At 41.2% G+C, this 72,089-nt stretch overlaps 1 protein-coding gene across 1 annotated transcript; it reads right to left on the bottom strand.

The window, feature by feature from the left end:
* Nucleotides 1–39,195: 39,195 nt before the first annotated feature.
* On the bottom strand, nucleotides 39,196–61,710 carry LOC132607890 (uncharacterized). Its single transcript, XM_060321969.1, has 4 exons — nucleotides 61,345–61,710; nucleotides 40,794–41,151; nucleotides 40,383–40,711; nucleotides 39,196–40,176 (listed from the first exon to the last, which is right to left on the bottom strand). Exons 1-4 carry the CDS (start codon nucleotides 61,708–61,710, stop codon nucleotides 39,196–39,198), a joined length of 2,034 nt encoding a protein of 677 aa, XP_060177952.1.
* Between the last annotated feature and the right edge of the window lie 10,379 nt (nucleotides 61,711–72,089).

The raw sequence follows: 72,089 nt of genomic DNA, 5'->3' as shown, positions 1-72,089 counted from the left end.
ACTCGTAGCCTCGAAATTCCTAACTGAGGTCTCGTTTGACCGAGTCAACTCCCGATACCTCAATTCCAACTTCCCAACCCAAGTCCAAAAATTCACCCGACTGCATTGGGAACCGAACCAGATATGCACATAAGTTTTAAATGACCATCCAGACCTCTCAGAATCGATAGATTTCCAAAAAAGATCTGTTTGCCCAAAAGTCAACTTGAGTCAACTCTTTTTCACTTAAAGCCAAATTTCCCCAAAATTACCACAATCAAATCTGAACACCTCGGGAAGTGAATCAATGGTCCCCTCAGGTCAAAAGTGAGCTAATAAGCTCATGGAAAGGCTAGAGAGAGCCGAAAAGACTATAACGACCAAGCGGGTTGTTACATTATGAGCCTTGTTGTAATGATACACTCAGTCATTTTTCAAACCGATGCTCTATTTTGTGTGTCATCTATTCCAGGAGCTTCATAATAATTATTTTGAATTGCTTGCAAAATTTGAAGTCAAACGGATATCATTTAGTTCACTTTGGGAGAAGGTTTTATGGAAACCCCAGTATTTAATTATTTGGATTAATTGCTCATTTTGATAAAACGTGTCTGATTGGTGACCTGAAGTTTTTGTTGGATTTGTAATATTGTTTATGACCTGTAGAAATTCATGGAACTAATTTTAGAGTTCGTTAGGTTGGTTTTTGATAATTAAGTCGATTTTAGTATTTAATATTTCTATTTATAGTGAAAAGATGGTCACGGGAAGAAATGAGACTCGTATTGGAAATTTGTCGATTCTATTAGCTGCATATTAATGTATATGACTTACGGGGATGGGTGGTGCAATTCCCGAGGCTTTCTGGGTGAGATTTGCGTAAGGAAAAGGATATTTTGGAAATCTTTAAGTTAAGAAATGAGAATGTTGACCAAAGTCAACATTGAGGGTAAATGAGTTTTTTTTTTGAAGTTTCATCGATTCCATTAGGTTCGGAAAATGATTTATGACTTAGTCGAGAAGTTGGTTCGGTTCCCGAGCGCAACGACCCTTGCCCTAGCTTCATTAAAGTATATTTAACTTGTGGGGAATGGTGGAGCAATTCCCAAGGCATTCAGATGAGATTTGAGTGAGAAAATGGAATTTTTAGGAATTCATAAGTGTTTGGTTGACAAAAGTCAACATTGGGGGTAAATAGGTATTTTTGGTAATTTAATCGATTCCATTAGGTCAATAATGTCAATTTAGACTTGGTTGAGTAGTTAGTTCGGTTCCCAGGGTCTTGAGGGCATTTTGGTCTTTTGGTTGGAAACCTAGTTTTAAGACAATTGGGGTTGACGGGGCCAAGATGATCTCTTTTGGAAATTCTGAGTGCGCGAGTGAGTTCGTCGCATGTTTTATATTTACGATGCATATTTGTGTTGTGCCCGGGGGATTTCGGATGACTCTCGGGTTTTGGATCGGGTTTTGGATCGGGATTTGGAGAAACCAGATTTTTCTGGTTTCAGCTGTTGCTGATGTTGTTTTTTGCGATCGCGATGCCACGTGGCACGATCATGAGCTTCCTCTTGTCTTGTCATCACGGTAGCGAGGCTCTTGCCGCGATCGCGATGGTTGATATTTTTTGTGTTCCCGCGATTGCGTGGATGGGTTCCACGATCGCGAAGAAGGGGTACCTGGGCAGAATAAAAACCCCATTTCGTGATTTGACTTCCAATTAACATATTTGGCATTTGGAAGCTCGGTTTGAGGGGGGATCGGAAGATTTTTTTCAAGATACATCCATTGGGTAAGCTCCTAACCTTCGTTTTACGATTATATCTTCGACTATTAGGGGATCCCATGCTAGAAATCATGTATTTAGGTTGGGAATATTGGGGGTTTATGAACCCTATGTCTAAATTAAATAATCTTGATTTAATCATGGAATTGATGTTGGAATGAGTTGATTTTTGGTATATAGACTCCATAGATGATGGGTAAGCCAATTTTGGGATAAATTTCCCGTTTTTCCCTTTGAGGCTCAGAATCCTATTTTGGCTGACTTTTTGGGTTAGGAATTAAAGTATAGCAATATGGGTATCATTAGTCTCGTATTCTGACCTAGATACCGTATTTGAACAGATTGGGATAATTTGGAGGCTTTATGGAAGCGCAAGGCTTGATTGTGACTATCAGAATCTAATTTCATGCAAGTTGAGATCTTGACCTTATTTAAAACGTCTTGGTTGGTCTAATTAAGAGGGAGTAATGGGGTAATTAAGGGGGTCCCGATAGTTGTGAGGTGACGAGCACTTGTATCGGGTACTGGTGTCATGTTAAGGGTATCTACATTGTTTAAACTCTATAGTCCGTCTGAATGCCATGCTTTGGGCACTAGCTGATAGCGTAGATGATTGTGTGACTTGTGCTGGAAACAGGACCCCTTATTTACTGCATTTATTCTTTCTACCTGTCTTATATGTGCTTAAATATTGTCATCACTTTGAAACACTCATTATAAAAGCGGTAAAGAGGCTAAAGATTGAGTCTTTATTGTTTGGCACTGATTGCTTGTTGTGTGCATATCATATTTATGCTTTCATATGCTATCTCATGCATATTACACTTGAGGATACATATGTTGGGAAAGAAGGGAAATGGTTCCTGACGGTTGACGCAAGTATATGGGCCGATTGGCCGAGTGATGTGATTGATGTGAGCTGATTGGATAGTGACAGGTAACGTGAGCCAAAGAGGGGCTAGATGATGTGATTGACAACCGAACATGGTTAAGAAACCAGAAGGGAAATGGTTCCGGGTGGTATATGGACCTCGCGAGTCCCCTATGGGTCATGCTCCCATTGAAAGAGTGTGTGTGTACCAGAGATGGATAGGCCTTCCATTGCATATTACCAGCATTTCATACCATTTTCTCATACTTGTGTTTGTTTGTTGTGTTAAGCTGATATTGAGTTCCTTGGCTGCTTGATTCGGATTATTGGACTGTACTTAAGGGTTTAAATGCCATAACCTAGGCTTGTTTTAAGATAGGGTCACCGACGATTCTGCTGAGTACATGTTGTTTCCTGTACTCACTCTACACTTGCTCCACCTTTTCGTGTGTAGATTATGTCCGTGGTATGAGCTTAGTTTGTGAGTTTGCTAGCCGTTGAGGAGAACTTCTCGAGAGTTCGAGGTGAGCTACAAGCAGATCCGTAGCACCGGATTCTCTTCTATCTTTATTTTCATGTCTTTTCATTTTAGACAGCGTATTAAGTAATCCTTTAGACTTGTATGAGTATTTTATCAAGTTCTTGTGCTAGTGACACCAGTCTTGGGGGGTTATACTTATTTCGGTATTTTATGACTATGAAAGCTTTAAAGATTTAAAAATTGACTTGTATGATTTATTTCCACTCTTATTTCCTTAAATGACTGTTTCATTGAGTTAGGGATGGCTTACTGACTCAGGTGAGTTAGTGGATTCACGACTTACAAATTGGGTTGTGACACCGAGAGGTTCGAGTGTGATTTAGGTGGTTGGTTGAGAAATAAGCTTTAGAGATGATTTGGAGTTCACCACGGTAAATATCAGGTCAAGACGGCCCCATTTGAATGTTTTGAGAGTTCGAGCAGGTTCATATGTTAATTTGGACTTGTCCGCAAATTTTGGTTACATTCTGATGAGTTTAGGATGAGTTTCGGTTGTATGACGTTAGTTTTTGGTTTCGACGTCGTTTTAAGCATAAAAGGTATCATAGAGCAATTGAGCTCATAATTGTGTTTCGATTGAACCATTAAATCCGTATCGTGATTCTGAACACATGCAAACTAGAATCACTCAATTTCGAGGTCGTATGAGGGAGTTTTGGCCAAAATACCAAATTATAAGATGGTTGGTGCAGGGAGTTTTCTGGTGCGACATTTAGAGACCAGATTTCTCTTTTCGTAATGATTGGATTTAGTTTTTAGCGACCAAATATGACTTTTAGCGATCAAATCTGGAATATATATATGTTGAGTTTTCTTTTTCATTCTTCATGTCACGATTTTGAGAGCTCAAGATTTCAGATTTGGTCTATTTTCGCTGCTTTCTTCTTGTTTTTGAAATGGGCTAATTTTACCTTTAATTTGTATTTCCCCATGATTCCTTCTTTTTTCTTTTAGAGTTTTATCGGTCCCTGATTTAGTTGTAGAAATTGGGGTTTTAAGCCCTAAAGTTAAGAATATGAAATTCTTCGATTTGGTACACGATTTAAGGTTAGATTTGGGCCATTTTCTGGACTTTAAAAATTATGGGTAAACCAATTTTCAAATAAAATTCCAGTTTTTCCATTGTGGGCTCGGGGTTACCTTTTTGGTTCATTTTTTAGTTTCAAGTTAAAGTATAGTAATATGGATATCACTGGATTCGTTTAACGTTGCAGCTCGTAGAGTACAATTTAAACTAGATTGAACCCGATTTTCCAACGAAATTACAGTTTTGACTTTCAGAATTGTGGATTGGCTTTTTGGGTGACTTTTTGGACCTGAAACATTTATAAGGCAATATGGGTTTTGTATTCTTATGGATACCATTTTGAACAGATTGAGCTCGTTCGGAAGCTCAAAGGAAGGGAAAGGCCACGGAGGGACTCTTCGGGCTTGAAATTCAGGCAAATTGAGAGTTACTAGACCCTTAATTTAGTGTTTGTGTTGGTTAGTCTAATTAAGGGGCGTAATGGGAAATTGGGGGTCCCGTACTCGTGAGATCATGAACAGTTGTGTGGGTACCAGTGTATCTATATGGGTAATAAAAAAAATGGAATATCCTTGTGACAGGGTTATTATTTTAGCCTAAGGGCATTGGAGGTAGTGTTAAATCTACTGGTTTGGCATGATTGTTGATTATGTGGGCTCCTGATAGCCATGCTTGAATTATATTTGTGATTTAGCTGTGTATTGATGTATATGACTTGCGGGAATGGGTGGCGCGATTCCCGAGGCTGTCGGGCGAGTTTTAGGTAAGAAAAAGGATATTTTGGAAATCCTTAAGTTAAGAAATGAGAATGGTTAACCAAAGTCAACATCAGGGGTAAATGAGTCTTTTTTGAAGTTTTGTCGATTCCATTAGGTTCGGAATGTGATTTATGACTTAGTCGAGTTGTTGGTTTGGTTCCAGAGAGGGTCGGGTCTGATTTAGGTGGTCGGTTGAAAAACTAGCTTTTGAAATGATTTGGAGTTGACCACGGTCGATATTGGGTCAAGACGGCCCCGTTTGGGTGTTTTGAGAATGAATGTGGAGCACTAAAATATGGTTGGTGAACTTCTTATTCTCTCACACTTTATGAAATTTAAAGAGTACTATTTGGTTAGATATTTAATTACGTTGTGATTCACCTTTCGGGTAATTATTATATGAATTATTTAATATTTTATTAGATGTTTTATTAAATTTTTATTTACTGCAGGGACAAAATTGTAATCCAGCTTTGAAGGTAGGAGCTTCCTACTTTTATTAAAATATGATTATGATGGTATCGATGATGAGATTATATGGATATGATACGCCCAATTTTACATATCTTTAACGTGAATGCTAGAGTACGCAGAAGTTAAATGCTTATATGGCTTAGTTATACATTCTAGGGTTGAACATAGTAGTTAAAGAGATATATTGATGAGTCTTTTGACCCTCAAATGTGCCGTATGGATCGGCCATCCCGCATGAGTCTCGTCTCTAGTATTTAGTGTATACGCCAGATGCTCAAGACTAGAATATAGTTAATGTTAATGAGTGTTAATTCTAATGAGGTGTTAATTTTATTGACTTGAGTATGTTATGTGTCTATCAAATTTGCATATTCTTGTATATGTAAGATGCCAGGTTAATTATAAACTTGCTATTATAGCCTAATGATCACGGTTCAGATATTCAAATTACACTTTTATTTTTTAGTATGTAAAATCTCGCTTTATCATTTAGGGGATGGTAGACGATACATAATGGGCGCTTCTGTACTCATGTATTTGTAGACAATAAAATTCGTGTCAAGAAAATAATAATCAAAACAGGAAAATATCGCAACAATCTTTGTATTTGATTTCAGAATATGAGTGTTACATTCTCTATGATTCCTCTGATTCGTCTTTTCAACAATAATTTCAAGGGCTTTTGAGCTTATTTTTGAACTTGATGGATTTGATCTTGACTTGTACTTGAATTCAAGGGCTTTTGAGCTTGATCTTGAATCCGGTGGTCTTGATCTTGAACTTGTACTTGGATTTAAGGGCTTGAAGCTTGATCTTGAATCTTCGTCTGGATCTCTAGAACTTCTAGAGAAATACTTGAATGCTTTTAGCTTGTAGAGAAATCTGCAGCGTTTGATCCACGAGCTCTCTCTTGCTTCTTGTTGGAATTTTCTGTCCCCCTTTCTGAATTATGAGACCCCTATTTATAGTTGTAGGATGGAGGAGTTGTGATAAGGACAAGCTTCTTTCGACCAATCAGAATTAAGCTGACATGTCGATATTTGATTGGCCGGAACATGTCACTTGTACACATGGCGCATCTTCATTGGCCTTTGATTTGACTAGGCATGCTGCATCATTTTGACACATGGCATGACCCTATAGGCTTCTTTATTTGACTTGGCGTGCCATGTCATTTGACACGTGGCACTAAAGTGGGCCTCTAGAAAGATGACATTTTGGGCTTAGCAAAGTGGGCTCATTATTTATAGCCCAAATTGATGGACTAGCCCAATAGAAATCGGATCTTTAATTAAATCTACATTTACTGGACTTAAATAATTAATTCAATTATATTAATCCATAATATTTGTTTGTACTAATATATCTTGAATTTAATATAATCTGAATTTCTTGCGGATTTGAATTTAATACAATTTCACTATCCACAAATGCCCCGTACTTCAAGACTTATCGAAGTATAGACTTGTCGAATATAAAAAGATTAGTCTTGAAGTATTATTGAACCACTGACTTCGAAATGCGGGTCAAGAAAATTGCCATTATACCCTTCGTTCTTGAGATTTTAACGCCAATCCATGTTTGTGAATGCGGTATATTTAATATTTATAAACCACGTACATATGAAATTCTTTGCATATGGACCTGATATTACCAAAGGTTCCAATTTCCTTTAATTAAAGAAGGATTCAACATTTAAGGAAAGTATTTTGCCTTTGACGTGCTTGGTGCTGCACCGACCGTAGCCCTTTTCCTTTCCCTTCTCAATTGAATTGAGACATGGTCTTTCAAACCAACTAGGACTCCTTATTGAATTATTCTTGGATTAGGAGTGGATAACCGTCATTACCCATCTATAAATAGGGATATGCTCTCCAATATTTTTTCATTAATTGCAGCTTCTCAAGTCACGGTGAGTGTAATTTCTCCTTTCTTTTTTTTATGTGTTGTCTTTCTTCTTCTTTTTTTTTTTTTTTTTTCCAAACGACAATGATGAATTCTTGTTCAAGAGGATGACCCATGCATGAAGAAGGTAATATTGAGGCGCAAAGGGATGGATTCTCGTCCCCGCCTTAAGAACGGTAAGGTAATCTTACGGCGCATAGGGATGGTTACTCGTCCCCGCCCTAAGAACGGTAAGGTAATCTTATGGCGCAAAGGGATGGTTACTCGTCCCCGCCCTAAGAACGGTAAGGTAATCTTACGGCGATGGTTACTCGTCCCCGCCCTAAGAACGGTAAGGTAATCTTACGGCGCAAAGGGATGGTTACTCGTCCCCGCCCTAAGAACGGTAAGGTAATCTTACGGCGCAAAGGGATGGTTACTCGTCCCCGCCCTAAGAACGGTAAGGTAATCTTACGGCGCACAGGGATGGACACTCGTCCCCGCCCTAAGAACGGTAAGGTAATATTACGGCGCAAAGAGATGGATACTCGTCCCCGCCTTAAGATTTTAGGGAGTTCATTTGTCAAGGTCTTTGTACCTATGGATATACGTCCAAGTCTGCTACTAATAACTTCTCTTGTCCTTTGCAACTTGAAGAGATGGTTTACTTGAGACACTACACTTCCCCATCGACCAAACTAAGGTATCTCGTAGTTGAGACTGAAGATGGCGCGGACCAAACTAGATTCTTGATTCATACCATACTAGCTGGGCGATATGCGAGTCCGTGGCCTTTTTTGAGGAATCCGCTTCATATGGCAAATTGGACATCGGAGAAAACCCAAAATTTTAATAGATCATCCAAGATGTGGTCACTCCAAGAACCAAACCATCATCATGCTAATACTGCGTCCGCGCTACCATGCTTAGCTCGTCGTATAATCCCATATAGATCATCCCAGATAAATCCAAGAACTTGGCTCTACATGCTGAAACGCAAATATTTCTCAGATTCAAGCAGTCTCGCCAAAATTCATATCTTGACGTAGGGGCATTGAAATCACGAGCCGCAAAATTCCTAAGAAACTAGACTCATAAATCTTGCATGTATCCAAAAATCAATGTCAACAAACATATAGATCATCTCAGATAAATCCAAGAATTTGGCTCTACATGCTGAAACGCCAATATTTCTCATATTCGAGCAGTCTCGCCAAAAGAATTCATATCTCGACATAGGTGCGTTGAAATCACGAGCCGCAAAATTCTCAAGAAACTAGACTCATAAATATAGCATGTGTCCAAAAATCAAAGCCAACAATAATCTGAATAGTTCCAGATAAAGTCAAGAAGTTGACAATACATGCTAAAACGTCGATAGTTTCAAATTTGCGCAGTTTTGTCGAGAAAATTCATATCTCGATCTAGGAACATCAAAATCATGAGACGCAAAATTCTCAGGAAACTAGAATTACTAATATAATATGTATCCAAAAATCAAAATTGGAGACCCTTTGGATCATCCCAGATAAATTCGGGAAATCCACCTTAGATTTTTTATTCCAGCTTGAAAACTTGACGGATTTGAAGGATTGAACTTGAAGGCTTGCTGGATTTTAAGACTTCAACTTGAAGACATGGTGAATTTAAAACTTTAGCTTGAAGACTAACATATTTGAAGGCTTCGCCTTGCAGTTGCGATGGCTTTGGACTTCAACTCAAAGAGTTGCCGGATTTGAGGCCTTCAATTTGGAAACCAATGGTCTTGCAGACTTTAACTCCTTGATTTAACCACTTGCTAAGAGATTACAGTCATTCCATTGGAGAAACCCATTTGTCATGGAGATTTTCCTTCGTTGGACCACTAATATTTAGTGAAAGTCCAAATTGAAGCAAAAGGATGCTTGTATGTACGATCTTCATGCGCCTGGTCAGGCGAACTTCATTTTGAACAACACATAGGGGGATGCGTTTTTTTTTTACTCATGCGACTGAAGTTAGAATAAAACTCTAAGCGCCTACGTACCTCGGTGAAGAGGATCAAGTCATACCGTAGTTCAGAAAAATGAGTTTTTTTTTTTTTTTGTGTGTCCTAACGTTTGCCTAGGCTGCCCCTTGCGGGGTTTTCAACCTAGCGGACATTTTTTTTTTCTTGTGTCCTAACTTTTGCCTAGGCCGCCTCTTGCGAGATTTTCAACCTAGCGGACATTTTCTTAGGCCGTGCACAGTTTATACTCTTGCGGGCCAGGAGTTACATGCAGTTTATGCTCATGCCTTAAGGAGCGTCATCTCGCTTCAAGGATAGTACTTTTTCAAGAACTTTGCGTTGATAGGACCGATCCTCAAGCCATCCGCATCAACAAGCTTGTAAGCGCCACTTGAATATGCTTCTTGTACGACATATGGTCCATCCCATTTTGAGGTGAATTTTCCCCCAGACTTATGGGAAACGATGATGGGTCTTCTTACTGCAAGGACTTGATCTCCCACTTGGAAGGACCTCAAGCGAACCTTTTTGTTGAACGCACGAGATAGATGGGCTTGATAACATTCAAGATTTTGTTGAGCCTCCAGCCTTTTCTCATCAAGTGCTTCTAACTCTGCAAGACGCAATCGAGCATTTTCCTCTTCGGTGAGTCCTTCTTGAATAGCAAGTCGTAAAGAAGGTATTTGGCGCTCAAGTGGTAGGACTGCTTCAACTCCATAAGCAAGCGAGTACGGGGTTGCTTGCGTTGGTGTGCGGTAAGTTGTCCTATATGCCCACAAGGATTCTTCCATTCGTTCATGCCAATCCCTTTTGGACTTGGAGACAACCTTCTTCAATAAGTTACACAAAGTCTTATTGAACGCTTCAGCTAGACCGTTGGCGGCAGCATGATACATAGAAGATTTACGCTGCTTGAAGCCGAAGAGATCACAAATCTTGTTCATCAATTTGTTATCAAATGGCTTGCCATTGTCTGTTATTATGTAACGAGGAATGCCGAAGCGGTAGATGATGTTTACTCGGATGAAGTTCGCAACATTCTCCTTCTTCACTTCTTTAAGAGCGACAGCTTCGGCCTATTTTGAGAAGTAATCAGTTGCAGCCAAGATGTACAAGTGTCCACTGGAAGATTTCGGCAAAGGACCAACGACATCCAACCCCCAAGCGTCAAATGGCCAAGATGCGACAGTCGGGTGTAATGCTTCGGGAGGCTGATGTATAAAATTCGCATGAAACTGACAAGCCTTGCATCTTCGAGCATAGTCCAAGCAATCTTTCACCATCGTTGGCCAATAATATCCCATCCTTTCATGTGGAAGTGGAGTTTTGGTCCAGATTGATGTGATCCACATACTCCTGAATGTGCTTCTTGCAAAGCTTGGACTGCTTCATCCTCCCCTAAACATCGCAAGAGTATCCCTTCAAAAGATCTTCTATATAAGGTATCCTTGTAGTAAAGGAATCGAGGTGCACGGCGACGAATCTCAGTTCTTCTTTTTGAGTCTTCTGGCAATATCCCATAATTTAGGTAATCAATGATGGGTTGTCGCCAGTCTTCGTTTGCAGCTTCAGAAACAGCTACGAGATGCTCAAGCTCACTTTCCGCGCCTTCGTCCTCATTTGGTGGAGGTACTACCCATTTTTGGCAGATAGTCACTTGAATTTGATCTGGCAGAGTTAGTGTTGAAGCTAGAGCAGCTAAAGCATCGACTTTCTTATTTTCCCTCCTAGGAACATGCTGAAGAGTCACATCACCAAGCCATCCTATCAATTTCTGAGCATAACCATGATAGGGGAGTAATTCAGGCTTCTTGACTTCGTAGCTTCCCAAGAGTTGATTGATCACCAGCTGAGAGTCACCAAAGACTTGCAACTGCAACTGCTTCATGTCGACGGCCATTTCATGTCCAAGTATTAGTGCTTGATATTCAGCGACATTGTTGGAGCAACGTTGTGTAAAAGTAAAGGAGTATGGTAGAACTTCACCCTGTGGAGTAACAAACACCACACCAGCACCAGCTCCATCACGTTGTGCAGCACCATCAAAGTACATTTTCCACGGAGGTTGAATTTCAACGACCATTGCATCTTCGTCGGGAAGTTCATCGGTTAGCTCCTAGTCATCAGGTATCGGGTGATCTACTAGGAAGTCTGCCAATGCCTGTCCTTTTACAGCCTTTTGAGGGATGTATGTAATTTCAAATTGTTGAAACTGGAGGTACCACCTTGCTAGTCGATCACTGAGGACTGGTTTTGACATCACAAACTTGATGGGATTTGCTCTGGAAATGAGGTTAACACTATGAGCTTGAAAGTAGTGCTTCAGCTTTTGAATCGAGAAGACTAGTGTCAAACACAACTTTTCAATTGGCGTGTAATTCAGCTCATTAGGTGTCATCATTCTGCTCAAGTAGTAAAGAGAATTTTCTTTCCCTTCGCTATTCTCTTGGGCCAACAACGCTCCAACTGACCTTTCTTGTGCTGAAATGTACAGTATCAATGGTTTTCCAGGTACAGGGGCTACTAGAACTGGAGGCTTCATTAAATATGACTTGATATTCTCGAAGGCATTAGTACATGCTTCGTCCCACTTGAAAGGGGCGCCCTTCTTCATGAGACGACTGAATGGTTGGCACCTCCCAGCTAAATTCGAAATGAATCTCCTAATATAAGCTAGCTTCCCTTGCAGACTTTTTAACTCATGAATATTTCGAGGCTCGGGCATTTTCAAAATCGCATCAACTTTGGCTTGATCAATTTCGATTCCTCGATGTCGAACAATGAAACCAAGGAATTTTCCAGAAGTAACTCCAAAGGCACATTTCAATGGATTCATTCGAAGTTGAAATCTCCGAAGTCGCTCGAACACCATTCTCAGGTCTTGCAAGTGGTCGCTCCTCTTTCTTGATTTTACCACCAAGTCATCCACATAACATTCAACATTTTTGTGGAGAAAATCATCAAAGATATTCTGTATATCCCTTTGATATGTGGCACCAGCATTTTTTAAACCAAAAGGAATCACTTTGTAACAACAAATACCCTTGGGTGTACGAAATGCAGTAAGCTCTTCATCTTTTGGTGCCATGCGAATTTGGTTATAGCCGGATGAACCATCCATGAAAGACATCGCCTCGTAACCAGTGGTAGCATCAATCATCAATTCTGGGATGGGAAGCGGGAAATCATCTTTAGGGCATGCGTTGTTAAGATCCCTGAAGTCAGCACAAACTCGAATTTGGCCAGTCTTCTTTTTTACGGGAACGATACTCGAAATCCATGTAGGATATTTAACTTCACGAATAAAGCCAGCTTCAATGAGTTTGTTGACTTCATTTTCGATTGAAGGAACCAAATCTGGTCTGAAATGCCTTTGGGCTTGCTTAACAGGACGGGCACCATTCTTGACTGCCAGATGATGGACTGCTACTTTGGGATCTAATCCAGGCAACTCTTTATAACTCCAAGCAAAAACATCCCTATATTCTTTGAGTATTTCCATGTAAGTGTCTTCTTCATCACCTGTTAGAAAAGCACTTAGGTAGGTAGGTCTTGGGTCTTCATCAGTACCAAGATTAACTTCTTTCAAAGAGTCTACTGTGGTCTTCACCCCTTCTTCAAGTTCTGGAGGAGCATCTCTGGCATCTTCATCCTCTTGAGGATCTCCATCACTGAAAGATATGTGGTAACACAAAGAGATGTCTTCTAACTTCTCGGCAACCTCTATCTGAAATGAAGTATCTTGATCACTTTGTGCAGTAATATGATATGAAGAACCTACACTCTCCTCATCTTCGTCACGCTCCTTGGTATACACTACAGTGTGAGACTTTGCTTTTAGCACCTCCCCACATGAAACCACAAGCTTTGTTTGTCGTCTCATTCTAGAAGGAATCAAACTTTGTATATCCCTCTGGGTTCCAGGCAAAGCAAACATTTTCACGCTTTGATAATCTCTGTGGAACTTGTTCTTCCTTTTCTTCTTCAGTTTTAAAGGCCCTAATCTCTCAAATACAGAAGCTTTTGTGGCCGACTTTCCAAGACGATCAAACACTGAAGGCCTTTTATTGGAAGCAACAGACTCATCTTCCACAGTGATATAGTTGATACTTGCCCTTCTTATGGATATGCGAACTGGCGGAGGTTGTTTGTATCCCAAACCTTCACGTGATTTCATCATGCTAGCTCCTGATGGAAGTTTCCCTAACTTTGACGGCTCGTTAGGGTTGTACCTAGCCTTGACAAATAACTTGTAAGCATTTGGATCAAAGCCTTCATTTGTACGTTTTGTAGGGAGTGCCATATTTTGTGGCGGATTCTGAGCCACAAAGTCTCCAAGTAACTTTGAGGATATATTTATCGCATCAATTCGTTTGATGGGAAGAGTTAGCCCTCCTAACGTATTTTCTTGAGCTTCAGATGGTTGACCTTCCTTTTTCTTCAACTTTGGGACATAGCAGAGCACGGGGGTTGTCTTCTTCTTTTTCAAAGACACGGTGTTCCCTTTATTGGGACTGGAGTGCGACACCTCAGCACCAACTTCAACTTTTTCAATAGTCTCATCAGCTCTTTCAGTTGCAATCTTATCACTCTTGGTCGTTACGATGTCATCGACTTTTACTTCTCTCACCATGTAGTTCTTCAAGTAGAACTTCGCATCGACGAAGTGTGACTCTGCTTCAGTAAATGGCTTATCATCAGCAACTATCTTTTTTTCGACCCTGCCTTCGAGATACTTCAAACACTGATAGTAGGAGGATGGGACAACTTTGTTCTCGTGTATCCATGGCCTGCCAAGCAACATATTATACGAAGTCTTCGCGTCGATGACATGCATCCATGCACTTGATCGCAAATCTTCGATGGTAATATCTACTTTGACAGCACCTATGGCTCGTTGCCCCCCTTGATTGAACCCTTGTATCATCATGCGGCTTTCAGAAAGTTCTTCAGTTGTGATGCCAAGTTCCTTCATTGTACGAATAGGAAGAATGTTAACTCCAGATCCATCATCTATCAATATTCTGTTTATCCTCTTCTCGAGGGCATAACCCACCATATACAATGGGCGATTATGTAGTTTTCACCAAGTAGAAGATCGTCATCTGTGAATGTGATTCTTGTATCACATGTGTGTACCTCTTTCAAAGAAGATTCAACATGCATTTGAGATGATGACAGAGACAATGTTGATAGGTTTTCATCATTTGCTTCCTCTTTATCAGTATTGAAGCATGATGCCTCAATGTTGTCTCGAGCAGTCTTATTGTAGAACCAGCTTGGTAGGAATTCCCCCAAAGTCACAGGACGTCGTGGTTCTTGGTGGTAGTTCTCCTCCACTTTTGCTTTCCTCGGATGCTCAACTGATTTCTGCTTCCTTGGTCTTCTAACCATCCTTTTCCTTGTTGGTTGTTTAGATGATTCTTTTCGTGGACTTGTTTTACAGCGTCTCCGCCTAGTCACCAGAATCCAACCTTCATCATTGGCTTCATCAACTTGGGTTCTATCTTCCTTCAATGGTCCTCCCTCATGTCCTTCAAAGCTGTATATCTGGACCGGATCGAAAGAGCCAAAGGTGATAGAGACCTGATTCGAACTTGCCTTCTCATCATCAAGCAGAATCTTTTTTTCATTAGCCAACTGCATAACTTTGTCCTTGAAGACAAAGCACTTCTCAAGAGGGTGACCCACAAGTCGATGATACTTGCAATAGTTCGGGTCGTTTGTTCTTCCAGCTTCATTGGGCCGCTTCATCTCTGGTAACTCAATGAGCTTCAACTCAAGTAGTTCATCAAAAATTTCAGGGACATCAGAATCCAGGAAGGGGTATTCTCTTTCTTGCATCTCCTTCAAGGTAGACTTTCGGCTTTTGTTGTCTTGGAAGGAAGTTGCTTTCATACTTTGCTTCTTGCTCACCTTCGTAGTAAACTTTATAGGCGCAGCGTTGACGTTCATGGATTCTTTATTATCACTCTTAGGGACGAACTTGCTCCATTTCTTGGGTTCCTGCTTGTCCTTTCCTTTGCAAGGTTCGTAGACAGGCATTCCTTCATTCCCAATGGAAGACATGCTCAACTCCATGTCATGAGCACGAGTAGCTAGTTCTTCAAAAGACTTTGGATTAATTCCTTGTAATATGTAGTGAATCCCCCAATGCATTCCTTGGATACACATCTCTATCGCAGAAGCTTCGATGAGCCTATCTTTGCAGTTTAGACTCGCATTTCTCCATCGGTTGATGAAATCGATAACTGGTTCGCCCTTCCTCTGGCGAGTGCTTGTAAGCTCGACCATGCTCATGGTACGCCTTGTGCTATAAAAGCGATTGAGGAACTCCTGCTCTAGTTTCTCCCAATTATCGATAGAATTAGGCTCGAGATCAGTGTACCAGTCGAAGGCATTCCCCTTGAGAGAGCGGACGAACTGCTTGACAAGATAGTCTCCATAAGTCCCAGCGTTGTTACATGTTTCAACAAAATGTGCAACATGTTGCTTTGGATTTCCCTTGCCTTCAAATTGTTGAAATTTGGGAGGTTGATAACCGGCGGGCATCTTGAAGCTATCAATTCTTGTAGTGTACGGCTTTCCGTAAGTAAACGAAGACTTGGCAGCAACTTCGTACTTATCCTTGATAGTACATTCGATGAACTCCTTTAGTCGGTCAAGCGGAATCATTCCTTCAGAAGAAATAGGAATTTCCTTGGTAGGTGGTACTTGCTTTGCACGAGGTTCAGTCTCTTGTACTTCTGGACCCTTCCCAGGTGCGTGGCTGGATTCTCCTTCCATTAATCCATCCATCTTGTCCATCAACTTCTCAATCCGAGCGTCTTGATTTTGCACATGCTTGGCCAAGCCATCAATCACCTTTGCCAAATTTGCCAGTGTCTCCTCCATTGACGAAGCGTTGGTTACCATTGCTTGCATGATTGTTGGGGATGTTGGAGAATAGCATGGATTATCGCATAAGTTGATCTTTGACTGGCCTACTTCATGTGGTGTGAGTGGAGAGGATCCGTCACTTGAAGTATCATCATCTTCCTTCATAGCAGAGTTCTTGGATCCAGAGAGATCAAGTAGGTGTCACGACCCGTCTAGGGGCCGTGACGAGTACCCGATACTTGTACCGAGCACCCCTTGTCTATCGTTTTACCTTTACCTCTTAGCAAGCTATGTAAACAGAGCCATTTTTTTTTTAACATTAACATTAGCGGCGTCATTCTGAACATAGACTAATAAACTTCGTTATCACTTATACATCAACATTAACATGCCAAAACACCATATATCTAACTGTACTTAACTGACTGTACATAACTGTCTACGAGCCTCTAGACGTAGTACACTTATACATAGAAAGGGCTGAGTACTGCCATGCCCGAATATATATACACAAAATAGTACCAAGGAAGTGAGGCTCCGGAATAACTGGAGCACTGTCAACACTGCTGGTAGAGCTTCTAAGGATCAAATCCGCCTGTCTGCTGACCTGCGCGGCATGAAACGCAGCGTCCACAAGAAGGGACGTCAGTACGAATAGTGTACCGAGTATGTAAGGCATGAATAGTAATATACAGAAAATATGAATCATGTATAATGACATAAGAGAGTTACAACACATGTCCTGGGATAGAAACATAACCTGTATATATATATACCCTTGGCAGGTGCTATGCGTACTTAGCTTTCCTTTAAGAATCTTTCCTTGTTCATATACATATACATATAAAATAGGACATCTCATATTGCCGAGGCGTCGGCAGCCGATCCATTTAACCATAAATATACACATCCCGCGTCCGGGCATCCCGCGTCCGGGACGATATCATATCATGTAATGCCAACTGATCAGGTGGATATGCGTTCATAACGCTCTGCCCTTACCTCCATTTTCCCCGTATACACATGCATATATCATGTACATATATCAGCGTCTATAGCGCTCTAGCTCTTTTATCATATACATATACGTGTGTCGTGCAGGTACATCAACGTCTATAGCGCTCTAGCTCTTTCGTCATGTGCATGTTTTAAAAAAATATATACACATATCTTACATACATTTACATGTCTTATATGCATTTACGTATCCTATATACATATGTCTCATAGGCACGCAGGAAAGCCCAAAGAAGAATCATGTAGTCATCGGAGTGACGTAAGGTCGGTGACCTCCAATTATATTATAGAATACTCGTGATCGCTTTGTCTCACCTTGAAGGAACGAGTATTTTAAGGTGAGACTACCAACGGGGAATAATATTAAAGTAAACGTAGAATGAAATCGGGGCATCATAGATGACGGTTCATAGACTTTGAAATATTTTAGAAAATAAAGTCATAGCTAGGAAATATAAATAAGATTCAAAAATTAGTTTATCATTTTCATGTTTACATAAGATACTTAGCTTAGTCATCTTAGTCATAGAGTCGTTCCGGTAGTACGTATCATAGGCATATTCTCTTATCTAACATCATTGTTATCATTATCGTCATGGAAGTGCCCTCGTTAGAGGAGTCATAGTATTTATCATTTGGTATCGAAATCGGGATCAAAGGTTCCCTTTGGATTCACTTCAAGTAAGTCAAGCAAGACTGTAAGGAAAAATCCGAGAGTAACGGGCCCACCTCGGGCCGGATGAGGTAGCGTATACGATTTACGTATGTTACGTGTCATAGCGTTACTTGTGAGGGTCTTAGGGTAATCGGGTCCCATTTATACAAGTTCTAAGGGTGTAGGAGGGTTTTCCAACAATTGGCACACTTTCTAGTTCAATTCTATTGAACAAAAAGTGGAAAACTTTAGGTGCGGATTCCGGGGAACCGAGTTGTCCCCGAGGCTCGTACCCAACTTATTTCAACTAAGACATGCCATAGAAAGAAGGGTGAAGCCTTACATACCTCTTTCCGCTTCTTTTGCTATTCCGAATTCACGTTGCAATCTCGTCAAAATCTGCAAATTGGTCACATTTACCCAAACTTTCATTAGGGTACTTAGAGTTAGAATCTTAAGGAACCACTTGGCTACCGAAATTTCGGCAGCACTTCCTCTGTAAATATACCATCCTCAACATTCAACATAGCCAAATTCTCATCAATCACAATCCGGGAATTCAAACCCGGCCAAACTATTAACATAATTCAACAATCACACTAAAAATTCACATATTCCATTCAAGATGCATTCCAACACTTCAATTAACATTCTACCTCCTTCAATACTCTCCAATTCCAATGAAACAACAATAACCTTATAATACATATATTCCAACAACATCATAGTAATACCATTACATGTTTTCCATAGAAAAACATTATTTTCAATTTACACAAACTTCCAATTGCCAATACTTCACCAAACTTGTCAAGTCTTTATTTGCGATATAACATCTACAACACAACGATTAAGATATTAATTACAACTCACTCATTATTCTGTCACAACTCACCAATATACACGACTATACATCAAGTATACACGGCCACATATACCATGCACACTCACACGGCTCCAACATGTATACACCACTACAATCTCTCCAAACTCATTCAACTTCCATTTTCCACATATCATTCACAACAATAACAACTAAACACTAATTAAAATAATTGAAGCATGACTCCCACACACATATATATATACACGGCCATATACTATATTTATCTCCTTCATGAATTTCATCCATTTTAGCATACTACAACACATATATAACACATAAAACAAGATCAAAACTCACCTTTCTTCTTCAACTTCTCACTTGACTACAACTTGACAACTTGTATGATTTTGAATTTTTCTTGCTCCAACAACAACTCCACCTTGTTAATCACCCTTTACTTGGTAGAAAATGATTTTTGGAGAATTTTTGCAAATTTTTCTTGTGAAAATTGCTCTTGGCCGAAATGGCCTTAAGTTTTTCTCCTCTCTCTTGTTCTTGCTTTTCTTGAAATTTCTAGAACATTATGTGGAATAAGATGACTTAGTCATCTTATTTATTGACCAAATTTTATTTAATATGGGCTTGGGCCATAACCATGGCCGGTTGGGCCTCACAAATTTGGGCCTTATTATTTTTTTTGATTTTTTTGGGCCAACTCGGTTTGGTCCCGAGTTGGGCCTAGCCCACTGACCTTTCGACCTTAAACCGTTCATATCTCCTTGTACCGACGTCACCTGGGGACCCACGACCTATGGTTGGAAAGCTAATTCAATTATCTACAACTTCTAGTTCTTGGTACTTTTCCAAATTCCAAACTTATAATACCGTTTTTGCCCCTTGAAGTCAGATCACCCGAAAACGTTTTCTTAAAATATTCGTTTGGAGGACTTCCACTTTGATTTGGCCCAAGGGTCCTTCTTGAGTTGTGTTTAACTTCTCATATGTGATTCGTATGAGTTTTCAGATGTCCCAAAAAAAATCTCGATGTGTGGGTCCCACCTCAGCAAATAATCTGACGTTCAAAAATACGGGATATAACAGTAGGGCTAAAGTCTTCTTAATCTTTTCAGCAATGTTGCTTCCTTCCTCCAATGCATCAGTAGAGGATCTCGCTCCTTTAGGAGATGAAGATCCAAAAACAGGAGTTGTTACGGATGAGACTTAGAGTGCTTGTTGTCCCAACATGCTTGCTTTGCTCCTCGTAACTGGTCCAATGCTACCAAAGGTAATGTCGAGGATGCTTTCCACATCAGCAGAGAACTTGGAGCTAGCGACCTTGGAGGAAATTGATTTGGAGTTGATCTTCTCTGAAGTCATCTCGATGTTGTTAAACTTTGATGATTGAAAAGTTGAGATGAGAGGTAGAGATTGTCCCACTGGGCGTGCCAGAATTTGTAGACAATAAAATTCGTGCCGAGAAAATAATAATCAAGACAGGAAAATATCGCAACAATCTTTGTATTTGATTTTAGAATATGAGTGTTACAATCTCTATGATTCCTCTGATTCGTCTTTTCAACAATAATTTCAAGGGCTTTTGAGCTTATTCTTGAACTTGATGGATTTGATCTTGACTTGTACTTGAATTCAAGGGCTTTTGAGCTTCATCTTGAATCCGGTGGTCTTGATCTTGAACTTGTACTTGGATTCAAGGGCTTGAAGCTTGATCTTGAATCTTCGTCTGGATATCTAGAACTTCTAGAGAAATACTTGAATGCTTTTAGCTTGTAGAGAAATCTGCAGCGTTTGATCCACGAGCTCTCTCTTGCTTCTTGTTAGAATTTTCTGTCCCCCTTTCTGAATTATGAGACCCCTATTTATAGTTGTAGGATGGAGGAGTTGTGATAAGGACAGGTTTCTTTCGACCAATCAGAATTAAGCTGACATGTCGATATTTGATTGGCCGGAACATGTCACTTGTACACATGGCGCATCTTCATTGGTCTTTGATTTGACTAGGCATGCTGCATCATTTTGACACATGGCATGACCCTATAGGCTCCTTTATTTGACTTGGCGTGCCATGTCATTTGACACGTGGCACTAAAGTGGGCCTCTAGGAAGATGACATTTTGGGCTTAGCAAAGTGAGCTCATTATTTATAGCCCAAATTGATGGACTAGCCCAATAGAAATCGGATCTTTAATTAAATCTACATTTACTGGACTTAAATAATTAATTCAATTATATTAATCCATAATATTTGTTTGGACTAATATATCTTGAATTTAATATAATCTGAATTTCTTGCGGATTTGAATTTAATACAATTTCACTATCCACAGTATTTTTTCATACTTAAATACAAATCCTTCTATTAGTTCAGGAGGTTAGCCTGGTGGACAATAGATATTTTCTATTATGCGAAACCTATCCCATACGAAACAAATTTGAGTGACTATAGTGGCCAATTATCAAAAGTTAAGTAACCATTCAAGCTTCTAACTGAGTGTTAGGACTTTTTGTAAAGATGCAAGCAACAAGAAGGTTGAAAATATGATTGAACATTTTTTTGTCTCTTTCACTTACTATGCACTTTAATAGTCACGTAAATAAATTAGTTGCTAGACTCCTCCGACAACTAAATATTAGATTCTTACTATAACTAATTAAAAACTAAATATTATAACAAATCAATTATTAGACTCCTCGTACAACTAAATAACTAATTATTTTTAAAAAATACTATAGCAATAACACATGCAACATCGAACGATATAGCATATTGAAAGTTGCGTCATTTTCTATATGTTATTTAATTAATTTTAGATTAATAAGCGAAATGTATTTTATTCCATAAATGTATATGGTGTGTGGTAACTTAAACATTTTAGCTTCTCTTCTTTAGCTGTATTTCGTGTCTGTCACAAGTTGCTTGAAAAGAAATTATTGAGAACCTGTATCTATATATTTTCAATATATTTTGTTGGATCCTTTCATTCAAATCATGTTAGAATATTTTCAATATATTTTACTTTTTGTGTTATTTAATAAGTTAAAGGAGTATTTTCATGACCACGCGAAGCACGGACAAATTTTCTAGTATAATATAAAGCTAAACATAGACAAGGTGATCACTGGCGGAGCGAGGATTTTCAGTAAGGGGGTTCAAAAATATAAAGAGGTTAATATACAAGAAGCTAAGGGGGTTCAATACCTACCATATATACATAAAAAAATAATTTTAACCTTCAATATACACTGTAATTTTCTGCCAAGGGGGTTCGGATAATAATAAGAAGGTAAGCATCAAAGCCCAGACGAACCCCCTCAACTACACTTGGCTCCGCCCCTGAAGGTGATGTGACACTTCTCTATGATCATCATTTCTATTTATCTTTTTTATCATTTTTTTTGACATTTCTCCTATGTTTCTTCACCTATGAGCTATTAAAAAAAATCAAAAGTCGTCTCTTAAAACAATTCTTAACCGACTTTACACCCATTTTTCAATTATTCAATATTAACTATCATAGTTACTCAATTAAAGGGAAAGTCAGTTACCCAATAAAATAAAAGTTGGAAAGACGTTACTCTTGAAAATGTTTTTTCCATCTTCCTCTTATTTACATGAACCCATAAATGTAGTTAGAAGTTATATTTGATCTTCTGCAAATAAAGTGAACTGATAGCCTCTTCTTTCCCCAAAGTGAAAGAACCTATTTTTAACTAATGTATTTGTTGGCACAGAATTCTTAAGAAAGTGACACAAAAAATAGGTGAGATCACCGTCATTGAGATGCCGGTGGAAGCGGCGGAATACGAAGGTGGCTGCGTGACTCCGTCCAATGGAAGTAGCAGTTGCGGATAATATCGTAAGATCCAGAGCAACGACATCCATGACATTCTACATTTTACATGAGAGTTATGAGCACAAGGTAGACCGAAAACATACTATTCCTTTTGTATATATAGAACATTCAAGATGATTGTTGAGTAAAGATAACGCTTCCAAAAACTGAATTTAATCGATTGGTATGCAGTGGCGGAGCCAAGATTTCCGCCGAGGGAGTTCAAAATATAAAAACGTACATACGAAGAAGTCTAAAGGGGTTCAACATCTACTATATATACATAAAAATAATTTTAACCTTGTAAAAACAGTATTTTTTTCCGCCGAGGGGGTTCGGATGAACACCCTCGGCTCTATGTGGCTCCGCCACTGTTGGTATGCATTTGGCTGTGAAATGCAGCGGTGGAGCCATTATTTAGAGGTTATGTGTACTGAATTTTCCACCGAATTCATAGTCATCAGAGTTACTGAGTCCGCAACTAAGTATTTATACATTTTTACTGAATTTTCTACTCCCTCCTTCCCAAATTGTTTGACACTTTTCGCTTTTCGAGAGTCAAATGAGTTAGTCTTTGACCATAATTTTTTCATATGTCTTTTAAATATTTTAAGTTATTTATTATGGTGACTTATAGTACTTTTTACTTAGTTTTCAATTATGTAAATTTTATTTCGAAAAATTTAAAAATTCTATGTTCAAACACACGGTCAAAATTAAAAAGTTTGACTCTCGAAAAACGAAAAGTATCAAAAAAATTGAGACGGAGGGAGTAATACAAATATAGGGTCTAAAAATTTATTGGATTCGTCCGAACACGTAATAAATACTCTTCCTCCGCAAGTCCGCCTCTGGTGAAATGGTTATTTTTTCATTTCTTCTTTTTAGTTTTTTTTTTTTTTTCCGACGAACAACACCCTATTTAAGTAGAACTCCAAAATGAACTTCATAAGTTGTTGCTCTGTTAATGCTATTAAAGCATTAATTGGGCTTCATTAGACAAAGTAATGTTCATACGTTCAAATGACTGTTGAAGAAACTCTTCATTTCTATACTAGATGCAAAGGGGCTATCATATATATGGTACATTTCATATATTCTTTTGTTACTTGCAGAAGGAAATTGAAAGTAAAGACTTAAACTTCTAACGGAGCTTACAGAGAAAGTGATGCTGGAATATTTCCATGAGGTTGAAATCGAGCTTTCAAGGTGGATTTTTAGCGACTTAATTGATAATCATGATCCGTTTATTATGTTCACAACTGCTCGTTTTAATATTTGTTATTTTATCCCTTTAATAGATGTCGCAACAATATACCAACATTATGATGTTTCTTTTCATGATTTTTGTAGCAACTACCATGGGGGAAGTTGAAAAGCCACGTTATCACTCATTAGACACTTAGGGAAATTTACTTATACCGATTTAAATTGGTGTTTTCATATTTATTTTCCGATGAAAATGGATAATCAGTTAGAGATTTGTATTTTAAGGGTTTAAAGACAAGTAGGTCGTATCCAATCTCGGAAACTCTCCTTATGGGGTTATTATTTGTGATTACTAGAGTTAGATTGAAAGAACTGAGCTTAAGAAATGACAAAATCAAGCAAGATAGATCTATATTCCAAGATAATCAACGTGCCCGGAGGTATATTTCTTGAGATAAATTACAAGATGATAAGCTATCTATATAGAAACGAAAATAAGATTTTTCAATCCTAACGGACGCCTGATGTGACTGACTTTACCTCCAAGTGCTTCTCTGCCACAACACACTAATCGAGATTCACTGATATAGCCCAAGTAGGTGGAAGTGGGTGCCAGCTGTGGAGGCTCTTCCGGCCTCTCCAAGCACCCGGTTGTAGAAACTAGCCCTGAAACGGATTTTACCCAATACAGATAGTCCCCCACTTTTTGGGGTTACCCTAATTGTGAACCCGGGAAGTGGAAGAGCCCATTGCTTCTAACCTTCGCGTGGAGAAATCCTCGAATCATAGCGGCTTATCTTGTCAGGATTTTAAATTTAATGTGCCTCTTCTGTCATTCAGCGGCATTGTTTCCCCTCGCACGCGTTCTTTTCCTATCAGATGCTATTGGCCACGTGTTCCATTTTTAGCCTAACCGTTTTGAGGGAGATTGGGCCTTCACAATGATGACGGAACCCTTCCTTCGAGATATGGATTAACACGCCCGAAAAAGCATCCTCCCACTGAGGGTCGCGCCGCTTACTCGTTAACTTTATAAATACCTATAACTCTCCTCCAATGAATCATTTCCCTCTCGAAATCATCTTTTTTTAGAGAAACCACTTGCAATATTTCTTCTAGGCTACCATCAGTAAACCTTAATCATCTTTTTTCCCCTCTTTTACCATGTCTTCCGACTCATCTATCGCTGGTGGTGCCACTATTCGATCTCGGGCGGCCGATAAAGATCTAGTTGTGCGCGGTACTTCTACTGCCCTGGATCGTGAAAGAGACTGGCCGGCATACATATATCACACCTCTGTTAGCAAGGATAGCCTCAATCAGGTCAAGAGGGACAGCGGATGGAAAGATATCAAGGTGCTCCTCCCGACCATGGAGGAGAACATTACTTCCCATCGACCCGGCTGTTCTTTCATTTATACCTACCCTTTCTCCTTGAGGATTAGTGACCACATTAATCCTGTGATTTTGGAATTTTTCCAAAAATACCAAGTATGCTTGGCCCAGGTCGGACCGGAGATCTGGAGGATGGTGGCATGCCTCAGGTACCTTTCTACGCAATTTCAGAAGGATTTTACTCTCTCCCACCTGATCCATCTCTACTCTCCGATGATCTTAAGGGCCGGGGTTCTCCTATTAGCTCGGCGTGGTCAAAACGCGATAATTACGAACATTGATGATGATTTTGATCGGGGATGGACAGAGAGATACGTCATCCTAGCCATCGCGGATTTAGTCAAGCCTCCGGAGGCTCCATACCTGAACAATGGAACCATAAAGGTAAGTGTTTTGTAACCCTCTTGCCCTCTCCAATCTACGTTTTCATGTTCGATAATTGATTTTATGCTTCTAAATTCTTGCATCCGCCCTGTGGACGCCGATTTACCGAGGTGGGTCCAAAAAATCCTTGAATTATCCTCACCCAATATCAGGGTGTGGAAAGAAATTTCAAACAGGAAGAAATAGAGGGGAAAGAACCACGAGCTGCTCAAGGGGTCTATCGTACGTCCTTTGGCTGATGTGCTCGAGGACCCAGCTGTAGCCATCCAACAAGTGCTAGAAGTTGCTTTTACATCCTTCCAGGGGCGAGGGAATGCCCCCATGACCCGAGCGAAGAGGGCGTCTTTGGGTCCCGCCCCTTCCATAAGGAGAGGTAAATAAGTTGATGCCGGTTGGGACAGTCTGAGTTCAACTTTGAGGACCCCAGCCACCCCCAAGTAGCAATAGACTTAGAAGCTGAAGCCAGCGAGGAAAGGGAGGACCCAATCGATGAACTCATCCATAGAAGAAAGGCTTCTCAAGAAGTCACCACTGAGGTTCTTTTCGAGGAGATGGAATTAGCTCCGATGATAAGCTCTGTCTGCCGTCCCCCCTTTGTTCCCTCCAATGCCAGAAGCGGAGCCTTGAGATCGACCCCTGCCTCATCTCTTCCTTTATCTTCCCGGGGGCCTCCCCCATCGGTCCCCAATGGGCCTAATCTTCAACCCCGGGGCTTAGCCGATAAGAGGAGCTTCGCCGATGCTTGAGGATCCCCAGGAGGAGGTTTGGTGAATACCTTCCTGGCCCCGGTGCGCAGCCCTTCAGGCTTTTACCAGGTCACCGTGTCTGTTCCCCAAGAGTGCAACTTTCTTTCCCTACCAGTGGGAGTTGCAAGCTATATGAGGCCTTGGGCTAAGGAGAAAGATAGGAGAAAGATGGACACCGTGTCAGCTGACAGCCTTCTGAACGCTAATGCCTATGCGGCTTCCCGGATATGTAGTAACTTCTCTCTTTCCTTCTTTAGACTTTATTCATATTTTAATGCCACCTCATGACCTTGAGTGTGCCATTTTCTTCAGGCCAGCCTTTTGATGATAGAAGGCCTTCAGCACAAACTGATCGAGGAGAAGGGAAGGTTGGAGGGGATCTAGAGGCCGTAGGAGCGTATTCCTGATCTGGAGGTCAAGTTAGTGTCGATCGAGGAGTTAGAGATAAGGTTGGCTCAATCAGAGCAGGAGAGGGTCAAGTTAGTATCGGTCGAAGAGTTAGAGACAATGCTGGCTCAGTCGGAGCAGGAGAGAAAAATTCATAGTGATGAGGCCGCCAGGTTTCACTCCGATCTGGCCGACCTGCAGAAGAAATAGATTGACTACCAGGATCACTTTACGAGCCTTGTTCAGAGGGAATCTGGGCTGACGGGGAAAGTCTGGACCCTAGAAGCCGAGTTGGAGAAGAGGGCCTAAGAGAAGGTCGTGGCTGAAAGGACCATAGCCAATCTAGAGGGGAAGTTAGAGGCTCAGAGGGCCCGGAACAAGGCGCAACTGGTGGATAACAGAGGCCTTTCTCAGTCCAATGTCAGTTTACTGGGTACCATTAAAGGATAACGGTTGAGCCTTACTGAGAAAGATGCCCAGATGCAGGATCTGAGGAGGCAATTTGTTCTGAAGAAGGCTTATGCCACATACCGCGTTCGCAGGCTTGTGCTTGAAGAGGTTCAGGACGGGTCGGACGAAATTGATGATAAAATTACCGCTGCCTTGTCTGTCGAAGAGATTGCAGCCGGGGCATTTCCTGCTCAGCCTGCAGCCGATAACGCAGATCAAGCATCCGGTGATGAGGGATGGTCTTTAGATGATTAGGATGAGTAGGAGGCCCTGGAAGAGGTCGGAGAGCAGACCCTGGGAGTTCTTGCAAAAGCTTGCCCGAAGGGGCTCAAGGATGTTCCCATCGCCGAAGGCCCTTCCGCCCATAATATTACTTACTTCTTCCGATCCCGCACCCCCTGCTCCTAAGGATTATGTTGAGGCAGGCCCTTCGCATGACGCCACCAAGCTCTGATCTGGTGCTCCCTCCGCTAGGCCATACTTGATGTGTTTTCTTTTGATTTTGCTTTGTAAAGACTTTTCTATGTTTTGATGATGAACGTATTTATCTTGTTCCTTTTTTGCCTTATATCATCTATCCGTGCTTGTGTTCTAATCGCGAAATTATCTCTATCAGATTCGAACGCTGTTGTATATAAATTTGCTTGAATTCATTTTTGTTGGTATTAATTGTGGTTCAGATGTCACGTTTATCCGTCCCTTTGAAGGGGAGCATCTCTATTGTAAGGACCCATCTGCCCTGAGATCCTTCTATTGGAAACATGCTCTATTGTTATTTTGGACGCATGTGTGTAGGAGTTTTGATTGCTTTATTTTATGCGTTTAGTATTTGCGCGCAATTGCTTCTCCCAATCCGGGAATGCTACTTCCGGCCACATATGTTATGATCAGGTAATATTCATTCGAGTCATAACCAAAGGAGGGGCCTCTATTATTTTGTGATGCCGATGAGAAGGACATCTCGACCTCATCATTTTGGCATAAGGTTTATGATTCCTTCATGCTCGGAGGCCCGCAGGCCGTGTCTTGTGTTCGTGGGGGATGTATTTGAATCCAGGGGGATTCGTTCGTACAAACAAATTCAAAGTGTGACTGCGTCGGTTTAAATTTCTTTCATTGAGAAAAATGAGGCGCGTGGCCACTTTGCATTTACATTGCTGATCAAAGGAAAGAGTTAAAGGCTTCACGCCATGCGGACCGAACTCCTGTCTTGACAAAAGCATAATCTCAATTGTGTTAGCGCCTAGGGGGGGCTATCTGCTGATCATAGTCCACGACTTCGAGTAGGGCAGAAGGAGCTTCCGACTTATGATCTCTGAAGCTCAGCCATGTTTTCAAGAGTAATACGCTTTTCGGTTGTTGCCTCATTAAAAACCTTGCCGGTAAAAAACCCCTCTGGGATAACTCGATCAAGAAAAAGAGTTCAACACATATTTTCTGATTCCTGTCTGTTATGACCGGGGTTGATCTCCCTTTAGATCAGTCTCAGTCCCAGTCCTGCAAAAATAAAATAAAATGGAAAGAAAATAAAAAAAAGTGTAGATTAGGTGTTCATAACAGGGGTCATTTGGGCAGTACGTCCGCAATAAAATCATTTTCAAATTCGGATAAGCTCTGCGTGCTCATGGTCGAGCGGGATTGATACGCTAAGTCGTATTCACTAATTTCCACCGACCACTTAGATAGTCGACTTGTGAGGTTTTCACTTTTCAAGGTGGCCTGTAGCGGGGCAGTGGTAATTACTGTCTCTGGATGACATTGAAAGTATGGGCGCAGCTTCTGGGTGGCCGTTACCAGTGCCAAGATCTACTTCTCCAAGGCAGAATACCGGATTCCTCCCCCGTCAAAGTTTTGCTGGTGTAATAGATAGGGAGTTGGCTTTCCCCATCTCTTCGTACCAATGCCAGGCTGACCGAGACTGATGAAACTGCCAAATACACGAACAAGTGCTCCCCCTTTTTCGGCTTAGCCATTATGTAGGAGACGGATAGATATTCCTTGAGATCTTTGAAGCGTTGGCTGCACTTCAAAGTCCACTCAAATCCATTGCCCTTCTTCATTAGGTTGACAAACTCATGGCACCGATCCGAGGACCGGGAGATGAATCTCCCCAGTGCTGCGACCCTCCCGATCAGTCCCTATACAGCTTTGATGTTGCCCAGTTCCTCTAACATTTCGTGAATGGCCTTGACCTTGTCTGGGTTCATCTCGATACCCTGGTCGGAAACCAAATAGCCCAAGAATTTCCCCGACCATACCCCGAAGGCGCACTTCTCGGGTTTTAGCTTCATGTTGTACCTACAGAATCTGTCGAAGGTCTCCTGTAAGGCTGACATATGGGCGTCCGCTATTTTGAACTCGTCCAGCATGTAGTCGATGTAAACTTCCATGGTCTTGCCGATCTGTTCTTCAAACATTTTGTTCACCAGCCTTTGATACGTTGCCCATGCATTCTTGAGACCAAAAGGCATGACATTATAACAAAAATTACCGTTATTGGTCATGAAAGGCGTTTTCTCCTGATCCTCTAGATGCAGGCTGATTTGATTGTAACCGGAATATGCGTCCAAAAAACTGACCAATTCGTGCCTTGCTGTGACATCGATCATCTGATCGACATGTGGCAGCGAGAAGGAATCTTTTGGGCAAGCCTTATTAAAATCCTTGAAGTCCACACACATCCTGAATTTGTTGAGCTTTTTGGGGACCACCACCACATTTTCCAGCCAATCTGCGGTTTTTACCCTTCGGACTGACCCTATGTAAGGTAATCGAGTTACTTCTTCTTGGATGAACTGGTCCTTTACAGCTGATATTGGCCGCTTCTTCTGTCTTACTGGAGGGTGACGCGAATCGAAACTCAACTGATGCACGGCCACCTCCAGGGCGATCCCTGTTATATCCAGGTGTGATAGGCAAAGCAATTGGCATTAGCTTTTAAATAAGTTAAAAAATTATTCCTGCGCTCAGGCGAAAGCTCAGAGCCCAGGTGTACCTGCTTTTCGGGATTGTCATCGACAAGTGCCGTGGTGCATTCAACTCCTCCACCATCGAGTCTGTAGGATTTTTATCAACCGGGATGACGAATCCTTCAGGGATGGGCTAATCTCGATACCCTTCCCCGAATATAGCTTCCCCACGCATTGTTCCTTTCTTTCCCTGGCTTTGTCATTTGATCTCGATATCTGTAATTTCTATTTGGAGATTTTTTCCTTCTTACCCGCCCGTACCGCCATGGTTTCCACTTCACGAGCTGCGCCTTGGTCTCCCTTGATTTCCCCCATACCCCAGCTAGTAGGGAACTTAACCTTTTGATGAAAAGTGGAAGGGACTGCCCGCATTGAATGGATCTATGACCTTCCTAATATGACATTATAAGACATGCCACCGATTATAATGTCGAAGGTTGTATATTTTTCCATGCCATCCGCAAGAACCGGTAGCTCAATCTCCCCCTGGGTCACTTCACTTGCCATATCAAACCCGACCAGCATTTTGGTCGTGGGGATGATTGATTCGTCTTACCCTATTTCCCTCAAGACGCGTTGCTGGATAATGTTTGCTGAACTTCCTGGATCAATCAACACACGCTTAATGAAAGAATTTTTAATTTGAATAGATATTACCAGGGCATCATTGTGAAAAGGAATAAGTCCTACGTGGTCGCTATCGGCAAAGGATATGCTCTTGCTCTTGGCGAGGTCCTAGTTGTGACTCATAGTCGTAAACAAAATTTTGGATTTTCGGAGTGTTGTGTAAGTTATCTTGTTCACTGTCCCCCCCCCCCCCCCCCCGAAGATCATGTTTATTATGTGAATAGGCTGGGGTGCCCCATCCGGCTTCTGCCCATGATTCTTACTTAAGTTGAGTTTGGCCCGATCACTGATATACTCCTTGAGATGCCCGGCTCACAGGAGCTGGGTCACCTTGACCCTCAGGTTTGCGCAATTCTCGATGGCATGCTCGTGGGTGCTATGGAAGTGGCACCACAAACCGGTGTTCCTTTTGTCCGGGTTGGTCCGGATCTCCTCTGGGAACCTGGCCTCCTTCATCATTCTCATTATTGCGACAAGCTCCATAGTGTTTATGCTGAAATTATGATCTGAGATCTTCGGAGGTCCTGCCCCTTTTGACGTCGATCCCAAAGGGCGTGGGGTGATTTTGTTGAGGAGGCCTCGACCATTCCCGCTGCTTCCCTTGTTCGAATTCTGGCCTGAAGGCCTGCGAGCTTCATACGGCTCAAACTGTTCCCAGTGACTTACGATGTTTGTTTCGAAACCCGGGTCCGGTCTCTTTCCTAGGCGGTTGCCTACTTCTATCAAAACTGTTGCCTTTTGATCTTCCTCAATGCACATTTTAGATGTATATCTAATGTTTATTTTGCTCCACGTTTTGGCCGGGAATTCCCTCAAAATTTCTTTTAATTTCCTGGATGCGTTTGAGCTTCTTGAGTTCAAACCATCCGCGAAGGCGGTAGCGGCCCAGTCCTCTGGGATAGCTGGCAACAACATTCTCGCCCTTTGAAACCTATCCACATACCCTCGGGGAAGCTCATCCTTCCGCTGCTTTATAGTGTACACATCCTGCTTGTGCATTTCGACCCTTCGTGCCCCCGCATAGGCTTTGAAGAAAGCGTCCGCAAGAGAGGCAAAAGAGTCAACAGAATTTTTAGGTAAATGAGTATACCAGGAGAGCGCTCCCTTTATGAGCGTCTGATTAAACTTTTTCAGCAAGACTGATTCGATCTCATGTTGCTTGAGGTCGTGCCCATTGACGGCTGCTTCAAACATCGTTATATGCTCTTCAGGATCAGTGGTACCGTCGTATTTGGGCATGACCGACATTTTGAATTTCTTGAGAATGGGCACGGGGGCTGCGCTTTCCGGGTACGGCCGTATACCATACTTTCTGGTTACTTCTCCTTTCATCACGGATGGGGCTCCTGGTATTTGGTTGGTTCGTTTATTCATTTCCCTTTCGACCCTGAGTAACTTCGCGATAAATGCATCCCACCGTTTTTTCGCTACCTAGACCTTTTTATTTTGTGGGGTCATAGGGATTTTGTCCGCACTCTAATTTGACGCCGGAGTCCCTGCCCTATAGTGTTTAGCCATGATAGTCATGGCCCTTTCCATGCATTGCATCCTCTCATCCCGTGCCTTGAGAGTGGCCATCAATACTTCACTCGTTAAGGAACTCGTCTCATGAGTAGGTTTATGCCCGTCAGGTTGAGATTGTGTTCGAACCGTTCTTCCGAACGCTCGCTTGTGTGGTTGCTCTGTTTCGTCGGCATTTGGGACGCCTCTGTTTTGCTCCTCGCTAGTCTTTCTGTGCGGTGTCCCACCTTAACTGCTCCTATGCTCCCTAATGTGTTCCTCACCGTGCTCCGATACATGTACCTCCACCAGGTCCTTCATACCCCTTACCAGCGTCTGTGCATCCTCGAGTCCCTGCATATTGCTCGAGCTACCACTTGCCTCAGACATGTCTATATGCATATAGTGAATTTACTAGAGTTCTTGGAAGGGGAATTTCTGCTGCGAATAAGGACAATTCCACAGCCGTCTATCCCCATAGACGGCGCCAAACTGTTTTCCGGTGAAAATGGGTAATCAATTAGAGATTTGTATTTTAAGGGTTTAAAGACAAGTAGGTCGTATCCGATCTCAGAAACTCTCCGTATGGGGTTAATATTCGCGATTACCAGAGTTAGATTGAAAGAACCGAGCTTAAGAAATGATAAAATCAAGCAAGATAGATCAATATTCCAAAATAATCAGCATGCCCGAATGTATATTTCTTGAGACAAAAAATAAAAGATAAATTACAAGAGATGAGATGAAGATGCCTTAGCTTACATGATAAGCTATCTATATAGAAATCAAAACAAGACTTTTCAACCCTAACGGACGACTGATGTGACCCGACTGTACCTCCACGTGCTTCTCTGCCATAGCACACTGATCGAGATTCATTGATATGACCCGAGTAGGTGGAAGTGGGTGTCAGGCTAGGAGGCCCTTCTGGCCTATCCGAGCTCCCGGTTGTAGAAACTAGTCTGGACACGGATTTTACCCAATACAATATTCAACCTAGAATGTTTCTCACAAATTCTTTTCTATTAAATAATTTTATACATAATGTTATAATATTAATATTCAGTCATGAAAAAATGCACTAGTATCATCATAAGCTAGCACCTGTGAATTGCACAATATATAAGACAATATAGGACGACATGCTAATATTGTTGCATAAGTTATAAACTCAGTTAATGAGAAAGCTATATTTTGTCACTTGCATATGTTTGAGGTTGATACTTGATGTCTTGATATAGTTACCAACATTTAGATTTACCAAAAAGAGAAGTTTTGTGAATATTCGTGTTGCTCGATGAAATGGTTGACGTGTTTCATTAAAGAGATAGAAAAGAAGGAGTAAGTATTACAAAAAACTAGTTCCTCTTTAAAAGTTGCATATCTTTGAAATGCTCCTAATATTATGATACTTGTGAACTTGAAAGATACTCTACTTCTTTGTATTGGATCACCGTTATCTTCTAGGAGTTCATGTGAAGTCTTGAGTAGCTAAAACTATCCCAATACCCTCTTGCATTTATCATGTAGATTTTATATGCATCTAGTAAACCTATATACTCTTGTACTACAAATATGATGTAATAGTATTCATGGAATGAATGAAGAGTCCCCATTATTCCTTATCAATATGGTATCTGTGTAAGATGTGGCCCATATATTTCTATGGTTTAATAAATAATTAAGTATACAAGCTAAATCCTAATTTATGTAAGGAAGTTACCAATTTGTATTATAACTACCCATTACTTCCCGCTTCACACGTTGACTAAACGTGAGAAATAATTGTCTTAAAACTCTAAAAGTTAAAGGGTCCTCTCTCTGCCTTTGAAAGTGAATAGCGTATTTTAGCACTGTCATTCAGAAAAGAACAAAAGGGAAAGGGAGAGAAATACTTTCAGAAGAAGAACAAACAAAGAAGGCTTCTGCTCAAGATTGATTAAGAAAACACCATGTATACGTTTTCTTGATTAAAGTGTTAATATATTATTTTATTGTGAAAATCGTTAAGTTCTACGATTCTGAAGGGTACGTTTTCTTGATTAAAGTGTTAATATATTATTTTATTGTGAAAATCGTTAAGGTCCACGATCCTAAACTATGGTTAGAATTTCTACTAGATTTTTTATGTTTACAATCTATAAGTGTGAAAATCATTACAATCTGAGCTAGTGTCGACTTCTTCCTCTGCCACATCTCTGCCTTCAACCATGGCCCTCATACCTCCGTCTTCTCATTCACTTAATCATGCCCAATCATTTTATCTCCATCAAGGTTACTTCTTCAAGTTACCTCTTTTGGAAGACTCATGCAATTGTTACCGTTTTTATGTGGGAAAAACTCATAATACGCTAGTTGGATTCAACAAAATCTACTTATTATGATTCTCCTAATCTTCTCTCCTTCAGAAGAAATCCTATTCGTTGTCATTGGCGTAAACACTTCTAAGGAAATTTGTGATGTCTTGGAAGTTGCCTTGTCCTCTCCTGCAAATACTCGAATTCTTAATCTCCATATTCAACTCCAAAACCTCAAACAAGATGATCTCACTATCACACAATACCTTCAAAAGGTGAAGCTTCTTTCAGATAAACTAGCTACCGTGGAAGACCCTTGAACGTATCTGATTTTAATATATACGTGTCCAAAGAACTAAGACCTGATTTAAAGAACATTGTGACTACGTTGTCTGAACCAGTATCTTATTTAGATATTCTCATTTTTTTTATCAAACCACGAATTTATTCACGGGACTATGCTCTTCAATGCACCATACATTGACATCAAAAGCACTCCAACATCAAATCTTTCTCAATGATAATCTTTTGTGAATAGATCACAATCTTCCAATTTTCAAAGATGTCGTGACAGATCTTATAACCGAGGAAGAGGGGACGTATCGGACGCCATCAGTTTTTATGAAACACATTTAACAATAGATATTATACTACTGGTCAGTTATGGAGCACCAACACCGATGGAAGGGCGAGGTGCAAATCTACAATTGCACTAACCATTTGGCAGCCACTTGTTTTCAATGCTACATCATACTACCAATCCCTTCGCTCATCTCACGTATCAAGCACCAATTCACTTAACTCAAAAGTGGTTCCCTAACTAGGTGCCACACATCATATTGCACATGATCCTCGATCTTTCATCATGTTGAGGAATACAAAGGCAAATGGACAAGGTTTGCCAATTAAAAACATTGGTAGTGCCTCTTTCTCCAACTCTTCTAAGAAAAAAATTTTGCTCTATAATATTCTTCATGTTCCCTCTATCACAAAACCCCTTCTTTCTATTGGACGATTTTCACATAATAATAATGTCTTCTTTAAATTTCATCCTAGTTATTTTCTTGTCAAGGATCTGGACTCCAGGAATTTCTTTCATGTTAGAGTAACAATGCTCTCTACACCACACCCATCAACAACTCTTCCTTAATCAATTTTTTAGGTTATTCCGCCACAAAAGCTCCCTCATCATGTTGGCATATTCGGCTTGGTCATCCACATCAAAGAGTTATTAGTCAAGTGCTATCCACTTCTAGTTCTAGCTAGTTTTAAATTAAATAATATATGTAGGGCTTGTCAACTTGGCAAGTTACAAAGGTTTTCTCATCCTCTTCACATTAACAAAAGTAGTTCATTTTTAGAAATTAATTTTGGAGATGTTTGGGGCCCCTCTCCCTTTTTATCATCTCAAGACATCACTCTATTAGTGTTTGGTGATGATATCTCTGGGTATACTTGGTGTTGTCCTCTATTTCGAAGGTCTGATGTACTTCCCATTTTCACCCAGCTTCAAGTATCGGTCCGATACTAATATTTCTTTTCTTTTTAATAAAATCGATTTAGCTCAATCATTTTTTTTGTGTCAAAAATGGAGAAAATGAGAAACCGGCTGAGCCCAGTCATTAAAAAAAAGCGAAATTATTTTTACAAAAATCAACAGATGTCGGTCGATTTTATTTAAAATTGAAAAAAATATTTCAAGTAGCTGATTGAGATTGGTCTTCCTTTTTTATTTTTATTTTTTTTGCGAACTTTCTTTTTGGAAAAACCTACCGAGTTCTGTCTGTTATTTTCATGAAAATGTGAGCTTGAAGAGTATAAATAAAAACAAAAGTCTTAAACCAACAAGCATCAATAGTGTGGTAAAAAAGTATCTTACCACAACAAAAATGGGGGTTCGATACCTGCATGGTGTATTTTATAATTGTGTAATTTAAAAAATCAACAGGTATTTCCAAAAAAAAAAAAAAATCAATTTTCTTAAAATCTAACCGAATTTGGTCATTGTTTTACAAGAAAAAAAAAATCTAAAATTTTACAAAGACTTACTGAAGTCGATTAGTTTTATGTACCGATCGACCAATTCTAAACCTACCAACAATTTTCATTTTTTTTATTTTGAGCAAAACCACCAAGCAATTGTTTGGTAGTGATTCATTAAGACAAAATCTTTTGTACAAACAAATAAAGAAAGAAAGAAAGAAAGAAAAAACAGATCCTAAAGCTGGTGTAAGTGGAAACTGAACATAAAGTTTGCATAAAAACTTGTCTACTGCATATCCTCTAGCCTTGACTTGACACCATCTCAAACACCTACAACCTCTCACTAGGTGCTATGGCTCAAAAGTCTAGTGAATTAAGAATCAGGCTTCAAGGATGGAGTAGAATTCTTCCAGCAGTTCTTCAGGTTTAGTGATTATCTCCTTGCTCTAACTTTGTGATTTGGTTGCCATTTTCTCCAGTTTACTTGAATGAAAATTATATTTAGAAGAGTCACAATGGAATGAACATGTAAACATGCTAATACCACCATTGTAACCCTGCCAAAAATGTTTTCATTCAAGTACATATTGCTGCTCATGGCTATTGAAATGCAGAATTATTGACGCTGCATCCATCATAAGTTACTGCTAATCTCCAGGAATGTGATGATCCTTGGCTTGCCTGATTCTAAAATATGGCATATGTGCCTTCTCGGTATTAAAAATTTGTCTTGCTTTCATGGGAAGTGAATTGAAACTATCAAAATGTTGAACACCTACAAAATAAAAAACATAGTTAGTTAAAAAATCTGCTAGGCCATTTCCTTCTCTCAGAACATGTTCCACCCTCATTTCATTATCCCTCCTCAGGCTTGAGATGTCATTTATAATCATTGATATTCTCTATGGTATTTCCCACTGGCCTATCAATATCATTTTCAGTGTCATAGAATCAGTTTCCAGAATTATAGGTAACAAACTGTGAGAAACACAGTATGTGAGTCCTTCCTGTAAAGCTATTACTTCAGCCACCAAGTTTGACACTTCTGAAATTCTTCTAGTTGTTGCATATTCTAGATCACCTACTGCATTTCTAATGCAAAAGGCCACAGAACTTGGTCTAGTATTTCCTCTGGATGCCCCATCAGAATTGCATTTGAACTAACCTGGCCAAGGAAATTCCCATTTAACTATCTTGCTCACAAGTCTTGGCCTATATACTTCAAACAGCTGCAGTATCTGAGGAATGCAATATTATGCTGCCATGGAAATCTTAACCTACACATCTGATATATAAGCATATTGATCTCATAAATCACTTTGTTGGCAGACATCTTGCACCATGTAAAACAGTGTTCCTTCACTTCCATATCTGCCACATAGTAATAATTGATATAACTCTGAATACTACTCTGAACTTTGAAGGAAAATCAGTAGCCCACCACATCTGTAAGATTTGCTTCACCTGTAGAAACTGTATGGTAATGCCTACAACAGCCTTGACATATCTACACACTTTTGTAGAAATATTTCCTGTAACAAATAAATGATACACAATTTTATATTGTCTAGAGTCACAACAATAACACCTTGCTTAAGTTTCTATCCCAATTCTTCTCATAACCTCTCCAGCTGGTATTTTAAACTTCCAAAGCCTCCAGAAAAAAAGAAAGAGATCTTAAAAGGTAATCCTGGCATCCACATGCTCTTAAAATCATTTGATTTGTTTGATTTCCTCCTTAGCAACTACCATGCACTTCCTACTGTGAATTTGCCTGATGATGTCATCATCCACCTTGGCCTATCCCATTCTTCTGTTGGTTCATGAAAATTCAACTCATCTATAATATGATCTACAATATCCATAGGAAAGAGTTACTGCAATCTGCTCATATCCCATCCTTAATGTAACATGAGTTCCTTCACATCTTGAACACTCTCATCTACCACAAATTCTTCAGGAACTACAAATTCTTCAGGAACTATGTAATATAAGGCTCTTAACTTTGTCCAATCGTCAAACCAGATATTAACAGGTCCACTCTATGGTTTCCACCATATCTCTTGTTTTATACTATCTCTGGCTTCTATCATCATTTTCCATACCTGAGAGCCTCCTTTCAATGCACAGTTTGTTGATAGTGCCTTTTCCAGTATTTGATCCACATGTAATTTGCCCATAGAGTGTTTGTTATTCTGAACTTCCACCAAAGTTTAGCACATAAAGCTTTAGATACATCAAATAATGATCTAAAACCTATTCCTCCTTCATCTTTTGGCAAGCACAGATTCAACCATGATGACCAATGCCTTCTTTACTGTTGTTCCAAAAGAATATTGCAAATATTTTATGCAAGTCATTAATAACACATTTTGGAGGTCTGATAGATGATAATAAGTGTATTGGCATGCTCATCAAGACACTGTTGACCAATACAACTTTTCCTCCAAATGACATTAATCTTCCTTTTTAGGCCTGCAGCTTATTCTTTACCTTCTTTATTAATTCATTATAATCTGCCTTTCTCTTTCTTGAATGTGTTATTGGATATCCCAAATATGTAAAGGAAATGAGCCTCTTGAAAAAACAGTAATTGCGTCTTCTTGTTGTACCAGTACATTAGACACCTTGTTATACACATAGAAAGAACTTTTGCCTTTATTAATAAGTTGTCCTGACACTTGCTCATATTCTTGTAACACTCCCATAATCAGCTCTAAAGACTTATTTCTGCATATGCAAAGATGATTGTGTCATCTGCATATGCAAGATAATTTAGTTTAGCACTCCATTTTGGCATACCATAGCCTCTAAAACCATTGTACTCAAATAAAGAGTTCAATGCTCTAGAAAGCACCTCTGCAGACAAGATAAATAATGCAGGAGAAAGTTCATCTCCTTGTTTGACACCCCTTGTGGAATGGAAAAAAACAAATTCCTGTCCATTAAGTAGAACTGAATACCAGGTATTTGCAATCAATCTCCACACTATATCTATGAAGACTTCTGCCAATCCCATTTTTCTGAATACCCTTACTAAAAACATCCAAGAAACTCTATCATATGCCTTTTCCATATTAAGCTTAAGCACCACATTAGCTGGTTTTCCCCTCAGCCTAATGTCAGTCACTATTTCTTGAGTTAAAAGGAAATTTTCAATGATGCATCTTTCCTTTACAAAACAAGATTGATTAGGTGAAATTAGTGAAGGTAAAATAACTTTAAGCTTATCCTGTACCACCCTAGAAATAACCTTGTTAATGAAGTCATTGAGACTAATTGGTCTCGTATCAACAAAAGTCTTAATGTTATCCTTTTTTAGTAAAAGTACCAGATTGGTATGTGTTATGGATTTTGGTAAGGTTTGTCCTTCAAAGAAATCTTTCACCGCATGGTATACGTCAGCACCTACAATATCCCAACACACCTGATAAAAACTCCCAATCATACCATCTGGACCACTTAAACTTTCACCAGATAACTCAAAGACTGCTTTCTTTACATCTTCCAAAGTAGGCATGCTTATAAGCTGATTGTTAAACTCCTGAGTAACCATACTAGGAACATGTTGTAAGAGTGAAAAATCTGATTGTGCACCTTCTTGATAAAACTGATGATGGTAGAATCTAACAGCCTCATCTGCCAATAACGTACCTCCATCAATCCATGCACCTTCATGATTTTGAATCCTCTTGACCTGTAGGATTTTCCTCCTACCGTTCACTATGTTTGTGGAAGAACCTTGTATTATTATCACCCTCAGCAAAGCAAGTCATATGTGACTTGTCTCCCGAATTCCTCCTCATAATGAACATATTTCTTTAATTATGCTTATGCTTGTTGTAGCACCATTCTATTCATAGGAGATGGTTCTTCTTCAAATAATTATTCTTTGACTCTCACAATATCCTCCCTGACTGTCAATTGCTTGAAAATATCACCAAAAGTTTCCTTACTCCAACCAGATAAAGCAGTCTTCACACTCTTCAGCTTCAATTTAAAGGTTATAAATTCATCTCCTTCAAAATCAGTATTCCAACCTTGATTAACTACCTCCAAAAAAGAATCATGCTCTGTCCAAAACTTCAAGAATCTAAATGGTTTACTTACATGATTAGAGGTATCACCACAAGTAAGTAGTAAAGGGTCATGATCAGAGCCAGTTCTTGAAAAATGTTCCAACTCCGTATGCCCAAACCATTCTTGTAAACTGGAATTTGCAAACATCCTATCTAGCCTTTTGAAAATGCAATCAGTACCAGCCCGACCATTCCACAATGTAAATAGACTCCCCTTAACTGTCAAACAACTTACATGAATTAATGTAGACAGCAAAATCTTCATATTCAGCAAGGAACACAGGTAAACCTCCAATCTTGTTATCTTCATTCATAATAACATTGAAATCTCCTCTTACTAGCCAAGGCATATCCATTTGATCAGCAAGACTATACAAACTATCCCACAGACTAATTCTTTCAAGAGAATCAAACTTTGCATAAACCATAGTAATCATCAACGCTCTATTCCATTCATGAAAAAACAATTTTACAGTTATTTGTTGCTCAGAATCTTGTATTCCCTCTATATCTACATTGTCATTCACAAAGAACCATATTTTACCATTGCAATAGTGATAAGCAAATCTCATGCCCAGCCTTCTTCTGAATCTCTGAATATGTCTAAAGTATTGAAAAGGTTCCATCAAAACAGTAATGGAAAATTTATGATGTTTGTACAGTATTTGAACTCTATGAAAAGCTTGATGTGTATTCACAGACATGATATTTCAAAAGAAAGTCTTCATCATCATTTAAAAATAGGCTTACTGGCTCTCTTTAGTAATGTCACGACCCGACCCCGTGGGCCGCGACTGGTGCCCTACTTAGGCACCTCAAACAGACTCACAACCCAGATCATCATATTAAGACTCATTCAGACTTAACATACGTTGTTCAAACTGAAAACTAATAGCAGACGTCACACAAACATTGATCGAACACTTATCTTAAGCGGTCGCCCGTGCAGACCAGTCATATCAAAATCAGAAAGGTGGCGGAAGATACATCGCCCAAATGCACACACACACACGTACGAACTCATGGGCCGTCTTGACCATAGTAGCATACGGGCCGCTTAAGAACGCAAAACAGATCCACATACAAACACACCAGACCCACGACCCACAAATATGACTACAGGTCTCTGGAACAAAACAGAACATACGAACATATGACGGGATAGGGCCCCGCCGTACCCACACAGCTACAAATGTACAGAATACACGCACAGCAAAAGGTATGTACCAAAAGTTAAGCTCCGGATCAAGGGGAGCTCTCCAAAATAGCAGAAAAGGTAGCCTAAACCGGAGGATCACCCACACGAGCTTCTGTACCTGCGGGCATGAAACGCAGCCCCCCGAAGAACAGGGGGTCAGTACGGGAGAAGTACTGAGTAGGTAAAGCAGAAGGTACAGAAATCACAATCATAACTGGAGTCAGAAGGAACAAACACAAACGTCAAAGTAGCAAATCAAACCTGTACGGAAGATAAATGTACAAATGCAAATAAAAGTCATGTATAGGGCTTAGGAACGTGGTCACCCCCCGACGCTGGTGCCACAACACATCATACTCCAGAAGTTTTTCAAATCTCCGTACAGTCTCCAGACAAATCGTATCACACACATATCACATCATCAGAACATATCAAATGCCATATCACATCATAACTCCATAGACAGTAACCGGCCCTATGGCGAGGCCTCGGAAACCGTAACACATCATACTTCCGAATATGGTATAGCGCGCACGATCACAAAGCCGGCCCGAGTACCGACGAACGAAATCATAGCGAATGGCACGAACGGAGTAGTGCAGAAACCATATGCATATCAAAAGTAATTTACAAGACTCGACATATAATTACATATAGGCATATACCGACGCCAGAAGGCTCGGGGTAGGAGTCAGGGCGATCAAAATATATATATGGAAGTTACGAAGTTCCAAACTGCAAAACCTTTGAAAAGCAATTCACAGATCATTTTCCGAAAATCTAACATCATTCATAGTGCAAAACGTTCAATAACGATATAGGAAATTTCAAACGGACCTTTGAGTCATAGGAAAATGATTACTTTTCATATCGAACGAAAATGAGCCAAACAAACCAAATAAGGGAAGCCTCGGGGCTTGCGGGCCCACCTTGAGTCAAATCGAGGCGGCGAACACAAATCACAGACTTTAGGCTCCATAAAGCCATCTATAAAAGTTTCGGAGAGATTCGGACACAACAACAAAAGTTAGGAAGGTTTGAACATTCTTTCAACCAAATGTAAGGAATAGGTTTCAATTGCGCTGAATGAATAGTGCCCAAACTTGCACTTGGATTTCCAAGAGTAGAATTATCCCCGAGGGTCCGATCTTGACCTAGTGTAACTAGGACATGCCAAAAGAAGGAAAGGTAAGCTTTACATACCTGGATTGCGCCTTACGCTCGTCAAATCTCAATTCCCGTTTCGTCCAAAAACTGCAAATGGTCACTTTCACCAGTTACTATTCATGAAAGTTAACATCTTAATCTTTGGGCTAAACTTGGCTACCGAAATTTTGGCAGCATTTCCCCTATAAATCTAACACCCCCGAGACTTAGCTCGGCTCAAAATACATCAAGAACAACAACCCAAACATCATCAAACAACATAAACCACAATCAAGTCATTCTAACTTTAAAGTTCTACCTTACTACACAAGTTGACAACTTTCATTCAAACTTCACAATTCCAAACATACGCCCACATTATTGTATTCATTCACCCATTCAAGATTATTCAAACCCATCCCAATTACACTCCAACAATATACAAAATTTCCCGAAGTTCATTACTGTTATGTCCCGTGTTTTCGTATAATTGGAAATCGAGAAATAATTACGACTTGTGTGCTATAAGGACATAATTTGATTTTAGTGAATATGACTATGTTGGTTATGGAATTATTAATGTTAAGACCTCGGGGAAGGCCGAGAATAAATTTGGAGTTTCGGAAATTAGTTTCGGGAATTACAAAACGGGACTTTTGTGAATTGGGCCAAGAATTAGAATGCAAAAATTGAAGCCCAAGAATTTTGAAGGGTGGCCGGCCTTAGCCAAGCCCAAACCCACCACTTTAATGTCATGTGCTATGCACATGACTACTAATGGATATATATCACTATGCCACACTTAGTATTTTTCAAGAAAATAGATCAAATTCAAGAACTCCACTAAACAAGGGCATTCGGCCGAACCCTTTGAGGAGAAAGAAAAAATCCAAGCTTGTTTATTGATCCAAAAATCCTAGTTTCTACATAGTTGTGAAGTGCTCAAGACCCTCTTCAACGGGGTATAATTAGTTTGGCGCAAGAACGACGTTTATGACAAGTCGGGTTTTCAAGAAAAGGTAAGAATTTTGCCCCTTTAAGGTTATAGAATTGATGTGAATATGTTAAGGATTGGAAATAGAGGGAAATCCCGTAATTTTGATGTAAATAGAAAGCCGTGGGTGTGTGTGTATAGTGTGTATTGGCCGTGAGCCATAGAGAGGAAAAATGATGTGAATTGATCTTGGTTAATTTGGTATAATGTGTTGTTGTGACCCTTATGTCATAAATGATTAATTGATAAATGGAATTGGAGTTGAAAAGTGATTTTGGATATTATCGGAAAGTGTATACCTTCGGTATCATTATGTATATCATTGAATATTTAAGGTGCTAGAGACTTTAGATATGAATCTATAATGATGTTAATGAATTCAGAATGAAACGACGTTAGTTAGAATGTTCGTCGTGAATTTTGATGTTTTGAAGGATTATGGAAAATAATGGATTTTTGGTGCAATTTCGTGTATGGCTTGAATTGTAGTTAGGATGTGATTGTATAAGTTTGAATGTGGAAATGAATGCAATTATGTAGATGTAGAATTGGAGTTTTGAAAGTTTGAATGAAAGTTGCCAACTTAGATAACAAAGTAGAATTTTGAAGCTAGAATGGCTTGATTGTTGTTTGTGTTGTTTGTTGACATGTGGGCTGTTGTGATTGATGTATTTTGAGCCGAGCTAAGCCTCGGGGATGTTAGATTTATAGGGGAAATGCTGCCGAAATTTCGGTAGGCAAAATTGGAGTTAAAGGCATTTTTAAGCCTAAGAATCTCAATTGGTAACTTTGACCATTTGCAGATTTTTGACGAAACGGGACTGGACTTTCGGGAGAGCTTACGACGTCTGTGAGGTATGTAAAGCTTCCCACTCCTTTATTTGGCATATCTTAGTATGTCAGGCGAATATGAGAACTTCCGGAGCGTTTCTGCTCCTCGAAACCCGATCCACAGAAAAGTTACTATTCATTCAATTCGATTGAAGCCTAAGGGCTCTGTTTTGGCTAGAATGCCACCACTCGTCCGAAACCTATCGAAATGTGGTCGGGTAACCTAGGAACGACCATGTATGACCGTTGGCATATAAATGTTCGTAAAGACAAGTTCGCCACCTCACTTTGACTCGAGGTGGGCCCGCTACCCTGAAACGCCCTATTTGCCTTATTGGGCTATCTTTGTGAATAAAGTTGGATACGATACTTTCGATTGTGAAATTCCCTCCTATGAGATGTATTTTGAATATTATAATACGCTAAGTTACGTTTGGAGCTATACGTACTATTTGGAAATGTTTTGTGAAATGAAACTTTATATCGGCTAAGTATCCGACTATTTTGCATTATGATATGACTTATGGGTTTACTTCGTTTTGGAAAACTATTTTGAAGTACGAATTGCATTGGTTTGCTCACAACTCCGCTCGTGCCTTATTATGACTTCGTTCACCGGTTCCCGGGCCGGTTTTGATTCGTGCGCCTTATGACAATTCGGCCGTATGCTGTGTTACGGTTCCCGAGGCTTCGCCATAGGGCCGGGTTCCGTTTGGAGTTATGCTGTGATATGGCTCGTGATGCGATACGCTCACCTATGATTATGCTTGTGTTCGGGGATGTACGGAGATTTGAAACCTTCTGGTGTTATGCTGTGTGTGGCGCCAGCGTCGGAGTGGCGACCACGTTCCTAAGCGTTTGCATGATTTATTGCATTATGTATAAGTATATGATTTCGATATAGATTTTGATCTACCCATTTGTACTCCACTTTGACATTTGATTTACTTTCGGTTTTGATCCATATTTCTGTACTCCGTGCTTTACATACTCAGTACATATTTCGTACTGACCCTCTCTCTCTGGGGGCTGCGTTTTATGCCCGCAGGTGCAGATATTGGTGATCCTCCGCAGTAGGCTTCACTTCTTGCTTTCCGGAGTACTCTTACTTGGTCCGGAGTCCACTCTTGGTAAAGACTACTCTACTCTGTATATACTTTGTATATTTGACAGTTTGGGTACGGCGGGGCCCTGTCTTGCCATATGTTATGTTTTGAATTCGTAGAGGCCTGTAGTCATCTTTGTGGGGCGAGGGTCCTATGTGTATGTTGTCTGATTTTGCTTTCGGGTCTTAAAGCGGTCTGTTTGATATGATGGCCCCAAATGGCCCTTCTGTATATATATTTTGTATTTTGACCGGCGATGCCTATTCCGCCGCTTTGTTTGAGTTTGATTTGATATGACCGCTTAAGACATATTTTCGATATAAATTATGTTTGATATAACTTTTGAAAAATTCTGAAATAAGTTTGGATTCGGAAATGATTATGCGATTTGGTCTGGGTACCCAGGTAGGGTGCCAGTCGCGGCCCACAGGGCTGGGTCGTGACAAAAGTCGTATCAGAGCAGTTTATCCTCGGAATGTCTACAGGCCGTGTCTCGTAGAGTCTTGTTTATCGATGTGTTGTGCACCACATCTATAAACGGGAAGCTACAGGGCATTTAGGATGTCACTTTCTTTGGAATCTTAGATCGTGCGATAGAGCTGTGCTATTAGGGTGATTTTGACCTGACTCGCCTTTGTGTTTGCAGTGATGCCTCCGAAGAAGGCAACGGCGGCCCAGAAGGGCAAGGCGAGGATTGGAGAGACTAGCCAGGCACAGCGAGCTACCCGGGCTCGTGTCTATGATTTGCCTGAGGATGTGCCTCATTCTGAGGGGTCTGCTACACCCCCACTAGTACAGCCTGGAGCAGGACCTTCAGCAGCTCCAGAGGTCCGTGTACCCGCACCTGAGACTCCAGCTCCTCAGCCAGGGGCGGAGGATAGGACCCTGAGGGAGGCGGTACAGCTGTTGACTACACTGGTAGCAGGACAGGCTCGCAGGCGCGGGCGGAGGGATGACGATGATGATGACAGGCGGGACATCCTGAGAGTTCGGGAGTTTCTGCTATGTGGCCCTCCAGAGTTCTTCGGGTCTAAGCCCGATGAGAACCCCCATGACTTTATTCGGGGGATGCGACGCTCACTGGACCTAGTCAGGGCTTCTGAGACCGAGTCGGTTGAGCTGGCGTCGCACAGGCTTCGAGATGTGGCTACCCACTGGTACGAGACTTGGGAGCTGTCTAGGGGAGAGGGTGCCCCTCCAGCCACTTGGGATCAGTTTGTGACGGCATTCACTCGCCACTTTTTGCCACCAGAGTTACGGCGGGCACGAGCTGATCGATTTCTACGTCTGCAGCAGAGGGGTCGGAGTGTTCGTGAGTATAGCCTTGAGTTTGATTCTCTGGCCCGATATGCACCGGCCGTGGTAGCAGATATGTCTGATCGGATGCACCGATATGTTATGGGATTGGACCGGTACTTGGTAGACAGCTGTATGGCCGTGTCACTGCAGACAGACATGGATATTTCCCGGCTTCAGGCCTATGCGATGGGTATGGAGGACCGTCGCAGATCTGATCCTGCTGGCAGAGATCGAGACAGGAGGCCGCCCAAGAGGGCTAGATCCGCGGGTTATTCAGGGGATTCTCGAGGTGGACAGCCTCAGCAGCAGCAGCAGTCTGATAGATATTTTCCTCCCTTCGGCCGGGGTACTCAGTCAGGCAGCCGGAGATTCGATAGTACAGGACCGTCTGGGGCCGGTCAGAGCTCCAGAGTGGCAGGTTCACAGGTACCCAGGGGTCCCAGCCAGGCCAGACCACCCAGACCCCGTTGTCCTCATTGTGGGAAGTCTCATCCCGGGGAGTGTTACCGAGCGACTGGAGCTTGCTTTTCGTGTGGTGGTCAGGGCCACTTTATGAGAGATTGTCCATTGGCTAGCAGTTCTGGTAGTGCTGCTCAGCAGACAGGGTCAGCCGCCGGTTCTTCTTCTGCTCCATCAGTTGCACGCCCTGGAGGGTGAGGTATTTCAGCACCGGCAGGACGCGGTCGAGGCCGCGGTGGCACTTCAGGTTCTAGCGGTCCCTCGAACCGCATATATGCTTTGGCCAGCCGCCAGGATTAGGAGGCTTCGCCAAACGTTGTCACAGGTACATTACTGGTTTTCTCCAGATCCGTATATGCATTGATTGACCCTGGCTCTACTTTATCATATATTTCCCCGCTCGTTGCTAGTAAGATTGGGATAGTGTCTGAGCCTATAGAGCCATTTGAGGTAGCTACGCCAGTTGGGGATTTTATTATAGCGAGACAGGTCTATAGGGATTGTTCTGTGACCATTTGCGACCGTACCACTAAGGCTGACTTGGTAGAGTTAGACATGTTCGAGTTTGACGTCATTATGGGTATGGACTGGTTGTCTTCCTGTTATGCTAATGTCGACTGCCAGAAAAAGGTAGTCCGTTTTCAGTTTCCAGGGGAACCAGTCATAGAGTGGTTCGGATCTACTTCATCGCCGAGGGGTAAGTTTATTTCATACCTCAAGGCTAAGAAGATGATCCAGAAGGGTTATATCTATCATTTGGTTCGTGTGCACGATACTGCAGCGGAGGTACCTACCCTTCAGTCTGTCCCGGTCGTCAGTGAGTTTCCAGATGTTTTTCCTGACGAGCTTCCTGGCCTTCCGCCGGAGCGGGAGATTGATTTTTCTATTGAGTTGATGCCGGATACGCAGCCTATATCTATTCCTCCATACAGGATGGCACCAGTGGAGTTGAAGGAGTTGAAGGAGTTGAAGGAGCAGCTGAAAGATTTGCTGGATAAGGGCTTTATCAGGCCCAGCACATCACCCTGGGGAGCGCCGGTATTGTTTTTCAGAAAGAAGGATGGGTCGTTGCGGATGTGTATTGACTACCGGCAGCTGAATAAGGTGACTATTAAGCATAAGTATCCCCTCCCCCGGATTGATGATTTGTTTGACCAGCTGCAGGGTGCTAGACATTTTTCAAAGATAGATCTGCGCTCTGGTTATCATCAGGTGCGAGTGCGGGAGTCAGATATCCCGAAGACTGCCTTCAGGACCCGGTACGGGCATTATGAGTTCAGAGTTATGTCTTTCGGGCTGACTAATGCTCCAGCGGTGTTTATGGATCTGATGAACCGGGTATTTCGGCCTTTTCTGGATATGTTTGTTATTGTATTTATTGATGATATCCTGATTTACTCGCGATCAGCTGAGGAGCATTCAGATCACTTGCGGACGGTACTTGGCATTCTCCGTCAGCAGAAGTTATATGCTAAATTCTCTAAATGCGAGTTCTGGTTGACTTCTGTGGCATTCTTGGGTCATATTGTCGGCGCAGACGGTATTGTCGATACGCAGAAGATTGAGGCTGTGCAGAATTGGCCCAGGCCTACTACACCGACAGAGGTGCGCAGTTTTCTGGGATTGGCTGGGTATTATCGCAGGTTTGTGGAGGACTTCTCTTCCATTGCAGCACCACTGACGAGGCTTACCCAGAAAGCAGCAAAATTCCAATGGTCAGATGCCTGCGAGCGCAGCTTTCAGATGCTGAAGGAGAGATTGATTACAACGCCAGTTTTGGCTCTTCCAGAGGGGTCTGATGGGTATGTTGTATATTGTGACGCCTCTGGTATTGGGATAGGATGTGTATTGATGCAGCACGGTCGAGTTATAGCCTATGCTTCCCGGCAGCTCAGACCGCACGAGAAGAACTATCCCACTCATGATCTTGAGTTGGCCGCGGTGATTCATGCTTTGAAGATTTGGCGGCATTATTTATATGGGGTCCATGTGGATATCTATACGGACCATAAGAGCCTTCAGTATATTTTTAAGCAGAAGGAGCTAAATTTGCGGCAGCGGAGATGGCTTGAGCTACTAATGGATTACGACGTTGATATTCTGTACCATCCAGGGAAAGCCAACGTGGTAGCTGATGCGCTTAGCCGCAAGTCCGTAGGCAGTCTGGCTGATGTTCCATCTGATAAGAGGGATTTGGTTCGCGATATTCATCAGCTGGCCAGCCTCGGAGTTCGTTTGGTGGATTCTGGAGATTCTGGGATTTCTGTTCGTCCAGTTGCTGAGTCATCTATTATTCAGGAGGTAAAGCAGCGCCAGTTTGAGGATCCTCTTTTGATTCACTACAGAGATGTGGCCCTTAATAAAGCAAAGACTCAGTTTGAGATCTCGCCTGACGGAGTATTATTATATGACGGCAGATTCTGTGTACCGGACGTTGCGGGCTTACGGCGGCAGATTATGGGCGAGGCCCATAATGCACGGTATTCTGTTCATCCTGGTTCCACTAAAATGTATCGGGACCTCAGGTGTTTGTATTGGTGGGACGGCATGAAGAAAGATATTGCTGAGTTTGTTAGTCAGTGCCCGAACTGCCAGCAAGTTAAGATCGAGCATCAGAAGCCCGGTGGATTATTGCAGGAAATGGAAATTCTAGCCTGGAAATGGGAGATGATTAATATGGATTTCGTTGTTGGATTACCGCGCACTCCACGCAGGTACGACTCTATCTGGGTTGTTGTTGACAGGCTGACGATATCAGCCCATTTCCTTCCGGTTCGGACTACTTATTCGGCTGAGGACTATGCCAGATTGTATATCAGAGAGATAGTCAGACTTCACGGAGTCCCTATATCTATTATTACTGACCGAGGTACCCAGTTTACAGCAAATTTCTGGAGGTCATTTCAGGAGGGATTAGGGACTCAGGTGAGTCTCAGTACAGCTTTTCACCCCCAGTCCGACGGGCAGGCCGAGCGCACTATTCAGACGCTCGAAGATATGTTGCGGGCCTGCGTTATTGATTTCAGGGGCAGTTGGGATGATCATTTGCCGCTTATTGAGTTTGCCTATAATAACAGTTATCACTCCAGCATCCAGATGGCTCCGTACGAGGCCCTTTATGGCAGGAGATGCAGGTCTCCTATTGGCTGGTTTGACGTGGGCGAGACTAAGTTGATTGGCCCAGACGTGATCCAGGAGGCTGTAGATAAGGTAAAGCTTATTCGAGAACGATTATTGGCTGCTCAGAGTCGACAGAAAGCTTATGCAGATAGACGACGTCGACCGTTAGAGTTCCGGATTGGCGACTGGGTATTCCTGAAAGTGTCGCCCATGAAGGGTGTCATGAGGTTCGGTAAGAAGGGTAAGTTGAGCCCCCGGTACATTGGACCGTATCAGATCGTGCGAAAGATAGGCGAGGTCGCCTATGAGCTAGACTTACCATCCGACTTGGAGGCCGTACACCCGGTGTTTCATGTGTCTATGTTGCGGAAATGTATTGGTGATCCTGCCAGGATATTCCCAGTAGATGACATTCAGGTGACGGAGCAGTTATCTTATGACGAGCAGCCTGTATCTATTCTGGATCGACAGGTACGGAGACTACGCACTAAAGAAGTGCCCTCCGTCAATGTCCTGTGGCGCAACAATAATCGGGAGGAGATGACTTGGGAGGCGGAGGACGAGATGAAGAAGAAATATCCCCACTTGTTTCCGACATCCACAGGTAATCTAATTTCTTTTTCAGTTTGTTGTGCTGATTGATAAAATGAACTATGTATGTTTGTCTGATTCCGTTTTCTGGTCTTAAGGCGGTCTGTTTGTTATGCCGGCCCCAAATGGCCCTTATGCTTATATTTGCACTTTTGACCGGCGATGTCCATTCCGCCGCTCAGTTTGTATTTGATATGATATTTTGATTTGGCACGACCGCTTAAGACATACTTGATATAAATTATGTTCGATATGATTTCGAAAAATTATGAAATAAGTTTGGATTTGAAAATGAACGTGTGATTCGGTCTGGGTACCCAAGTAGGGTGCCAGTCGCGGCCCACGGGGCTGGGTCGTGACAAAAGTGTCATTATTAAAAAGGGACACTCCTGCCTTGATCATAAGACCTTATAAGATTAATTTAACATTCGGGGACGAATGTTCTTAAGGGGGGGAGAATGTTATGTCCCGTGTTTTCGTATAATTGGAAATCGAGAAATAATTACGACTTGTGTGCTATAAGGACATAATTTGATTTTAGTGAATATCACTATGTTGGTTATGGAATTATTAATGTTAAGACCTCGGGGAAGGCCGAGAATAAATTTGGAGTTTCGGAAATTAGTTTCGGGAATTACAAAACGGGACTTTTGTGAATTGGGCCAAGAATTAGAATGCAAAAATTGAAGCCCAAGAATTTTGAAGGGTGGCCGGCCTTAGCCAAGCCCAAACCCACCACTTTAATGTCATGTGCTATGCACATGACTACTAATGGATATATATCACTATGCCACACTTAGTATTTTTCAAGAAAATAGATCAAATTCAAGAACACCACTAAACAAGGGCATTCGGCCGAACCCTTTGAGGAGAAAGAAAAAATCCAAGCTTGTTTATTGATCCAAAAATCCTAGTTTCTACATAGTTGTGAAGTGCTCAAGACCCTCTTCAACGGGGTATAATTAGTTTGGCGCAAGAACGACGTTTACGACAAGTCGGGTTTTCAAGAAAAGGTAAGAATTTTGCCCCTTTAAGGTTATAGAATTGATGTGAATATGTTAAGGATTGGAAATAGAGGGAAATCCCGTAATTTTGATGTAAATAGAAAGCCGTGGGTGTGTGTGTATAGTGTGTATTGGCCGTGAGCCATAGAGAGGAAAAATGATGTGAATTGATCTTGGTTAATTTGGTATAATGTGTTGTTGTGACCCTTATGTCATAAATGATTAATTGATAAATGGAATTGGCGTTGAAAAGTGATTTTGGATATTATCGGAAAGTGTATACCTTCGGTATCATTATGTATATCATTGAATATTTAAGGTGCTAGAGACTTTAGATATGAATCTATAATGATGTTAATGAATTCGGAATGAAACGACGTTAGTTAGAATGTTCGTCGTGAATTTTGATGTTTTGAAGGATTATGGAAAATAATGGATTTTTGGTGCAATTTCGTGTATGGCTTGAATTGTAGTTAGGATGTGATTGTATAAGTTTGAATGTGGAAATGAATGCAATTATGTAGATGTAGAATTGGAGTTTTGAAAGTTTGAATGAAAGTTGCCAACTTAGATAACAAAGTAGAATTTTGAAGCTAGAATGGCTTGATTGTTGTTTGTGTTGTTTGTTGACGTGTGGGCTGTTGTGATTGATGTATTTTGAGCCGAGCTAAGCCTCGGGGATGTTAGATTTATAGGGGAAATGCTGCCGAAATTTCGGTAGGCAAAATTGGAGTTAAAGGCATTTTTAAGCCTAAGAATCTCAATTGGTAACTTTGACCATTTGCAGATTTTTGACGAAACGGGACTGGACTTTCGGGAGAGCTTACGACGTCTGTGAGGTATGTAAAGCTTCCCAATCCTTTATTTGGCATATCTTAGTATGTCAGGCGAATATGAGAACTTCCGGAGCGTTTCTGCTCCTCGAAACCCGATCCACAGAAAAGTTACTATTCATTCAATTCGATTGAAGCCTAAGGGCTCTGTTTTGGCTAGAATGCCACCACTCGTCCGAAACCTATCGAAATGTGGTCGGGTAACCTAGGAACGACCATGTATGACCTTTGGCATATAAATGTTCGTAAAGACAAGTTCGCCACCTCACTTTGACTCGAGGTGGGCCCGCTACCCTGAAACGCCCTATTTGCCTTATTGGGCTATCTTTGTGAATAAAGTTGGATACGATACTTTCGATTGTGAAATTCCCTCCTATGAGATGTATTTTGAATATTATAATACGCTAAGTTACGTTTGGAGCTATACGTACTATTTGGAAATGTTTTGTGAAATGAAACTTTATATCGGCTAAGTATCCGACTATTTTGCATTATGATATGACTTATGGGTTTACTTCGTTTTGGAAAACTATTTTGAAGTACGAATTGCATTGGTTTGCTCACGACTCCGCTCGTGCCTTATTATGACTTCGTTCACCGGTTCCCGGGCCGGTTTTGATTCGTGCGCCTTATGACAATTCGGCCGTATGCTGTGTTACGGTTCCCGAGGCTTCGCCATAGGGCCGAGTTCCGTTTGGAGTTATGCTGTGATATGGCTCGTGATGCGATACGCTCACCTATGATTATGCTTGTGTTCGGGGATGTACGGAGATTTGAAACCTTCTGGTGTTATGCTGTGTGCGGCGCCAGCGTCGGAGTGGCGACCACGTTCCTAAGCGTTTGCATGATTTATTGCATTGTGTATAAGTATATGATTTCGATATAGATTTTGATCTACCCATTTGTACTCCACTTTGACATTTGATTTACTTTCGGTTTTGATCCATATTTCTGTACTCCGTGCTTTACATACTCAGTACATATTTCGTACTGACCCTCTCTCTCTAGGGGCTACGTTTTATGCTCGCAGGTGCAGATATTGGTGATCCTCCGCAGTAGGCTTCACTTTTTGCTTTCCGGAGTACTCATACTTGGTCCGGAGTCCACTCTTGGTACAGACTACTCTACTCTGTATATACTTTGTATATTTGACAGTTTGGGTACGGCGGGGCCCTGTCTCGCCATATGTTATGTTTTGAATTCGTAGAGGCCTGTAGTCATCTTTGTGGGGCGAGGGTCCTATGTGTATGTTGTCTGATTTTGCTTTCGGGTCTTAAAGCGGTCTGTTTGATATGATGGCCCCAAATGGCCCTTCTGTATATATATTTTGTATTTTGACCGGCGATGCCTATTCCGCCGCTTTGTTTGAGTTTGATTTGATATGACCGCTTAAGACATATTTTCGATATAAATTATGTTTGATATAACTTTTGAAAAATTCTGAAATAAGTTTGGATTCAGAAATGATTATGCGATTTGGTCTGGGTACCCAGGTAGGGTGCCAGTCGCGGCCCACAGGGCTGGGTCGTGACAATTACTTTCCATATTTCATCCAAAACATCAAAAACTTACGGCGAACATTCTAACTCGCATTGTTTCATTCCAAATTCATTAACATCAACCATAAGTCACATTTAACGTCTTTAGCATCATAAATATACAATGATATACACAAATACACCAAAGGTATATACTTTCCCATAATGTTCCGAAATCATTTTCCAACGCCAATTCAATTCGTTAAACGATCATTTACGTCATAATTGTCACAACGACGCAATAAACAAACTAAACAAGATCAAATTCACACTTCTTTCTCCTTCTTAGGCACACGGCCACAACACCTTATACACACACACCCACGGTTTTCTACACACATCAAAACTACGGGATTCTCGTCTATTCTCAATCCTTAACACATTCATACCAATTCCATAACATTTGAGGGGCGAAATTCTTACCTTTTTCTTGAATTTCCAACTTGCCGCAAACGCGCACCTTTCGCCAAATTAATTATACCCCGTTGAAGAGGGTCTTGAGTACTTTACAAATATGGGAGAATCAAGATACTTGGATTAGAATCAAAGGCTTGGGATTTTTTTTTTTAAAAAGGAAAGGGGTTCGGCCGAAGGGCTCCTAGAGCTCAAAGTTGGAGTTGCAAATTTTTCTTGATAATTTCCAAGTATTACTTGATACATATCCATATAGAGGTCATGTGCATAGCACATGACTTTTAAAAGTGGGCTTGGCCCATGCCTAGTGGCCGGCCACCCCACCTCTTTGGGCCCAAATTTTTTTATTTCAATTTGCTTGGCCCAATTCATTAAAAGTCCCGTTTTGTAATTCCCGAAACTAATTTCCGAAATTCCAAATTTACCCTCGGCCTTCCCCGATGTCTTAACATTAATGATCTCATAACCAACATAGTCGCATCAACTAGAATCAAAATATTCCCTCATAACACACAAGTCTTAATCATTTCTCGATTTCCAATTATACGAAAACACGGGACATAACATTCTCCCCCCCTTAAGAACATTCGTCCTCGAATGTTAAGTTGACCTCATGGGGCGTCATACTACTTCGGAAGGGTTCTCTTTATAGTTGTCCTTTGCTGCTTTTCCGACATGGCTTCTTTATCAACATTAGGGGGGTAAATAAAAATTTTCACATCACTGATTCAAATGCCTTCCTAATACATTTTCTCATACCCCACGTAATCACCGAACCATACGCTATATTCTTGTAATGGACAAACGCTTTCCAGACATTATAATCAATATCATGTCTCGTTATACTTCTGAGTTTCTTACCACATCGTCATAATCCCACTTCACTTCATACCAGACACTTTATGCCAAACAGATTCAGAGCTAGGGCCGGACGCGTATAAGCATATCGGACGGATTCATAGTCAAAATCAGAGGTACGGAAGTATGTCAGACAAATCTGAGATCGGAGTCAGACGTACAAAGAGGTATCAGACAGATTCGAAATCAGAATCAGACGTACAGAATTGTATCATACAGAGTCGTGATCGAAGTCAGACAGACCGAAGTGTATCAGACATACGAAGATGTATCAGACAGACGCGTGATCAAAATCAGACGCACAGAGGTGTGTCAGACAGAAACGTATTCAGAATCAGATGCACAAAAATTCATCAGACGGGAACATAATCGAGCTCAGAAATACAGAGGCGTACTAGGCAGAGCCTTATTGGAATCGGGAGTGTAGAAGTACAACAGATAGAATGTCGAATTAGAATCAAATCGCTCCTATTAAGGCTCCAATGATTCATGAGAATTTCCCCCCTTGTTTTTTTGTGAACTTGTTTGCCAAGTGGTCATACAAATTGTCTTGCGTGTCGCTCATCGGCTCCTTCAGAGGTTCCGCTTATTCACACTCTTATTCTTCGTTACTCACAATATTAGTCGCCTGGACTCGGCTCTTGTTCCATATAGACACCAAACGAAAATCATACACATACACATACACACACTTACTAATACCTTACTGGCGAACGTCTCAGATTGTTCAAATTCGTTCAATTTCCCAAGCGGTGGTGTACCCTTTTCTTTTTGCCCATTTAGTCCGCCTCGTTCTGCGCGACTCCTGTAAGGGCACTAATTACTCCACACATTCTATTTTCCTTTCGGTTACCCCAAATTTCCATTCATATTTATCATACTCTCACTTGTGAAAAACTTTGCATTACTTCCCAGGGGGTCACCCATCCCAGAATTGCTCTGGCTTGAGCACGCTTAACCCCGAAACTTTCATGCATTTCGACGCGTTAGGGCTGATATAATTTCGGCGATCGCCCCGCACGACCTTTGTCACGAAATTTTAGAGCAAATCGGGGTCTTAGCAAATTTTCGGAAAATTTTTATAGCGGGTCCCACCCCCGGCTAAGTCGTACAATTACCGTGCTGCCTTTCTGAATCATCAACATTCACTTTCATACACATATACATATGATTACGGATAACCCACGGATTTAAGTCTTCGTCCCACGAATTCCGCCTCCAAATAGTCGGTGGAATCTGATAAAATATCACCGTAAGGTGTTCTCCGGCCACCGACAGAAGAAAACTAAAGTCCGACAAGTATCGCGGGACCTTTTTGTACTTAGTCTACATATTTACTTCCATATCTCTGGAAAAATTTGGGCAGAAGATCCTCTGTTTCTCTTACTATCCAAAACCTGTACACTAGAAATACCAATCCTGCCTCACAGGGCCAACACATATACACACACATACATATCATATCATGTCGTATCGCAGCCACACGGAGCTGATAACTTCAAATAAGAATTATAACGTCGTCGACACTTACCACACGTGCCCATCTCAAACGGCATCGGAGGCACTTTTCTGTTTACTTTCATCCAGGATTTCCAGACTCACACTGACGGTGGGGACATCTCAGTCGCCCTTGCCTTCGATCACTAGGTCGCTAATCCTTTTAAATTTCCGTTATCGTCATTGAACAACGTTTTACAGATATCATACACATACCGAGAATTTTAGGAAACTTACGTACTCATAATTGATCAAACTCGGGTCTAGCCTGGGGAGCTGCCGTGGGAACTGTGTCCCTCATCATCGTCGTCTGTCTGGCCCCCACTATTACCTGCATCTGAATCGGAGGAGTGTAGATAGCCTGGCAATTCCTGGTTCACCGACGGCCAGGACAAAGGGCTGGAGTAGGGCGTAACACTCTCCGGGGAAGCCTGTCTAACATACTGCTCCACTACCAGAGCTGCTGGCACATCCTCGGGAAACTCCTCCTCCGACGTCCCAGAGGGATGCTCTGGTGGCTCAGCATCGGGGCTATCCTCCTCCCTGGGAGTAAGAAACTCTGGAGGTATCGTCGCTGGGTCCTCCGAAGGGTCGGTGTCATAACTGTCTTCCCTGGGAGCCTCTGCTCTGGGGATCAAAAACTCTGGAGGAATCGTCTCTGGATCCTCCGAAGGGTCTGTCTCAATCGAGTAGCTGGGGATCTGCCTACTTGGTCCTGGTGATGTCCTAGGGGCCTTATTAGCACCCCCATCCCCATCATCCGAAGCGCTCCTCTTCATTATTTATCAACCTACAATCACCTGCAGGAAGAGGGTCAGAAACATTTTCCCCAAATACCGACACTTCTGCTCTTTGGAGCCTCGCTGTAGATACAGCAATTCGTAGGGGAGAATTATCCTAATCATACAGCTTTATCGCACGATCTAAGAATCTAAAGAAGAGTAAGACCCTAAATGTCCTGTAGCCTCCTGTTTATAGGTGTGGTGCACAACACATCGATAAACAAGACTCTACGAGACACGGCCTGTAGACATTCCGAGGACAAACTGCTCTGATACCACTTCTGTCACGACCCGACCCCGTGGGCCGCGACTGGTGCCCTACTTAGGCACCTTAAACAGACTCACAACCCAGATCATCATATTAAGACTCATTCAGACTTAACATACGTTGTTCAAACTGAAAACTAATAGCAGACGTCACACAAACATTGATCGAACACTTATCTTAAGCGGTCGCCCGTGTAGAACAGTCATATCAAAATCAGAAAGGTGGCGGAACATACATCGCCCAAATGCACACACACACACACGTACGAACTCATGGGCCGTCTTGGCCATAGTAGCATACGGGCCGCTTAAGAACGCAAAACAGATCCACATACAAACACACCGGACCCACGACCCACAAATATGACTACAGGCCTCTGGAACAAAACAGAACATACGAACATATGATGGGACAGGGCCTCGCCGTACCCACACAGCTACAAATGTACAGAATACACGCACAGCAAAAGGTATGTACCAAAAGTTAAGCTCCGGATCAAGGGGAGCTCTCCAAAATAGCAGAAAAGGTAGCCCAAACCGGAGGATCACCCACACAAGCTTCTGTACCAGCGGGCATGAAACGCAGCCCCCCGAAGAACAGGGGGTCAGTACGGGAGAAGTACTGAGTAGGTAAAGCAGAAGGTACAGAAATCACAATCATAACTGGAGTCAGAAGGAACAAACACAAACGTCAAAGTAGCAAATCAAACCTGTACGGAAGATAAATGTACAAATGCAAATAAAAGTCATGTATAGGGCTTAGGAACGTGGTCACCCCCCGACGCTGGTGCCACAACACATCATACTCCAGAAGTTTTTCAAATCTCCGTACAATCTCCAGACAACTCGTATCACACACATATCACATCATCAGAACATATCAAATGCCATATCACATCATAACTCCATAGACGGTAACCGGCCCTACGGCGAGGCCTCGGAAACCGTAACACATCATACTTCCGAATATGGTATAGCGCGCACGATCACAAAGCCGGCCCGGGTACCGACGAACGAAATCATAGCGAATGGCACGAACGGAGTAGTGCAGAAACCATATGCATATCAAAAGTAATTTACAACACTCGACATATAATTACATATAGGCATATACCGACGCCAGAAGGCTCGGGGTAGGAGTCAGGGCGATCAAAATTTATATATGGAAGTTACGAAGTTCCAAACTGCAAAACCTTTGAAAAGCAATTCACAGATCATTTTCCGAAAATCTAACATCATTCATAGTGCAAAACGTTCAATAACGATATAGGAAATTTCAAACGGACCTTTGAGTCATAGGCAAATGATTACTTTTCGTATCGAACGAAAATGAGCCAAACAAACCAAATACGGGAAGCCTCGGGGCTTGCGGGCCCACCTTGAGTCAAATCGAGGCGGCGGACACAAATCACAGACTTTAGGCTCCATAAAGCCATCTATAAAAGTTTCGGAGAGATTCGGACACAACAGCAAAAGTTAGGAAGGTTTGAACATTCTTTCAACCAAATGTAAGGAATAGGTTTCAATTGCGCTGAATGAATAGTGCCCAAACTTGCACTTGGATTTCCAAGAGTAGAATTATCCCCGAGGGTCCAATCTTGACCTAGTGTAACTAGGACATGACTTAGCTCGGCTCAAAATACATCAACAACAACAACCCAAACATCATCAAACAACATAAACCACAATCAAGTCATTCTAACTTTAAAGTTCTACCTTACTACACAAGTTGACAACTTTCATTCAAACTTCACAATTCCAAACTTACGCCCACATTATTGTATTCATTCACCCATTCAAGATTATTCAAACCCATCCCAATTACACTCCAACAATATACAAAATTTCCCGAAGTTCATTACTTTCCATATTTCATCCAAAACATCAAAAACTTACGGCGAACATTCTAACTAGCATTGTTTCATTCCAAATTCATTAACATCAACCATAAGTCACATTTAACGTCTTTAGCATCATAAATATACAATGATATACACAAATACACCAAAGGTATATACTTTCCCATAATGTTCCGAAATCATTTTCCAACGCCAATTCAATTCGTTAAACGATCATTTACGTCATAATTGTCACAACGACGCAACAAACAAACTAAACAAGATCAAATTCACACTTCTTTCTCCTTCTTAGGCACACGGCCACAACACCTTATACACACACACCCATGGTTTTCTACACACATCAAAACTACGGGATTCTCGTCTATTCTCAATCCTTAACACATTCATACCAATTCCATAACATTTGAGGGGCAAAATTCTTACCTTTTTCTTGAATTTCCGACTTGCCGCAAACGCGCACCTTTCGCCAAATTAATTATACCCCGTTGAAGAGGGTCTTGAGTACTTTACAAATATGGGAGAATCAAGATACTTGGATTAGAATCAAAGGCTTGGGATTTTTTTTTTAAAAAGGAAAGGGGTTCGGCCGAAGGGCTCCTAGAGCTCAAAGTTGGAGTTGCAAATTTTTCTTGATAATTTCCAAGTATTACTTGATACATATCCATATAGAGGTCATGTGCATAGCACATGACTTTTAAAAGTGGGCTTGGCCCATGCCTAGTGGCCGGCCACCCCACCTCTTTGGGCCCAATTTTTTTTATTTCAATTTGCTTGGCCCAATTCATTAAAAGTCCCGTTTTGTAATTCCCGAAACTAATTTTCGAAATTCCAAATTTACCCTCGGCCTTCCCCGACGTCTTAACATTAATGATATCATAACCAACATAGTCGCATCAACTAGAATCAAAATATTCCCTCATAACACACAAGTCTTAATCATTTCTCGATTTCCAATTATACGAAAACACGGGACATAACAAGTAATACCCTTGTTGGCTGAGTATCTGTTACAACTTGCTTTTTGGCCTTCTTATTTCCTTTCTGCATGGATTTTGGTGAAATGCTAACTTCTTTTACCACATGATTAAGGACCCGCTCTATTGAATACTCATCAACATTCTCCTTAAAAGTTCCTTTGCCTTGAATCTGAGCACCTTCTGTAGCAACATTAATGTTATGAGAAATTACATCATGTAATTCTTTTAAAGGAGACTGTTTTCTCTGAGTGACTAAATGCTTCCCTTTATCCTTTTCCACTTGAACTACAGTTAAGTCATTCCCCTCCTTCCTTTCAGGTGGAAAAGAACCAATACCTTTGTCATTGATAGAAACACTCAACTGATCATCTTTCATATGAATAACAGGAAAAGAAGAATCCTCATGTTGTTGACATTGAGACTAAAGAAGATAACTTTCAATGGCCCTATGATCCTCCTGTGGTTCTACCGCTCCTTCAAGTTGAGGACCATCTGCAGAGGCTTTATCAACAAGATCATTCTCTACATCACTATTTTCCTCTAGATTCTGCTTCCCCCTTCATCTGCAGCTAAAGGCACTACATGATCACTCACTGCAACATTATTTTCCTCTTGATCTTGCTTCTCATGTAGGACATCACCTTCATGCACCACTTCAGCAACATGACTAGCACCATTATGCTTGTAATCCATAACCTCAATTTTTGTGGTTACAACATTACTATCAACACATTGTCTAGAAGAGATCACCTCTCCAGATTTTGCAACCTCCATTTTAAGCTCCCCACTCTTCTCACTTCCTTCCTCTAAACCTTTGCCAGGATTCGTTTCTTTATTTGTTAAGTCTGTAGAGTTTCTGTCATCTACTCTTTCTTCTATACCTTTATGCTCCACCATAGCCATCTTGTCAGATTGTATCTCATTATTTACTACCTCTTTTTCTATTTCCTTGCTATTTTCAACTACCTCCTTGGATGCCACACAAATTGTAGCTGTTATATTTCCCACACTCACATCACTATTGATCTCTTCTTCTGTAATATTTGCTAGCAAATCAAAAACATTTTGAGTTGAAATTCCTTCTTTAGATACCACATTCCTGTTGTCCTTAGTAATATAATTCCCTTTACCTTTATTTTGATCAGAACCATCCTTGCTTATCCTCTATCCTTTAGCATTATTTCTTGGATAAATAATAACTTTCCCACTAGATAACACCGTAGGCATATATTTCTGCACTGGATACCTCCATCCATAATACCTTCTCTGTCTTCCTTGAAACCGATACCTAGAAGTTGTAGCCATATTTGAAATCTCCACTTTCTCCCCTTCCTTTTCTTTATCTTTCTTGTCTGCAATTAATTCAAGATGCAAAACTCTACAATCCTCCATGACATGGCTTTGCAACATACATTCAGTACAATACTTAGGTAAGTGATCATACTGAATTTTTACTTTCACAGCATGAACCTCCTTAGTTTTCTCATCTTCTATTTCCATCATCACAAACTTAGAGAGATCAGGTAGTAAATCTAGTTGAACCTTAACTCTTGCACAGTTAGGTCTGGTTTTATTAATAGTAGCCATGTCAAGTTGTAAGGGTTTTCCAACTGCTGATGCCAAGGTAAACAAAGATTCCTTAACAAAATAGGTTGGAAGCAGATTAGGGAAAGATATCCAAGCTAATGCTATTGAAGTCTCTTCATCAATCTTAAAATTCAAATCATAAAAGAGGGGCCTCATTTGGTATGTATAACCATCCTTACACTTCAACCAATACGCACTCTTTGAAGATATGTTAAGGAAATCTTCCATTAACGTACACCTTATCAAAACATGTCGATCTCTCAAGAAACCAACTTGACACTTCTTGTTACACCTTGGAATTTCGTGTTGCTCGCATTATGAACATGCCAATGTAAAACTAAAGTGGACATGAAGCCCTTGTAAGGTTAACAAGGATGTTTGATGATTCTAATTAAGATTCCAAAGGCATTTGAGGCTAAAGAAGTGAGTTCATCGGAGAAAGTTAAGGTTGAGTCATGTTTTGGGAAATTTCGTATCATTTGAGCTATGCATTGCCTAGCATCACCTTGAGGAAGATATATGAGGTCCCTTAGATGGTTAATTAAGTTCTAGACAAGTACCAAGAGGGTTCCATAAGGATTGGAGATCAAATGAATCGAAAAGATCTCATTTTCGCGAAACCAGGGGAAAGTGAGCAGTGTGCGGTCGCACACTCAATGTGCTGACCCTCACACTGCAAGCCAACTTGACAAAATGGCTGGCCTTACTAACCAAGGCCCTCCCCAGGCTAAGGGTGGAGTGTGGGGCCGCACACTAAGTGTGCTAAGCCACATACTCTTCGCAAAGTTGGTCGGGGTGTGATTGGCCACCTTTTTAAAACCCAAACGACCCCAAACTCATTACCACCTTCTCTCACTTATTTCCCTACCTTTCTAGAGTCTTTTTGAGGGATTTTGAAGGTTCCCTAACCCTCCACACCTTTCCATATCATCAAGAGAGAAGATCAACATCAAGAGCTTAAGGTAATCCAAAGAGGGTGTTGATTCTTGTTTCAATTCAAAGTTGTGGTGAGCTTGAGCTTGGAGGAAGTTGAGTGAGGTGAATTTCTTTGATTGTAAGGTATGTTTTCCATCTTATTCTTATGGTTGAGTTGATATAAAGGTATAGTACTGCTCAGTGAGGAAAAGAGCTAAAGTAGAGGAACCATGGATGGTGTAATGAACAAGATGACTGTGAGTGAACTTAAAAAGGGGATTTTTGGCTATCTTGGGATTTAATTGAATATAAATTCTTGATTCTGATATTATGGATATTTTTATTATTGTTTGGGAGTTGTTTTTTCATTTGGTGGAAGTTGATAAAATAGTGTAAGTGCTGCCCAATGTTCGTTAGCTCTTAGTCGATCTAATTTGAACTTAAACATGTTTCCTAGACTTAACCTTAGTGTAATTCCTCTTGAAGGTAGACTTTGTGAACTTGGAAGGAGAACGTTAAGTGATTAAGAAGGCGATAAAGTATGTTAAGGCTATTACATCTTCATTTTGGCAAGATCCTATGTTATGAGCCAACAAGCGATTAAACGAGCTTCCATATTATTCTACTCTAAGAAGCACTAGGAGTACTTCAGTCTTTGATATTCCTATACCCCGTATGACTGTTCCTTTTATTCATGGGTCTTGAGATTATTTATGTTGATGATGTTAGCTCAAAGGTTGTCCATCGGAGGTAATATGACCCTATGTCACTCCGCGAGTCTATGTATACATTTCAGTTATGCATTGCATTCATATAACATATGCATATCGACCCATGATCAGAAGGCGTTATATATGCGTATATTATATGTATATAGGGTATGGGGAAATGGATAGGCGTTATATACGCATTACCACCTGATCAGCTGGTGCACCTTGATAATGATATATGGATAGGACCGTACGTTCCTCGATACTATTATATATGGATCGGGCCGTACGTTCCTCGGCATTATGGTATGATATATGGATCAGGCCATACGTTCCTCGGCACTATTATATGGGATATGGATCGGGCTGAACGTTTCTCAGAACTATGGCCTATATTTTTATACATGAGCATGATTATCGTTAAGAGCATGCAGATTATGCGCCCACAGAGGCATTGTCAGTTATACAGATTTATGCAAATATTTACAGATACTTGTTCATACAAATCTATGCAGACCGTCAGTTGGGCTTTTGAGTTTGAGATTCCGTTCCTGATTTTTATGCTTATACTTATGTTACTCTTATGCCTTACATACTCAGTACATTATCCGTACTGACTCCCCTATTGCTCGGGGGGATACGTTCATGCCTGTAGGTTCATGTAGACAGACAGGTGGTCTAGTTCAGTAGGACCTCTATATCCTGAAGTAGTCAGTGTGCTCCATTTGATCTAGAGCTGCAGTCTATTTTGGTATGCCATTCTTTTGAGATGTGTATGCATATTGGCATGATGGGGCTCTGTCCCGTCCTTTCTACATCGTTATACTCCAGTAGAGGTCTGTAGACAGTTGTATGTATATGCCAGATGATGTAGCCTTGTCGACTTCTATTCTTTTGTGTACCGTATATGTAGCAGCCTAGTTGGCTTGCACTGTTCTTTCGGCATGTATATATATTCACATTGTACAGAGTTCATGAGGTCACCCTTTCATGAGGCAGTATGAGATCAGTTTGAGTTACTTATGGGCCCTTGATATTCATTATTGTCCAGATACAAGTATTGGGGTGTTTGGTCATTATAGGTCAGACACTCGTCACGACTCATCATTTTGAATCGTTATAGAAGTGGTATCAGAGTAGTTTCGTCCTAGGGTTATCTACACACCGTGTCTATTATAGTCTTGTTTATGGGTGTGTTATGCACCATACTTATAAACAGGAGGTTGCTGGACATTTAGGATGATGTCATTCTTTTCGCTCTTAGATCATGCGATAGAGCCATAAGTTGAGAGTTTCCTTCTGATGATTTGTTCTGATTTCAGCGATGCCTCGCAAGAAAGCTACAACTGCCTAGAAGCGCAAAAGAGCGGTCGGTGAGGCCACTAGCCGTACTCGACAGGATACTAGGGCTCGAGATGAGGTTCAAAGTGAAAACCCATCTGAGACATCGCATACCCCGCCTCCAGCACCTACCTAATTCCTCAGCCAGATGCACCGGGCTAGGATATGCAGGATGTTGTGCAGTTATTGACTAGATTGGTAGCCGCTCAGGCTCAGCGGCAGGGGGTTGGTGTTGATCAGGCAGACACGACTAGTAGTTCGAGGATTAAGACTTTTCTCGGATTAGATCCTCCAGAGTTTTTTGTGATAAAGAAAAATATGGACCCCCCAGGATTTCATTGATGGTATGTAGAGGACCTTGAGGGTTATGCACGCGAACGAGGTCGAGTCTGTGAAGTTGGCTTTGTATAGGCTTCGTGATATTGCAGTACAGTGGTATCAGACTTGGGAGTTATCTAGGGGAGAGAATGCCCCTCCAGCTGTTTGGCGAGAGTTTTCAGATGCTTTTATTCGCCATTATTTACCTCCAGAAGTCCGATGAGCCCGAGCAGATAGGTTTCTGCTCATTGAGCAGGGCAGTATGAGTGTCCAGGAGTATTGTGTGTATTTTGATTCTATGGTTAGATATGCCCCAGCCATGGTGGATGAGATGGAGGACAGAGTTTATCATTTTGTGGCTGGTCTAGGGCCATATTTTATAAATGCTTGTATGACTACCGCATTACAGCCAGGCATGGATATCTCCCGTATACAGGCATATGCACAGAATCTGGAAGATCGTAAGCGTTAGAGGAGGACAGAGCGTGACCGTGACCAGGGCCATGGTAAGAGGACTTTATCTTTAAATATCGGGGGTGAGTTCAGGAGATGATAGAGACAGCAGTATTTCTTATATCCATTCCATTCGGCAGGGAGTGCACCTCTGCGGTTTTCAGGCTCGAGGTTTGATCGGTCTTCTTATTACGGAGCGAGTTAGAGTTCTAAAGTATCGGGTTCTCAGCATAAACTGGAGTTAGGCTAGATGAGACCCTCTTTGCCGCGGTGTGCCCAGTGTGGCAAGTTACATATAGGTCAGTGTCAGTTGGGGTCGGATGCTTGTTATGCTTGTGGCCAGCTAGGTCATAGGATGCGGCAGTGTTCAATGAGAGAGAGTGGGGGTATGGTTCAGCCCACAGGGTCTGTAGCTGGTTCTTCTTTTGCAGTGCGCCCTTCAGGGTAAGTTTCTCAGACACTAGCAGGATGAGGTAGAGGAAGGAGTGGAGCATCCATCTCGAGCGGTCCTCAGCACCACGTATATGCACTAGCCGGTAGGCAGGATCATGAGTTGTCTCCTGATGTTGTCACAGATATATTATCAGTCTCCTCCTATGATGTGTATGCACTGATTGACCAGGTTCTACTTTATCATATGTTACGCCATTTGCTGCCGGCAGGTTTGGGATAGAGCCCAAGTTGATTAAACCTTTTGAGATGTCTATGCCAGCTGGTGATCCAGTCATAGCTAGGCAGGTATACCGAGGCTGTGTAGTGATGGTTTACAATCACCATACCCTAGTAGATTTGATTGAGTTAGACATGATTGATTTTGATGTTATTATGGGTATGGATTGGTTGGCTTCCTGTTATGCAAATGTTAATTGCAGAACAAAGATAGTTAGATTTCAGTTTCCAGGTGAGCCAGTCCTAGAGTGGAAGGTAAAGGCTATTTCGCCGAGAGGTAGGTTTATTTCCTACCTTAAGGGAAGGAAGATGATTAGAAAAGGGTGCATATATCACCTGGTTAAGGTTTAGCATGTACAAGCAGAGTCACCGACCTTTCAGTCCGTTCCTGTGGTGAATGAGTTTCCAGAAGTGTTTCCAGATGAGCTTCCAGCATTTCGCCAGAGCGGGAAATCGATTTCGCTATTGATTTATTGCCAGATACTCAGCCAATATCTATTCCTCCTTACAGGATGGCACCTACGGAGTTGAAAGAACTGAAGGAGGAATTAAAGGATTTACTTGAGAAGGACTTTATTAGGCCTAGTACATCGCCGTGGGGAGCGCCGGTATTATTTGTAAGAAAAAAAGATGGCTCCTTGCGAATGTGTATTGATTATAGGAAATTGAATAAAGTGACTGTGAAAAATAAGTACCCACTTCCAATGATTGATGACTTGTTTGATCAACTACAAGGCGCTAAATACTTCTCGAAAATAGACTTGAGATCGAGATATCACCAGGTTAGGGTGAAGGAGTAAGACATTCCGAAGACTGCATTCCGGACTAGGTATGGCCATTATGAGTTCCGTGTTATGTCGTTCGGGTTAACTAATGCTCCAGTAGTATTCACGGACTTGATGAATCGTGTATTCAGACCCTTCCTAGATCTGTTCGTGATTGTGTTTATAGATGATATTTTGGTATATTCACCGTCAGAGGCTGAGCATGCAGAACATCTACGAGCAGTGCTTAGAGTTCTTCGAAATAGAGAGCTATATGCAAAGTTTTCCAAGTGTGAGTTCTGGTTGAACTCTGTGGCTTTTCTGGGTCACATTATTTTAGATAAAGGCATTAGAGTGGATATCCAAAAGATAGAGGCTGTGAAGAATTGGCCAAGGCCCACGACACCAACGGAGATACGTAGTTTCTTGGGTTTGGCTGGTTATTACAGAAGGTTCGTAGAAGGATTTTTTTTCTGTTTCAGCCCCGTTGACCAAGCTGACTCAGAAATCAGCTAAGTTTCAGTAGACGGATGCATGTGAGCGGAGTTTCCAGATATTGAAGAATAAGTTGACCTCAATACCTGTCCTGACTCTTCCAGAGGGATCAGATGGCTATGTGATTTATTGTGGTGCTTCAGGTATTGGTTTGGGTTGTGAATTGATGCAGCACTGTAAGGTTGCTACCTACGCTTCTAGATAGCTGAAGAAGCACGAGAAGAATTATTCAACCTATGATCTTGAGTTAGCGGCAGTGATCCATGCTTTGAAAATGTGGAGGCATTATTTATGTGGTGTTCATATTGATATCTATACTGACCATAAGAGCCTCCAATACAACTTTAAGCAGAAAGACTTGAACTTACGTTAGAGGCGATGGCTAGAGTTGCTAAAAGATTATGATGTTGACATTCTGTATCATCCTAGAAAGGCCAATGTAGTAGCTGATGCTCTTAGTCATAAATCTATGGGTAGCTTGTCATATTTGCAGCCAGAGAAGAGTGAGCTAGCCCGCGAGGTTTGTTAGCTAGCCACTTTGGGAGTCCAGTTGATGGACTCAGGTGAGACAAGAGTTACAGTTTAGGATACAGCGATGTCATCTTTAGTAGCGGAGATAAAGGAGTGTAGATAAAGGAGTGTCAGTATGAGGATCCTATTTTAGTTCATTACCGAGATACAGCTCCTCAGAAAGAAAAGACATTCTTTGTTATTACAGGATATGGAGTACTCAGGTATCGAGGTAGATTATGTGTTCCTAATGTTGCAGGACTTCGTCAGCAGGTTATGGGAGAAGATCATTACTCTCGGTATTCTATCCATCCGGGCACAACAAAGATGTATCATGATCTCAAGGGAGTGTATTGGTGGGATGGCATGAAGAAAGATATAGCGGAGTTTGTCGCTCAGTGTCCGAATTGTCAGCAAGTTAAGATTGAACATCAAAAACCAGCAGGTTTATTGCAGGCTATGGAGATTCCGACATAGAAATTGGAGGTAATTAATATGGATTTCATTGCAAGGTTTCCCCGTACGCAACGGAAGTATGATTCAATATGGGTCATAGTTGATAGGCTTACAAAGTCCGCTCGTTTCTTGCCTATCAGAACTACTTATGCATCTGAAGATTATGCGAAGCTTTATCTTAAGGATATTGTACGACTTCACGGTGTTCCTACAGCTATTATTTCAGACAGAGGAGCGCAGTTCACATCTAACTTCTGGAGATCTTTTCAGAATGGATTGGGGACTCAGGTGAGTCTTAGTACTGCATATTCACCCGCAGACAGATGGACAAGCGGAGCGTACTATACAGACACCTGAGGATATGTTGAGAGCTTGTATACTTGATTTTCAAGGTAGTTGAGATGATCATTTACCTCTTATTGAGTTTGCCTATAATAACAGTTACCACTCCAGTATTCAGATGGCTCCTTATAAGGCTTTATATGGGCGGAGATGTAGATCACCTATAGGATGGTTTGATGTAGGAGAAAACAATTAGTGGGCCCAGATTTAATTCAGCAAGCAGTTGATAAGGTGAAAATGATTCAGGAAAGATTGCTAACAGCACAGAGTCAACAGAAATCCTATTCAGATAATCGGCGACGCAAGTTAGAGTTCAAAGTAGGCGATTGGGTTTTCCTGAAAGTTTCGCCTATGAAGAGAGTGATGAGATTTGGAAAAAAGGGTAAGTTGAGCCCGCGATACATAGGACCATATAGAATTATTCGTATAGTGGCTAAGGTGGCATATGAGTTGGAGCTACCTTCTGAGTTGAAGTTTGTACATCCGGTATTTAATGTGTCCATGCTACGTAAGTGTATATGTTACACCCTGTATCTTAGAACTAAGTTTAGACTCATATCATTAGAGATTTATTGGAAAAACTGAAGGTTTGAACGTTTTGCGAAAATGGTTGATAGGCCTACTTCGGGCAGCCGTAACTCCTTGATTAGTTGGGAAATTGGGAAAGTACCCTTAATGAAAGTTGTAGTACGTAGAAATACCTTTCTAACGATATAAGGACCAGGCCAATCATAGGTCGGAGCAAGGAGATATGATCGTCTAAATATGGCCAGTAGTAAGGCACTTAAAATTCTATAGAATCGGCTAAGTTTTCGATACGTCTTCCTTCCAGTCAAATTTCGTGAATATCCGTTGGGATTTGGAGGAAGCTTAAAACATGAAAGTTGTATCCCTTTGCAATAGATTTCTAACGGTATATTGTGGAGCTCAAACAGAGCTGTGTACAAGAAGTTCTGTCCATTTTACCGAACACTGTGCGGAACCGACACCCGTCGGTTCTCGAAGAGCGTGAGGGCGCGGGCGATGGCTCCGAATCGCGGACTGATCGTGCAACTCTGATTATTGAGCTGCAGAATATCGCGCGATGCACGTGCATCGCGGATCCATCGCGTAATAGGTAGGGTTTCAGGTCAAAAGTCGGGATTTCGCGTTTTAAGTTATATTTAAGCTTGGAGTTTATTTCCCTTACACCCCTAGTCACGAAAAATCACCCTAAAGTCAGAGGGAACAAGTCCCAAGCCTCAAGAACCCTCCAAGGTAAGTTTTATCATGATTCTAGGTTGAATTCAAGTCGCTAATCACTTTCTAACTTGAGTAAACACTTCTAATCAATAGAGTTGTGAGTGGAACATTATTGTTGGGCGTGGAAACCCTAGACCTCGTATTCAAGAGGATTGAACGTCAAAAAGCTAATGCTTCTACACTCTAATCATTCATAATAGTGAATTGATGAGTTCTTGGGAGAATAGTAAATGGGTTTAGTAAAGAGAATTACACGAACTATAGTAGGGTTTTGGATTGTTGACTTGAGATTTTTATAATGATATGGGTGATGGAGAATGATGTTAGTTACACCTAATTGAGATTGTAGAATCACCTAGAAGTAATAGAATGAGAATTAGGTGAAGAAACACCATTAATGGAGATTGTGGAGCTTTATGCCCACTAAGTGTTTGATAAAATGCTTAGATGACCAAAGCATGAATATTATTGCTAATATAGAATCCCTTTGACTTGTATTGATATAAATCCAAGTTGAAAGGGTTGACGAACATTGTATTACGCTCAAAGGCTGGAATTAAGGTATGTGAGGCTAACTATCTACGTTAGGGAATGTTCATGATTCTCCCTACACCTCATTCTTCATACTTGTCAGTAATTTGACTCAAAGTACAGTTTAGCCCTAGTTGCATGATATGTTGTAGAACTGTTATCTTCTAGGGTTGCAGTTACAGAATTCGGTCATGGTTGTCAATTTGAATATCATGAACTCAGCACGTAATCTTTATAGACTTATGTATTGTTACCACATGAGTCTTAGTCTAGAAATTCAGTATGCTCAGAAACAGGCAGTGTTTTCAATTCAGTCCAGCATGTCTATTTCAGTTCAGCATTGTTCATTGTTATTATGGTCTCAGTCCTTATAAATTAACCATAATTAAATATATGTGCTTTTGCCCAAGGGCACAGCACAG

This window comes from Lycium barbarum, chromosome 8, assembly GCF_019175385.1.
Source record: "Lycium barbarum isolate Lr01 chromosome 8, ASM1917538v2, whole genome shotgun sequence".
NCBI lineage: Eukaryota > Viridiplantae > Streptophyta > Magnoliopsida > Solanales > Solanaceae > Lycium > Lycium barbarum.
The sequence above is the reverse complement of the archived record's forward strand: the minus strand, read 5'-3'. Positions and strand labels throughout refer to the sequence as shown.

What these genes read in the sequence shown, in the direction of transcription:
- LOC132607890 (XM_060321969.1), bottom strand. Translation starts at nt 61,710, where the DNA reads ATGAAAGATGATCAGTTGAGTGTTTCTATCAATGACAAAGGTATTGGT. An exon ending in TGCTGTCTACATTAATTCAT is followed by an intron (nt 40,712 to 40,793) that starts GTAAGTTGTTTG and finishes TCAAAAGGCTAG; the next exon opens with ATAGGATGTTTGCAAATTCC. An exon ending in TGACAGTCAGGGAGGATATT is followed by an intron (nt 40,177 to 40,382) that starts GTGAGAGTCAAA and finishes AAAATCCTACAG; the next exon opens with GTCAAGAGGATTCAAAATCA.